Raw genomic sequence first — 72,089 nt, forward strand, 5'->3', positions numbered from 1 at the left:
TTATTCATCATAATTCCTCAAATAACCATCAAGATCAGCAGCCAATATTCCCCTAGAAAATTCAGCATAATGGGTTTCAATGGGAGAAAATTATATTTCTAGCTTATTTTTGCTATATTTCAATATAACTTAACTAAAATCACTTAATTCAATTAAAATCAACCAAAAATCAAGCTCAAAACTCATCCATGGAGGTTTGGCCAGCATGGGTGTCCATACCCACTTTCTAATTTTGCATGGAAATGAGAAAAAATGCATGGGTAGTGAAAATCACAAGGAAAATCAATGAAATTTACCTTTTTAATGCTTGATTTCTTGATTTCTCTTGATTTTCTCCAAATTTTTCAGGTAGGATTCTTGTTTTTTTTTTCCCCTTTTCTCCCCTGGTTTGGACAGCTGAAGAAGATGAGAATTCCGGAATTTTTACCTTTTTAAAGGCTAAAATAATATAATATTATTTTATTCATTTTTTTAATGTTTTATTAATTCCTTAAATTCTAGCCATCCATTTGTTTCCAAATTTTCACCATACACTTGTCCCAAATATCCATAGCTTAGGTAAAATTCTCAGACTTATCCAAAGTCTTGGTGGAGTAATTTTTGAAATTTACACTTTTACCCCCGTAAAAGTCAAAAATTACATTTTTGCCCCAAAAATTGAAAAATTGCCCATAGACATATTTTTCATCCCTTATACTCATACCATTATCCAATTTGTCAAATTTGATCTAAATTCTCTCAAAATCTCAAATTTTGTTCGCGGGTGGCAAAATTACGATTTTGCCCCTACACTCTAGAAATCACTGGAATTAAACTTTTTCACTGCCAAACCCTCAAATTATACTCCAATACTCAAATCATACTCCAATAAGTCAAATGGGGCTAAAAAAATTCTTTTCTAAAAATTCCCATTGTGTCCTTGGGTGGCAAATGACCATTTTGCCCCTGGACAGTAAAAATTCTAGTTTGACTTCAAATTGATCCTCGAACTCCAAATCACCATATTAAACCATTCTGGGACTTTAATATTCTTAATTTCATTTTAAATTCTCTATTTGATCTAGTTCGAGACTTAAATTAACTTAATTGTACCATTTGGTACATTGTCGTCTTTTAACGATTTTTCTTTCAGGGCTTTCCAAGTATGCAAGCATATTGTCAATCATATGAATGACATGAAAAGTATTTTATAAGATCGGGCTTGACAACACTACCCCCCTTAAAATAAAATTTTGACCTCAAAATTTCATGTACTGAACTCAGAGAAAATGTGGGGGTATTGTTTTCTCATCTAATGCTCGACTTCTTATGTCCTCCCCTTTATAGGGAATTTCGATTTGTTCACCTCATTTACCTCCAATTCAACTCAAGTATTTCGCTTATGTCTATTATTATCCTTTAAAATCAGATCAACAATAACCTTCACAATTATGATCTCTTATATTGAGACATTAAGCATGGTTCTATTACTATCATTAAGCTTGAACCATAACTCCATCTCAATCATACCAATTTCGATCGCATTTTATTCTTATTTAGGTATACCAATCACTATCTTATTACTTCATTCCATATCAAACTTCTCGACTTTCATTCATTCATCCTATCCTCATACACTATTGTGTAGTTTACAACATCATTAACACGCCATACTCATTCCTGTACATACCCTCAGCGTTCAGGAAAATTAATGGCTTTAATTATTTCTACTTATTTCATGTTTACTTTGCATTTAGGAAATTTCAATCTTCTTAATCCTATTAATCCATCTCATATGGCTTAATCGTACTATAGATTATATTCCCTTAACTATTTCTCCAAAATTCCTTAGGTCACCATAAATCGTCTTCTGATAAGATTCTTAATCGTTACATTATCTATACAACTCATCAAATATATTGAGTTCAAATCTTGAACCACTAAAACCATTATTCATTTAGTTGGGTACATCACTACTCCACACATACATATACATATACATTCAAATGTCTATATTCCTCATTATGTATACGAGTCTCTATTTTCAAATGCCTTCAGACTAATTTCTCTTAATTCATTCCCATCCACAATCAAGATTCAATAGAATAAGCTTCATAATTCATACAAATTCTCATCATGCCTGTGTATAGTTCCTCATCATTTATATACTTATATTCTCTTCTTATCGTTTCCAATTATATGCTTAAGTTTCCTTGTACTGTATATCATTGCATCACAATGTCATCTCCATTGAATTATAATCTATTATGCGTGTATGTTTTATAATCCCATTGGTATCTCAAAAATTTATCTTGTCACGACCCGGAACCTCCCTCAGGCCCATGACAATCGCCGCGACGTCCCGATTGACACTCATTATCCGGAATGCCAACCGGAACCCCGCAAGGCTTACATATCAGTTTCTTTCCTTTCTTGTGAGCAATCATTGTTAGATATCGAGTCTTTAGAGAATATATACTATTTTAGATAAAAAAACAATCAAAATAAAATTTTCGCCACATAGGGGTATTTTGGTCATTTTTTTCTCAAAAATTTCAAAACTGGCTAAAACGTAATATACAAGTACAAAATACATAATTCATATTCAAAATGAGTTTAAAAGTCTAAAATCTTCATTTAAAACGAAATTACGATTATTTGAATAAAATAAGAAAATAAAAGAAATATTAAGGGAAATATTCTATTTTCTTATAAAACAATATTTATAAAGTTATACGTGAATAATTTTTATAGCGTAAAAGCTAAATAAATTTATACATACTGAAATACAGTAAGCCAAAATATTTAATTTAATTTACAATAACCAGAGGGCCCCCGAATAAACAAAAGTAAAGAGGACTGTGAACCTACGGTTTGGAAAATGCAGATCCAATAGTAGTCCTCGATGAGATCAGCTATCTACAGTCTATACTGAACCTGAAATGGGTGGAAAGGAGTTGGGTGAGATTTTGCAATCCCAATGAGTAAACAGACATTATCATAAATATCTAAAGGCGAGTAAAATGGAGGCAAGTTTAAACAATAAATTTCAACCCATTTCATAATGTTTTAAATTTATTTCTTAAACCATAAAATATTTGTAATTTACCAAAACAATTGTTAAGGCTTATGTCTTTTATAAAAACAAGGCTCAAGCCAAAACTAATCCTCGGGGATACCTTGGCCGAGGCATCTAACCGAGTCCGCCAAGGGTGTTAAAATATTCACACGTGAAACACATTTTTATTTTTAAAACCAGCCGTTCCTTGGCGTTGGCCGAGTTACACATTCACGTGGGGGTTCGACGTGAAGTGAACTCTAATACTACCCCAGGAGTTACCCTCCTCGCCTCTACAACCGGAGTAACTATATAACTGGGTTTACCGTGCCCCTCTAATAGGCAGTCCACGGAAACCCGTCACTGCAGTGACTAACCCACCAATTTTAATAAAATTTCGACAATATAACGTGGCTTTTATTTATTTATCCAGCCTGCATAGTAAAACAACTTACATAAATTTCCCAATGCATTCACAAAATATAGCCACATATACTCATTTCTCATAAGCCATTCCTAGGAAAATATATATTTTTCAAGTCAATTTGTAACCTCCAATTACTCAATTTCATAATCAATACAATATATTTTTATTTATCACATTTATTCCTAAAACATCAAAAATCTCGTTTTAATCTCGTTTTCATTTCATAAAATACATAAAGGGCATTTAAAAATAAACTCTAGATAATTTACAATAATAATAAGTTTACTCACCGTTTGTACAAAATAAAAGCTTTCTAAGCGCCCCGATCACTACTCGTCGGGTACGACTTCTTTGCCTTTTTCGGAAGGCTCTCCTCCTAGACACATTACAAAAATTTACACAATTCATCACATTGATGCTAAATCACTATATAATTAACTTAAATCCTATACTAATGCATGGTATGAAATGCAATAGCCTAAAACGACTTAAATGCGGTATTAACCTATTTTTGGCACTTTGCCCGATAAATTGCTAACGCGCTCCATTTTAGCTCTAAATCATCCCATTCTCTCTCCAACATTTCTAACCATCAAATATCAGCCAATAACCTTCTAAAAACAACAAAATCAGCTCACTCCCTTCCTTGGAAAATTCGGCCAAAAATGGGACATTAACTCGGTAAATTTTCTACTTTGTTTTTCTATCACGTTTAATCGTTTTTCATCATTTCTCTTCATTTTCCTTAGAATGAAATCAATTCATCATCATTGTACAGCATTGAGCATCCAGCCAAGAGTGGGTATTGTGAAAATTTACTGATTTCTTGCCCAATTTAATTTCTAAACACATTTAACTAACTAAAACTATCAATTTAACTAAAAATCAAAACCTAAAAATTTCAATTTCTCTCTCCTAGAATTTCGTCCAGCCCTTGATATCACTTTTTGATCTCTCTCCTCAAGCATGCTAAATGGAAATAAAGGCATAGGAAAGGTAGAAATCAAGCTAAAATCGAAAAATCTTACCGTTAGACGCGTAAACGGTCGAAAACCGCGAATTTCTCTTTGAATTTTCTTGTTTCTCTTTGGTTTTTCTTTTCTTCTTCCTTTCCTCTCTATTTCCTCTGTTTTTCTTCCTTATGGCCGGCCAGCACTCAAAATTTGGGTTTAAATGGCTGACTTTTCATTAAAATAATATTATTTCATTAAAAAAAATGCCATGTGTCACTTTCCCATTGGCCCATTTTTAAAATTTCATCCATTTGTTTCCAAATTTTCACCATACACTTGTCTCATATATTCATAGCTTAGATAAAATTCTCAGACTCATCCAAAGTCTCGGTGGAGTAATTTTTGCAATTTACACTTTTGCCCCCGTAAAAGTCAAAAATTACATTTTTGCCCCAAAAATTGAAAAATTGCCCATAGACATATTTTTCATCCCTTATACTCATACCATTCTCCAATTTGTCAAATTTGATCAAAATTCTCTCAAAATCTCAAATTTTGTCCATGGGTGGCAAAATTACGATTTTGCCCCTACACTCCAAAAATCACCATAATTAAACTTTTTCACTTCCTATCATTAAATTATACTCCAAATAGTTAATCTTGGTCAAAAATTTCACTCCATGATCAAATTATTATCTTAGGTGGCAAAATGACGATTTTGCCCTTGAATATCAAAATTTCTAATTTTACCCCAAATGAACCCTCGAACTCCGAACAATCATTTTTAGTCATTCATGGACTATAAAATATTAAATTTCATCCTACAATTCCTATTTGAACTAGTTCGAGGTTAAATAAATTTAAGTGTACCGTTAGGTACAATATCAGGTTTCGTTTATTCTTAGGTGCTTTTCTAGCGTAATAACATGTTACTCAATGCATGTATGTCATGACATGTATTTATAGGGTCGGGTTTTACATATCTTGACTTGATCATTGCATCTTATGCAATACTACAATTCCTAAAAGTCATCCTTATTCCTCGATTATCCTTCATGTCTCCTATATATTGTATCCTTATTGCATTTCGATATTGATTTGTCACTTAAAACTCAGATTCATTTGAATCATGTATGCCTCACGCATTTTCGAATTCCAATTCCCATAATATATTAAGAAAGTTTCATTATCTGACTTCATTATCAAGGTTAACTTCTATCATCCTTTATTCCACTCTTTCATATGAATATAACATCATTCTTCCTTAACTAATTTACAAATTGTACTTGAAATTACAAGACTTGAAACTAAATTCTCCTCAATTACTTTTTAATGTTAATACTTATACCACTCTCAGCTTATAGCTTCCTTTTTATAACTACATAACTTAGTGCTTGCTTTCACAAGATCCATGGCAGAACTTCTCTTGAGTATTTCCTTAGGGATATTTATTTTAAATTTATGTCTCACAACATATAATCATTTAACCCGTAACTTAGCCATTTGGCTCCTTAGCAAGTTTCAAAGTCACGCATCTTATGCCCATCATGTATAACTTATAATTCTTTCTCAAGGGCGTGTAAACATTCTTGAAACACTTAATCACTTATTTACTCTTTTATACACCAAGTATATCATTTCCATAAAGGCATGCCCAACTACTCATGCTTCAATTTATCTCCATGGGTTTCTAGCATGTCACCTAGTTTACTTGTGTTGTTACTAATCCTTTCCTTTCAACAAGGTCAAGACAATATCAGTATATTCTCATAACAATATTCTATATAAACTCATTTGCTATATCATTATTGAAATCTTTATTTACATTTTCCTCACTTGCTATTGACATCTCTTATCAATATCTCATACATTCATCTAACCTTTCGCTCGCTTCCTCTTTAGTCTTTAACAAGACTTAATCTCTTGTCTTCTTTATTTCTTAAGATTTGACTTCAATCATCATATTATTCATCTTAACACTCCACATGTTAATTTATTTTTATGTAGCCATCTCAAAAATTCTCTAACTTTTCTTTCTCTTACATGCCAATATATATAAGGCAATAATAAAAAAATAAAAAAAAACTTTGCAATTTCACTCATCATCTTTATCTTAATACCTCCCAATGCACTTAAGACTCCAAACAACAAAGCTTAGCATGAAAACCAATGACCATTCTTCAACTCGTGTGTTTCATCTTCATGCCACTCTCAATTTGCTCTGCTTTCTAGCCATTAGGGGTTCTTAACGTGACAGCGTTTGATAGTCAGTACTGTGGCGTTGCAACGGTTTGAATTCACTTTATCTTAGCAACTCTTCCACCTTTAAAGCTACTACCTCAATTATTCACAATCGTGTGGCTTCCCTTCGAGTCTATACCACAATTAGCAAGACTAACTTTCTATCACAAGTGTGAAATCAAAACATTGATTTAACGTATTTTTTTTTTTTTTTTGCCACTAGCATTCATATATCTTTACCATAACATTTAATACGAGTTTGTTTAAGCAAAGATCTCCAAATTTATTCATAGCTACATGTATCTCAAATTGCTCATCACTTATCATCAGTCCATAAATCCCACTCGAAAATACCCTTTCCATATTGTATAGTGATTTCACCATATAGCATCACTGCACGATGTTCCTCCATTCTACTATCATGGATACTCCATAGAAATTAATTAAAAGATTTACGTACCCTAACTAATGCTAATTCCATTTAATCATATCTTAAATACTTCAAACTTGTAAATTACAACTCCAAATGTATGTCCATATATTGATAATCTTTATATATTTCATGATCATGAAAACTACAACTTACAAACTAGCTTTCTATCATACGTACTTTATTAGAGCACTAATTTCAACTTATTTAATCTACCCTTGGTGGTATGTCAAAATCATCCCTGTCTCGGTTGCAATCCAGAGGAATCTCTCCTCTATATATCCGTATGAGCTGGTGGAGATGGAGCAGCTACCGTAGCCCGTCCTAACTGTGGACAATCTCTCCTAATGTGACCCAGTTGATCACAATGAAAACATCGTGCAGGCCCTCTGCACGGCCCAACATGATAATTCCCACAATTTCTGCATCTACGTGAACTTCCTGAAACAGAGGAGTTTTTGCCCCTGTTTGGTGGCTGACTAGAAGATACACTTAGACTTCTCCTTTTTGCTAACTCAGCTCGCAGACTCTTATTTTCATTCGCAAGCTTCTCGGCTCTTAAAGCCATTCGCATCACCTCTTTAGCCACGGTTGCATCCGACTCACCCATAAAAGAAACACAACTATGTTGCCTAGCCTCTTTAAGCTTCTTAGAATCAGAAACATCCAGCACTGGTGGTGGGACAGGAGGTGGGGATGGTGGTACTGAAGGAGCAGCCAGAGGAACTGTAGGAAGAGCTTGACCAGCTTGAGCCTGGCCAGCAATAGCAGTAAAGAAGGCTGCTAATGCCTGAACTGCCTCAAGAGGCATAGCAGGAATACTAGTAAGTGGTAGAGGAGGTGGAGGATGTGGAGGAGTCTCGATTTGTTCAGCAGCAGGTGCTGCCCGAATGGTGGATGCAGTCGATTCCTCCTCTATTGCACCTAACTGACGACGTTGAAAACAACCTCTTCCCCTCCCAGCTGATCTAGTGAAAGGTGGTTGTTTGCGTCGAGGAGACATAATAATCTATAAGAGGGAACAAAGTGAGTTTAGGCAACCTCAGGCTCTATATGCTTATGCATGTATTTTATTCAACCTAACCTAACTTAACTCGGGGCCACACTGACATTGTAAATTTTTTAAAACAGCTTTAAAATAACTTTAAACCCAAAACTCTAATCTTTCAAACCAACAGCTCTGATACCAACTTAATTGTCACGACCCGGAACTCCCATCGAGCCCGTGACAACCGCCGCGACGTCTCAATTTACATTCATTACCCAGAATGTCAACCGAGACCCCGCAAGGCTTTAATATCAGCTTCTCATTTCCCCTGTGGGTAGCTGTTTCCAAATACCATATTTTAAAAGATTTTAAACTGTTTCCAACTTAAACAAATGAAATAATAATTTCCGTCTCACAAGGGTATTTTTGTCATTTATCCCAAAAATCTAAAAAATCATCTAAAAATATAGTATGTAAGTGGAAAACACATATTTCTTAATCAAAAATAATTTTGGATGTCTAAAACATTCGTTTAAAATGGAATTATGACTGTTATAATAAAATAAAAATATTCAATAAAATATTCAATTTTCACATAAAACGATATTTTAAGAACACTGCATAAATAATTTTTATAGCGTAAAAGCAAAATAAATTCTTACATACCGTAATACAGATAACCAAAGTATAGAATTTAATTTACAGTGACACGTGGGCCCCCGAATGACCAAAAGTATAAAAAGAAATGAACCTACAGTCTTTGGATGTGGCAAGTTCAACTGTAATCCTCGCCGATATCAGTTATCTACAATCTATTCTGAACCTGAAATGGGTGGAAATGAGGGTGGTGAGATTATAAAATCCCAGTGAGTAAACAAACATCACTCAAAATATCTAAAGTCGAGTAAAAGGAGACTATTAAAACATTTCATCAAACTGTAATTTATCATCTTTCAACTTATTTCAACCAAATGAAATCAATTTATTTAAAGCAAGTAATCAGTATGGCTTATGAATTTCTTAAAAAACTTGGCTCATGCCAAAAATTATTATCATACTCAGTTATTTGGGATACCTTGGCCGAGGGCTATCCCAACTGAGTCCGCCAAGGCTATTAGAAAGTCATGTTTTTATTTTGAAAACATAGCCATTCCTTGACGTTGGCCGAGTTCCCCTTCACGTGGTGGTTTGGCGTGAAGTGAACTCTAAAAGTTATACCTCAGGAGTTACCCTACTCGCCTCTCCAACCGAGGTAAAAATATAACAGGATTCCGTGCCCCTCTAATAGGCTAGTCCACAGAATCCAGCCCACTGCAGCAGGTCAAACCCACCATACAATAAAATTTTGACAGCATGACAGGGCTAATATATTACTACCCAGCCTGCAAGGGTAAAATAAAGCAATTCATATAATTCAATAAAACACAGCCCAGCCAGTCATGCCAATACAATAACATAAGCCATTAATTCAATTTTAAATTTACAACATATCAGTGGTCTCCAATTACTCTATTTTTCAAAATCGTTATTTCGTTTCAAGACAATTTATAAAATATTTTCATTTAAACTCATTTTGTTTACAAAACATAAAAATTTACCATTTGAACTCATTTTCATAAAATTCACCAAAACCGAATAAAAACATACTTTAGATAATTAAAATGATGGTAAGGTTACTCACCGTGTCTAGAGTGAGGATTTTCGAAATACTCAGACTATTGGTCCTCGGGTGCAATTCCCTTGCCTTTATCAGAGGACTCACCACCTTGACACAGTACAAAATCGAGAAATTCACCACATTGGTACTAAATTGAAATTAAAACTAATTTAGACTACTAATGCTTGATATGGAATGCAAAAATGTCTAAATTTTTGCCTAAATGCGGTGTTAGCCTATTTCGGTCTTTTACCCTATAAATTGATATACGCGTCCGTTTAAACTCCAAATTAATTTTTTTCAGTTTCTATACCTCAATTGCACCCAAATTGACTTAATGTCCCTCAGTGTGGTGCAAATTATCAGTCTCGATAATAAATTACGAAAATACCCCTAGTGGGTAAAAATTTGTATTTTTGCTCCGAAAATTTCCATTATTTTTCTAGGCTCATAATTCATCATTATTCATCATAATTCCTCAAATAACCATCAAGATCAGCAGCCAATATTCCCCTAGAAAATTCAGCATAATGGGTTTCAATGGGAGAAAATTATATTTCTAGCTTATTTTTGCTATATTTCAATATAACTTAACTAAAATCACTTAATTCAATTAAAATCAACCAAAAATCAAGCTCAAAACTCATCCATGGAGGTTTGGCCAGCATGGGTGTCCATACCCACTTTCTAATTTTGCATGGAAATGAGAAAAAATGCATGGGTAGTGAAAATCACAAGGAAAATCAATGAAATTTACCTTTTTAATGCTTGATTTCTTGATTTCTCTTGATTTTCTCCAAATTTTTCAGGTAGGATTCTTGTTTTTTTTTTCCCCTTTTCTCCCCTGGTTTGGACAGCTGAAGAAGATGAGAATTCCGGAATTTTTACCTTTTTAAAGGCTAAAATAATATAATATTATTTTATTCATTTTTTTAATGTTTTATTAATTCCTTAAATTCTAGCCATCCATTTGTTTCCAAATTTTCACCATACACTTGTCCCAAATATCCATAGCTTAGGTAAAATTCTCAGACTTATCCAAAGTCTTGGTGGAGTAATTTTTGAAATTTACACTTTTACCCCCGTAAAAGTCAAAAATTACATTTTTGCCCCAAAAATTGAAAAATTGCCCATAGACATATTTTTCATCCCTTATACTCATACCATTATCCAATTTGTCAAATTTGATCTAAATTCTCTCAAAATCTCAAATTTTGTTCGCGGGTGGCAAAATTACGATTTTGCCCCTACACTCTAGAAATCACTGGAATTAAACTTTTTCACTGCCAAACCCTCAAATTATACTCCAATACTCAAATCATACTCCAATAAGTCAAATGGGGCTAAAAAAATTCTTTTCTAAAAATTCCCATTGTGTCCTTGGGTGGCAAATGACCATTTTGCCCCTGGACAGTAAAAATTCTAGTTTGACTTCAAATTGATCCTCGAACTCCAAATCACCATATTAAACCATTCTGGGACTTTAATATTCTTAATTTCATTTTAAATTCTCTATTTGATCTAGTTCGAGACTTAAATTAACTTAATTGTACCATTTGGTACATTGTCGTCTTTTAACGATTTTTCTTTCAGGGCTTTCCAAGTATGCAAGCATATTGTCAATCATATGAATGACATGGAAAGTATTTTATAAGATCGGGCTTGACAGTTACTGAATGCAAAATTGCATGCCCCCAAGTAGAAATTAGGAATTTACTTTTCATAAGCAATGGCCTCGCAATCAATTAGATATGTTTAATAAACGGTTCTGTTAGACTATTTTTTGCATAAACATGAGTAACTGGTTGTTCAACAGCTATTACAACTAATATGCAATATTCATTAAAAGCTTGAGACGTAAATTTACCAGTGTTGTCAAGATGAATTGTCTTGATTGCATAATCAGGAAAATGTGCTAGCAAACGAATGATTTAGGTGAGTAATCTTACAAATGCCAAAAATTATAAGTTATTAATAAACACATGTGACCATCTAGTCGATACATCGATTAAATTCATAAACTCTCTAAATGGTCCACATGGTGGATATATGGGTCCACGTATATCACTCTAAATACATTCCAAAAATGTAGAGGATTCAGTCCTAATTTAGCTGGTGATAGTCTTATAATTAATTTACCGTGAGAGCGAGCAGCACATAAAAATTTATTAGATTGAAAAATCTTCTGGTTTTTCAATGGATGACCACATGTATTTTCAATAATTTTTCACATCATTATTGATTTGAGATGGCCTAACCAATCATGTCAAACATTAAAATCATTAGTAAACTTCTTATTTACTATAGCATGAATTTCAATTATTCTAATATTTGTGTAGCACAATCCAAAGAATAAAATAGATAATTTTTCCAACACACATTTCTTACTAGAGATAATAAATGTAATATAGAATTATTAAGTGTCTCCTTCATTTGTTGTCTGAATATGATATCCATTCAAATGAATATATTTAAAATTTAATAAATTTTTTTGAGACTTAATAGAAAATAACGCGTATTTTATTATAAACTTTGTTCCTCTAGGTAGTATAACAATGACCAATGGTATCATGAGCCAACCTTGTATAGCGTTATAACAAGATATAGTTCCTTAAGAGATTAATTCTTTTGTACACTTAAAGGAGATGTCCCCTTTTCAAATATTGTAATGACACTTGGTGACATCTGTAGAAATATTTGTTAAGTCTTTAGAGGAGAGACCTATTAGGAAAGGAATGTCCTCATCTCAAACATTGTATTGGTTATTAGTGAAATACTTGTAAAATTTCGTAAACTTTTTATAAAAGGTGAGCAGTTGACGAGTGTTGGGTTGTCTCACTAGTTCAGGTGCGTCTATGGCTAACCATCTAAGGCTACCCTATGGCCTGATGATGGTGCGTTCCTTCTCGTAGTCCCTTTGTACTTATTTGCAATATTAATAAAACATTTTCTTTTATATGATACCATTGGTTACATATATGGCATTCAGTATGCCCTTTTGATTTTTAATATTGCTTTTCATGACTTAACTCGTGGTTATTATTCATGTCGTTTTGATATAATTGAGCAAATCACCGGCTTGAGTAGAAGCATTAACTTGAGGGTTGCATAGACTGTTGTGTACTTAAGAAAAGAGGGCGTAGTCCATGACAAAAGGCCTTTCATGTCACATCGATGACATATATTTCTATATTCTTTTTATTTTGTCTATTTTTGTCTTTTTCTTATATATCTTCATTGTTCATCCACTTCTTGTGTTAAATGTATCCATCAACTTCTGATGGTTAAATGAATCCATCCATTTTCAGTGATTTTAATGTATTTATCCACTTTCGGTGATTAAATTTATTCATCCACTTTAAATAGTATTCTTATTATTAGAATAGTTATTAGTGTAACCATCGTGATTGCAATTATTTTCCTTTTCCATGTACATAACCATAATTATTAAATGATATCACATTCACTTCAAGGAATGGATGGAGTTTATGATTTTGTATTAAAAGCTCGTTATTTTGCTTAACCAAAAAAATACATGAAATTCAAAACAAAATGTATTTTCAAATACCCAAAGTATAAGCATTTTTCACTTGTTACAAAATAGATGTCATACAAAGTCTGATATCATACAGAGTCAATTTCATATGTTCAATTCAAAAATGTCTTATATAAAATAGACCTGCCAATTCGTGTTTTCGTATCTTAAACATGTCAAACACGATTAGACATGAAATACGTTAAGGTTAAACATGAACACGACACGAATACTATTCATGTTTTGAATTTAAAACACATACACGTATATGTTTAATAATCGTGTAACACGACACGACACGACACGATTAACACATTTGTTAAACGTGTCAATATATGACATGACACAATTAACAATACGATTAACACGTTTAACATGATTAAATAAAAATATTTATAATTAAATATAATTTTATTATTTAAATTTAAAATTAATTATAAAAACAATTATAACACAAAAAATAACAATAACATCAAATATAACAAAATAAAATTTAAAATTAGGGTTTGGGCAAGGAATAATTACGTTATTATCTTTATAAAATTTAAAAATCTTACTAAAATAATTGTTTAAAATTATTTAAGTAAGGCTAAAATAGTCTTTGCTTATTAATTTTTAATAAGTTGATAAACGTGTCATGTATACACGTTTAAACACGATAACGCGATTAAACACGTTTATACGTTTAAACATGATAACACGATTAATTAAATATGTTTAAATGTGTTTTAAACGTGTCACTTGTGTTAGACATATTAAGATACGAAAATTTTCGTGTCTTAAACGTGTCAAATATGATTAGATACGAAACACGTTAATATTAAATCCAAACCTGTTTAACCCAATGTCTTCCCATATCGTGTTAATATGTCGTGTCTAAAATTGTCAGATCTAATGTAAAATCTCATAAGTTTAAAAACAAATTTACATATACTGAGTATAATCATATTTGAAATTCAATATAAAGAAATCATGTTTAGAGCAAATCACACTCCAATACTTGAACAAAGAGATCATATATAATTATATTTATTTTCATGCTCAATTAAAATTAATAAATCAAGGGATAAATTATGATACATACTACATGATAGAAATTCACATTCCAATTTAATAAATCAAGGGACAAAATATGATGCATACTATATAATAGCAATTTTGTTTTCCAAAGGAATAAAGTATAATGAAATACCCCATACTTTGATATGCTAATAAATAAAGTTGATCAAATGCAAATTGAGGTCAATTTAAATGTTTAGAAGTGATAAAACACGAAAGGAGTAGTTTAGGATAAAATATTCCGCAAGTGTGAAAATAACAATAAAATAATAAAAATTTTATCAGAGGAGAATTTGTGAGATAAAAGGCGATTTGGAAGTCAAGTGAGGCATAATAAGGTATTTTGGGTACCAAGGAGACAAGATAAAATTTTTAGAATAAAATAATATTTTATTAATAAAATAATATTAAAATATTAATATTTATCCTGATGTCGAAGTCAATCAAGAAGAAGGATCTTATGGTTGATCCAAGTGGGGGAGAAGATGACAAGCCCGACTTTACAGAAATATTTGTCATGACATACATGTGGTGGATAGCATGTTTGCATGCTAAGAGAGTCTTGAAAAATTTATAAAAGTTGGTATTTTACCTAAAGGTACAATAAAGTTGATTTAAGCCTCGAACTAGATCAAATAGAGAATTTACAATGAAATTAAGAATTTTAAAGTCCCAGAATGGTTTAATATGGTGATTCAGAGTTCGAGGATCAATTTGGAGTCAAATCGAAATTTTCGCTAGCTAGGGGCAAAATGGTCATTTGCCACCTAAAGGACAAAATGGAGATTTTAAAAAAGATTTTTTTTTTGGCCCCATTTGACTTATTGGAGTATAATTTGACTTATTGGAGTAAGATTTGAGGTTTAGAAGTGAAAATTTTTAATTTCGGTATAATTTGGAGTAAAAATGTAAAATGGTAATTTTGTCACCCTAGGGGCAAAATTGTAATTTTCCACCACCAGGACATTTTTCCAGCACATGGTCTTCCTTTATCCTCATTTTGACCATTGACTAATTGTGTGGTGTAGATAAAAAGGATTAAAAATTTTTAAGTTTTAAAAACGGGCCAATGACATGATGCCACGTGTCATGCCTTTATTAATTTATTATTTTTGTCACGACCCGGAACTCCCCATCGAGCCCGTGACAACCGCCGCGAAGCCTCAACAAACATTCTTCACCCCGAATGTCAATCGAAACCTCGCAAGGCTCTCGTATCAGCTTTCGCACTTCCCCGGTAAGCAATAGTTATCAAATAATCAAAATACGAAGAATTACAAATCATTTCCAAATCATAACATAATATTTTTTTTTTGCTCACAGGGGCATTTTTGTCATTTTTGTTGAAAACCTCGAAACTTGCTAAAAATGTAGTAGGTAAGCCGAAAATATATATTTAATGATTTAAAAAAAATTAAGTATCTAAAACGTTCATTTGAAGTGAAAATTTGACCATTTGAAAATAATAAAAATATTCAATAAAATAAACTATTTTCTTGTAAAATAATTTTCATAAAACTATCGGTACATAATTCTTATAGCGTAAAAGATAATTATATTCATATATACTATAAGCAAATAACCAAAGCATAAAATTTCTTTTACAGTGACACGTGGGCCCACATCTATCCAAAATGCATCGGAAGCTAGAAACCTACAGCTTTTACCGATTCGAGTCCAAATGAAGGTCCTTGTCAAAGTCAGCTAACTATGGAATTCCCCGAGCCTGAAATGTGAGGAAATGAGGGTGGTGAGATTATAAAATCCTAGTGAGTAAACAGATACCATCTAAACTATGTAAAGTCGAGTAAATGGAGACAATTAAAATAAATCATCATACTGTAATTTCATTACCTTTCAACTCATTTCAACCAAATAAAATCAATCCATAACTATCGAGTAATCAACTTAGCTTATGAATTTCTTAAAACTTTGGCTCATGCCAAAACTCATACTCGGTGATACCTTGCGCAGGGCATCTAACCGAGTCCGCCAAGGCTGTTAAAATTTGTATACACTTAAAATATATTTTAGTTTGAGAAAAATACAGCCGTTCCTTGGCGTTGGCTGAGTTCCCCTTCACGTGATGGTTTGGCGTGAAGTGAACCCTAAGCTTTATCCCAGGAGATACCCTACGCGCCTCTCCGTTCGAGGTAATAATATAATGGATTTTACCGTGCCCCTCTAATAGGTTGGTCCACGGAACCCCCTCTGCAGTAAATAATTAATATATAACCCACCAATCAATAAAATTCATTCTAGCATGACATGGCAATTTATCACAACCTAACCTCTCAAGGCTGAATACACAGTATAAATAATTCTAACACAAAAATCAGTTTAGCCATTCATGCTCATTTATTGTCATAAGCCATTCAATTCAAAACCATAAATTTGCAACACAAGCAGACAGTCTCCAATTACTCTATTTTCAAAACCAATATTCGATTTTCTAGAAAATTTATAAAATCATTTTATAAAATCACAATTTCTCTTAAAACATAGCAATTTACCATTTAAACCCATTTTTCATAAAATCACACAGTTGTATAAAACTACTCTAGATAATTAAGACGATAATAAGTTCACTAACAGTTCTAGGAGTCGATGTACTCCTAATCCCAATCTCCAAGCACAATATCTGTACTTTTACCAGTGTACTTTTCTCACCACCTATCCACAATCTACAATACGTAATTCATCACATCAATGCTTGACCATTATAAAATCAATTCAGGCTTGGTATATATGCATGATAGGATATACAACTTATCCGACTACCGCTTAAATGCGGTGCTGACCTAATTCGGCCTATTATCTCCAATTTAACTCCAAATCAATTTTTCTCACTTTCTACACTCCAATTATACCTAAATTACCTTAATGACTGTGAATGAGATTCAATTTATCAGTCTCAGTAGCAAATTACAAAAATACCCCTAGTGGGTAAAAATCGTATTTTTGCTCCAAAAATTTCCATTATTTTTCTAGGCTCATAATTCATCATTTCTTAACCAATTCTCCTAAAATGAAAATCAAATTTATCCTCACTCAACACATGATAAATTCGACCATTAATGATTGTGGGAGAAAATAAATTCTTTTCTTGTTGTTTTGTTCCTGAATATGTTAAATTAACTTAAAACACTAACATAACTTAAAATCAAATTAATCTAACAAGTTTCTCTCTCCTAACCCATTTTTTCAGAATTGAATTCATCATGAAAACATGTAATTTAATCTTGGAAAATAAAGAAAAATGCTTGGGAATAAGAAAACTCAAGCTTAATAGAAAAAATCTCACATTTTTCACTTAATTTCCTTGAAAATTAACACTTTTTCTTTGATTTTCTCTCTCTAGGGTTTTGTTTTTATTTTTTCTCTCTTCTTGCTGGTTTGGCCGGCCATGGGGTGGAAGATGGGCTGATTTTTGTGCGTTTTAAAAAGGAAAATAATAAATTAATAAAGACATGACACATGGCATCATGTCATTGGCCTGTTTTTAAAACTTTAAAATTTTAATCCTTTTTATCTCCACCACACAATTAGTCAATGGTCAAAATGAGGATAAAAGAAGACCATGTGCTGGAAAAATGTCCTGGTGGTGGAAAATTACAATTTTGCCCCTGGGGTGACAAAATTACCATTTTACCCTTTTACTCCAAATTATACCGAAATTAAAATTTTTCACTTCTAAACCTCAAATCTTACTCCAATAAGTCAAATTATACTCCAATAAGTCAAATGGGGCCAAAAATCTTTTCTAAAAATTCTCATTTTGTCCCCAGGTGGTAAATGACCATTTTGCCCCTAGATAGCGAAAATTTCAACTTGACTCCAAATTGATCCTCGAACTCCGAATCATCATATTAAACCATTCTGGGACTTTAAAATTCTTAATTTCATTGTAAATTTTCTATTTGATCTAGTTCGAGGCTTAAATCAATTTTATTGTACCTCTAGGTACAATACCAACTTTTGTAAATTTTTCAAGACTCTCCTAGCATGCAAACATGCTATCCATCAGATGTATGTCATGATAAATATTTTTATAGAGTCGGGCTTGTCATCTTCTCCCCCACTTGGATCAACCATATGATCCTTCTTCTTGATTGACTTCGACATCAAGCTAAATATTAATATTTTAATATTATTTTATTCTAAAAATTTTATCTTGTCTCCTTGGTACCGAAAATACCTTATTATGCCTCACTTGACTTCCAAATCGCCTTTTATCTCACAAATTCTCCTTCGATAAAATTATTATTATTTTATTGTTATTTTTTTCATTTGTAAAATATTTTATCTTAAACTACTCCTTTCGTCTCTTATCACTTTTAAACGTTTTAATTGACCTCAATTTGCATTCGATCAACTTTATTTATCACCATATCAAAGTATGGGGTATTTCAATCTCCCTCACTTAAATAGAATTTGTAAAACCCGACCCTATAAATACATGTCATGACATACATGCATTGAGTAGCATGTTATTACGCTAGAAAAGCACCTAAGAATAGACGAAACCTGATATTGTACCTAACGGTACACTTAAATTGATTTAACCTCGAACTAGTTCAAATAGGAATTGTAGGATGAAATTTAATATTTTATAGTCCAGAAATGACTAAAAATGATTGTTCGGAGTTTGAGAGTTCATTTGGGGTAAAATTAGAAATTTTGATATTCAAGGGCAAAATCGTCATTTTGCCACCTAAGATAATAATTTGATCATGGAGTGAAATTTTTGACCAAGATTAACTATTTGGAGTATAATTTAATGATAGGAAGTGAAAAAGTTTTAATTCTAGTGATTTTTGGAGTGTAGGGGTAAAATCGTAATTTTACCACCCACGGACAAAATTTGAGATTTTGAGAGAATTTAGATCAAATTTGACAAATTGGAGAATGGTATGAGTATAAGGGATGAAAAATATGTCTATGGGCAATTTTTCAATTTTTGGGGCAAAAATGTAATTTTTGACTTTTACGGGGGTAAAAGTGTAAATTTCAAAAAATTACTCCACCGAGACTTTGGATGAGTCTGAGAATTTTATCTAAGCTATGAATATATGAGACAAGTGTATGGTGATAATTTGGAAACAAATGGATGAAATTTTAAAAATGGGCCAATGGGAAAGTGACATGTGGCATTTTTTTAATGATATAATATTATTTTAATGAAAAATCAGCCCATTTAAATCTAAATTTTAAGTGCTGGCCGGCCATAAGGAAGAACAAGAGAGGAAATAGAGAGGAAAGGAAGAAAAAAAGAAAAATCAAAGAGAAACAAGAAAATTCAAAGGGAAATTCACGGTTTTTGACCGTTTACGCGTCTAACGGTAAGATTTTTCGATTTTAGCTTGATTTCTACCTTTCCTATGCCTTTATTTCCATTTAGCATGCTTGAGGAGAGAGATCAAAAAGTGATATCAAGGTCTGGACGAAATTCTAGGGGAGAGAAATTGAAATTTTTAGGTTTTGATTTTTAGTTAAATTGATAGTTTTAGTTAGTTAAATGTGTTTAGAAATTAAATTGGGCAAGAAATCATTAAATTTTCACAATACCCACTCTTGGCTGGATGCTCAATGCTGTACAATGATGATGAATTGATTTTATTCTAAGGAAAATGAAGAGAAAATGATGAAAAACGATTAAACGTGATAGAAAAACAAAGTAGAAAATTAACCGAGTTAATGTCCCATTTTTGGCCGAATTTTCCAAGGAAGGGAGTGAGCTGATTTTGTTGTTTTTTGAAGGTTATTGGCTGATATTTAATGGTTAAAAATGTTGGAGAGAGAATGGGATGATTTAGAGCTAAAATGGAGCGCGTTAGCAATTTATCGGGCAAAGTGCCAAAAATAGGTTAATACCGCGTTTAAGCCATTTTAGGCTATTGCATTTCATACCATGCATTAGTATAGGATATAAGTTAATTATATAGTGATTTAGCATCAATATGATGAATTGTGTAAATTTTTGTAATGTGTCTAGGAGGAGAGCCTTTCGGAAAAGGCAAAGAAATCGTACCCGACGAGTAGTGATCGGGGCGCTTAGAAAGCTTTTAGTTTGTACAAACGGTGAGTAAACTTATTATTATTGTAAATTATCTAGAGTATATTTTAAATGCCCTTTATGTATTTTATGAAATGAGAACGAGATTAAAACGGGATTTTTGATGTTTTAGGAATAAATGTGACAAATAAAAATATATTGTATTGATTATGAAATTGAGTAATTTGAGGCTACAAATTGACTTGAAAAATATATATTTTCCTAGGAATGGCTTATGAGAAATGAGTATATGTGGCTATATTTTGTGAATGCATTGGGAAATTTATGTAAGTTGTTTTACTATGCAGGCTAGATAAATAAATAAAAGCCACGTTATACTGTCGAAATTTTATTAAAATTGGTGGGTTAGTCACTGCAGTGACGGGTTTTCGTGGACTGCCTATTAGAGGGGCACGGTAAACCCAGTTATATAGTTACTCCGGTTGTAGAGGCGAGGAGGGTAACTCTTGGGGTAGTATTAGAGCTCACTTCACGTCGAACCCCCACGTGAATGTGTAACTCGGCCAATGCCAAGGAACGGCTGGTTTTAAAAATAAAAATATGTTTCACGTGTGAATATTTTAACACCCTTGGTGGACTCGGTTAGATGCCTCGGCCAAGGTATCCCCGAGGATTAGTTTTGGCTCGAGCCTTGTTTTAATAAAAGACATAAGCCTTAACAATTGTTTTGGTAAATTACAAATATTTTATGGTTTAAGAAATAAATTGAAAACATTATGAAATGGGTTGAAATTTATTGTCTAAACCTGCCTCCATTTTACTCGCCTTTAGATATTTATGATAATGTTTGTTTACTCATTGGGATTTTATAATCTCACCACTTTCATTTCCACCCATTTCAGGTTCAGTATAGACTGTAGATAGCTGATCTCATCGAGGACTACCATTGGATCTGCATTTTCCAAACCGTAGGTTCACAGTCCTCTTTACTTTTGTTTATTCGGGGGCCCTCTTGTTATTGTAAATTAAATTAAATATTTTGGTTTACTGTATTTCAGTTTGTATAAATTTATTTAGCTTTTACGCTATAAAAATTATCCACGTATAACTCTATAAATATTGTTTTATAAGAAAATAGAATATTTTCCTTAATATTTCTTTTATTTTCTTATTATATTCAAATAACCGTAATTTCGTTTTAAATGAAGATTTTAGACTTTTAAACTCATTTTGAATATGAATTATGTGTTTTGTACTTGTATATTACGTTTTAGCCAGTTTCGAAATTTTTGAAAAAAAAATGACCAAAATACCCCTGTGTGGCAAAAAGTTTATTTTGATTGTTTTTGATCTAAAATAGTATATATTCTCTAAAAACTCGATATTTAACAATGATTGCTCACAGGAAAGGAAAGAAACTATTATGTAAGCCTTGCGGGGTTTCGGTTGGCATTCCGGATAATGAGTGTCAATCGGGACGTCGCGGCGATTGTCATGGGCTTGAGGGAGGTTCCGGGTCGTGACAGAATTCGTCCTCGAATTCCCGTCGATGTTGCGTTATTAATCTCCTTCTACGATTCTACTCCTTGTTCCTTCTATAGGGACATTCAATTTATTCACCTCCTTCACCTTCAATTCAATTAAATGTTTTATTTATGGCAATTATTATTCTTTGGAACTGAATCAGTAATACTTTTCACAACCATGATCTCTTATATCGAGACACTAAGCATGCCTTTATCACCATTATTAAATTTGAACCATAACTTCACCTCAATTATACTTATTTCAATCACATATCATACTTACTTATGTATACCTAATCATCATTTTATTAATTCGCTCCGTACCAAATTTCTCAACCTTGATTCATCCATCTTATACTGGTCCATACCCTTCCTTTAATAGAGTTCTATTAAGAACTTAAACAATTCAAGGTTTACCTTCAAAGTCATTTATAACTTTAATCGTTCATTGCATATTCGTTAACACTTTAGCTCACTGACCTCCTCTAGCATTATTTCAAAATCTCCCAATTACTGAGAACAATTCTTCACTTTAGTTAGTAAAATTATCAATTTCATATATACATATATACATGCACTTTTCAAATGTCAACATCTCTCTTTATATATAGGAATCCATGTGTTCACATGCCTTGGACTACATTCCCCCTTTATTCATCCATATCCCAATCCTAGTTTCAATATAATAATTCTTATAGTGCATGTCAACCTTCTTATTATACTTGTGTATAACTTCATATCATTCATATCATTTCCAACCATATGTTTGAGTTTCGTTATACTATATATCATTCATCACAATGTCATCTCCATTGAATTATAATCTATTATGCATGTATGCTTTATAATCCTATTGATGCCTCAAAGATTTATCTCAACTTGATCATTGCATCTCATGCAATACCACAATTCCTAAGAGTCATCCTTTTGTCCATAATCATCTTTCATACCTCTATATTACCTTGTATCTTTCTTGCATTACAATATTGATTTGTCACTTAAGACTCAAACTCATTTGAATCATGTATACCTCAAGCATTTTCGAATTCCAATTTCCATAATATATATTAGGAAAGTTTCATTATCTGACTTCATTTTCAGGGTCAACTTCTATCATCCCTTGTTCCACTCCTTCATATGAACATAACATCGTTCTTCCTTAACCAATTTATAAATTGTACTTGAAATTGTAAAACTTAAAACTAGATTCTCCTTAAGTATTTTTCAATATTAATACTAATATCACTCTCAACTTATAGCTTCCTTTTCATAATCACATAACTTAGTGTTTGCTTTAACGAGATCCAGAGCAAAACTTCTCTTGAGTATTTCCTTAGGAATATCTATCTTAAACTTATATCTCACAGCATGTGATCCCTTAACTTGTGATTTAGCCGTTAGGCTTCTCAGCAATTTTTAAAAATTTTACGTTTCATACTTGTTGTGTATGATTAGAATCTCTTCTCAAAGATGTTTATGTATTCCTAAAACACTTACTCTTAAAAATATATAAATATGTACTCATCCATTCAATCCTTAACTCATCTTCATAGGTTTCTAGGGTGTCACACAATTAGCCTCATGTTGTTCCTAACTCTTGTCATTTTACTATATCAAAACAGATATTACAAATTCTCGTAATGATATTCTATATAAACTGATTTTCTATACCAGTCTCGTAATTCTTCCTTCACACTTTCATTATTTGGTATCTCATCTCAATATAGTCATTTCAAGAATCTTTCCATTTTTTTCTTTTAATTATATGCCTATATACAAGGCAATAAAGAAGTTTTTCAATTCATTTGGGTAAACATTCTCCAAAATATTTAAGACTCCCAGATAACAAAACACAATGACCAACAACCAAAATTCAATTTGTAAGCTCATTATCGTGTCACTCCCATCTTACTCATGCATCATAAGCGTGAGATATTCGAAGCAGTATAGCGTTGAACAGTCAATGCTGAAGTATTGTAGCTATTAGAAATTTTCTCATCAAAGCTATTTGTCTGCATTCAAAGTCACCACATCAATCATTCTCAACCAGTGGTTTCCCTTTTAGATATATATCATGAGTTCCATAAGTATAGGTACCTTCTATTTTCTTGTCATACACACTAAGCCAAATTAGTACTTTCACCTCATGTCATCTTTTGACATTTATCAACATTCATAAAATTTCACCTCAAAACATCCTTTCCATACAGTGTAATAAATTCATGATAAATATACCACTCCACACATAAGTTCCTTACTATCTACAACTTTCCTCAAATTTATTGTCATCCCTATCCCATTATCTTCTTTGTCTTATACTTCAATAATTTTATTGACTTTCGGTATAATTAACTACGAAAACAGGCCAGCTTTCTCCTCACTTTATTCTCGCAATCCTTACTGAATCAAAATTTTATATTCCCCATATTCCATAATTTAACTTCATTGGGTTATATTTGTCCCAACTATTGCCTCACAGTGTCATAACATCACTGAATAATCCCCTTCATGCTTAAATTACAATCATTAACTTAATCACATTATCCATTCCGAATGTCATTTATAACCTTATTGCTTCCTTCTATAACCTTCTTCAATAATTATATTACCAATTTATCCCTATCATACTAAAGATTCCCATATACTTTCAGTTACTTAAACAGCCATTTTATAATACATTCTAGTCCTATACTTTAAAAGCCAAACTATTTTTAATTCTTTGTACAGATAATTATTATCTCTTTTACACAACATCTACTTAGAGTTAAGGTAGTGTAAAATCCTACGAAAATATTACATGTCCTTGGGATCATCATCTTAATATGATCTTATCAAAAAATTCTACTCCGAGTCCTCCTAAAGATCCTCTTCCGGGTTTTCCTCCTTTGTTCTTCAATCCAAACTTGTTGTATTCTCCTAATTTCCTCAGCACTCACCGGTGCAGCATTTCTTCCACATTCGGGAGGAAAATGTCTACACCCGACACTTTTCTAAGGGGTTTAGTTGCCACTGTTACTTTCTCCTTATCCTTTTCTGGTTGTCCCCTTTCATTTCTCCCACAGCCTGGTGAAAAGTGTCGGACTACTATCACGCTCTTCCTAAAATGAATATATCCCCTTGCAATTTCTTCCCTCGTCCATTCTCTAGGGTGCTCTCCAGGTTGTTCCGAAAGGAAATCTTGTTCAATTTTCGGTGTATTGGAGTTACTCTCATTTTTAAAATTCTCACTACTCTCGAAGCTCCCTTTATTATGAACCCATTCTAATAAGTTCTTAGGAATTCTATTATCAGAAATTCGAGACAGACCATCTTCCGAATCACCTGTATCAGGGTGCCATTTGCTTCTAGTCGTAGAATCTAGAGATCCCTCGCTATCACTATGAGAGGTATCAAGACTACCACCTCTAGACATGATGTGTATGTCACTAGTGCACCTCAAAACCTATATGCAATCAAATATTAATTGTTTAATTATTTTTGCATCTTAAAAGTAGGTAGATTTCTATATGAAGATGCATACATTCTATTCAATCTAACTTAACTTAACTTATCTTAACTTATCTTAACTTAACTGGACTTGGGGCCACGCAGTGTCAGTGTGGATTTCTTAAAACAACCTTAAAATAAAAAATTTTAAAACCCAAAGCTTTAAAATCAAAATATCTGATTTTTAAACCATGCTCTAATACCAATCTAAATTGTCACGACCCGGAACTCCCCATCGAGCCCGTGACAACCGCCGCGAAGCCTCGACAAACATTCTTCACCCCAATGTTGATCAAAACCTCGCAAGGCTCTCGTATCAACTTTCGCACTTCCCCGGTGAGCAATAGTTATCAAATAATCAAAATACGAAGGATTACAAATCATTTCCAAATCATAACATAACATTTTTTTTTGCTCACAGGGGCATTTTTGTCATTTTTGTCGAAAACCTCGAAACTTGCTAAAAATGTAGTAGGTAAGCCGAAAATATATATTTAATGATTTAAAAAAAATTAAGTATCTAAAACGTTCATTTGAAGTGAAAATTTGACCATTTGAATATAATAAAAATATTCAATAAAATAAACTATTTTCTTGTAAAATAATTTTCATAAAACTATCGGTACATAATTCTTATAGCGTAAAAGATAATTATATTCATATATACTATAAGCAAATAACCAAAGCATAAAATTTCTTTTACAGTGACACGTGGGCCCACATTTATCCAAAATGCATCGGAAGCTAGAAACCTACAGCTTTTACCGATTCGAGTCCAAATGAAGGTCCTTGTCAAAGTCAGCTAACTATGGAATTCTCCGAGCCTGAAATGTGAGGAAATGAGGGTGGTAAGATTATAAAATCCCAGTGAGTAAACAGATACCATCTAAACTATCTAAAGTCGAGTAAATGGAGACAATTAAAATAAATCATCATACTGTAATTTCATTACCTTTCAACTCATTTCAACCAAATAAAATCAATCCATAAAAATCGAGTAATCAACTTGGCTTATGAATTTCTTAAAACTTTGGCTCGTGCCAAAACTCATACTCGGTGATACCTTGTGCAGGGCATCTAACCGAGTCCCCCAAGGCTGTTAAAATTTTGTATACACTTAAAATATATTTTGGTTTGAGAAAAATATAGCCGTTCCTTGGCGTTGGCTGAGTTCCCCTTCACGTGGTGGTTTGGCGTGAAGTGAACCCTAAGCTTTACCCCAGGAGATACCATACGCGCCTCTCCGTTCGAGGTAATAATATAATGGAGTTTACCGTGCCCCTCTAATAGATTGGTCCACGGAACCCCCTCTGCAGTAAATAATTAATATATAACCCACCAATCAATAAAATTCATTCTAGCATGACATGGCAATTTATCGCAACCTAACCTCTCAAGGCTGAATACACAGTATAAATAATTCTAACACCAAAATCAGTTTAGCCATTCATGCTCATTTATTGTCATAAGCCATTCAATTCAAAACCATAAATTTGCAACACAAGCAGACAGTCTCCAATTACTCTATTTTCAAAACCAATATTCGATTTTCTATAAAATTTATAAAATCATTTTATAAAATCATAATTTCTCTTAAAACATAGCAATTTACCATTTAAACCCATTTTCCATAAAATCACACAGTTGTATAAAACTACTCTAGATAATTAAGACGATAATAAGTTCACTCACAGTTTTAGGAGTCGATGTACTCCTAATCCCAATCTCCAAGCACAATTTCTGTACTTTTACCAGTGTACTTTGCTCACCACCTATCCACAATCTGCAATACATAATTCATCACATCAATGCTTGACCATTATAAAATCAATTCAGGCTCGGTATGTCACGACCCGGAACCTCCCTCAGGCCCATGACAATCGCCGCGACGTCCCGATTGACACTCATTATCCGGAATGCCAACCGGAACCCCGCAAGGCTTACATATCAGTTTCTTTCCTTTCTTGTGAGCAATCATTGTTAGATATCGAGTCTTTAGAGAATATATACTATTTTAGATCAAAAACAATCAAAATAAAATTTTCGCCACATAGGGGTATTTTGGTCATTTTTTTCTCAAAAATTTCAAAACTGGCTAAAACGTAATATACAAGTACAAAATACATAATTCATATTCAAAATGAGTTTAAAAGTCTAAAATCTTCATTTAAAACGAAATTATGATTATTTGAATAAAATAAGAAAATAAAAGAAATATTAAGGGAAATATTCTATTTTCTTATAAAACAATATTTATAAAGTTATACGTGAATAATTTTTATAGCGTAAAAGCTAAATAAATTTATACATACTGAAATACAGTAAGCCAAAATATTTAATTTAATTTACAATAACCAGAGGGCCCCCGAATAAACAAAAGTAAAGAGGACTGTGAACCTACGGTTTGGAAAATGCAGATCCAATAGTAGTCCTCGATGAGATCAGCTATCTACAGTCTATACTGAACCTGAAATGGGTGGAAAGGAGTTGGGTGAGATTTTGCAATCCCAATGAGTAAACAAACATTATCATAAATATCTAAAGGCGAGTAAAATGGAGGCAAGTTTAAACAATAAATTTCAACCCATTTCATAATGTTTTCAATTTATTTCTTAAACCATAAAATATTTGTAATTTACCAAAACAATTGTTAAGGCTTATGTCTTTTATAAAAACAAGGCTCAAGCCAAAACTAATCCTCGGGGATACCTTGGCCGAGGCATCTAACCGAGTCCGCCAAGGGTGTTAAAATATTCACACGTGAAACACATTTTTATTTTTAAAACCAGCCGTTCCTTGGCGTTGGCCGAGTTACACATTCACGTGGGGGTTCGACGTGAAGTGAACTCTAATACTACCCCAGGAGTTACCCTCCTCGCCTCTACAACCGGAGTAACTATATAACTGGGTTTACCGTGCCCCTCTAATAGGCAGTCCACGGAAACCCGTCACTGCAGTGACTAACCCACCAATTTTAATAAAATTTCGACAATATAACGTGGCTTTTATTTATTTATCCAGCCTGCATAGTAAAACAACTTACATAAATTTCCCAATGCATTCACAAAATATAGCCACATATACTCATTTCTCATAAGCCATTCCTAGGAAAATATATATTTTTCAAGTCAATTTGTAGCCTCTAATTACTCAATTTCATAATCAATATAATATATTTTTATTTGTCACATTTATTCCTAAAACATCAAAAATCTCGTTTTAATCTCGTTCTCATTTCATAAAATACATAAAGGGCATTTAAAAATAAACTCTAGATAATTTACAATAATAATAAGTTTACTCACCGTTTGTACAAAATAAAAGCTTTCTAAGCGCCCCGATCACTACTCGTCGGGTACGACTTCTTTGCCTTTTCCGGAAGGCTCTCCTCCTAGACACATTACAAAAATTTACACAATTCATCACATTGATGCTAAATCACTATATAATTAACTTAAATCCTATACTAATGCATGGTATGAAATGCAATAGCCTAAAACGACTTAAATGCGGTATTAACCTATTTTTGGCACTTTGCCCGATAAATTGCTAACGCGCTCCATTTTAGCTCTAAATCATCCCATTCTCTCTCCAACATTTCTAACCATTAAATATCAGCCAATAACCTTCTAAAAACAACAAAATCAGCTCACTCCCTTCCTTGGAAAATTCGGCCAAAAATGGGACATTAACTCGGTAAATTTTCTACTTTGTTTTTCTATCACGTTTAATCGTTTTTCATCATTTCTCTTCATTTTCCTTAGAATAAAATCAATTCATCATCATTGTACAGCATTGAGCATCCAGCCAAGAGTGGGTATTGTGAAAATTTACTGATTTCTTGCCCAATTTAATTTCTAAACACATTTAACTAACTAAAACTATCAATTTAACTAAAAATCAAAACCTAAAAATTTCAATTTCTCTCTCCTAGAATTTCGTCCAGCCCTTGATATCACTTTTTGATCTCTCTCCTCAAGCATGCTAAATGGAAATAAAGGCATAGGAAAGGTAGAAATCAAGCTAAAATCGAAAAATCTTACCGTTAGATGCGTAAACGGTCGAAAACCGCGAATTTCTCTTTGAATTTTCTTGTTTCTCTTTGGTTTTTCTTTTCTTCTTCCTTTCCTCTCTATTTCCTCTGTTTTTCTTCCTTATGGCCGGCCAGCACTCAAAATTTGGGTTTAAATGGCTGACTTTTCATTAAAATAATATTATTTCATTAAAAAATGCCATGTGTCACTTTCCCATTGGCCCATTTTTAAAATTTCATCCATTTGTTTCCAAATTTTCACCATACACTTGTCTCATATATTCATAGCTTAGATAAAATTCTCAGACTCATCCAAAGTCTCAGTGGAGTAATTTTTGCAATTTACACTTTTGCCCCCGTAAAAGTCAAAAATTACATTTTTGCCCCAAAAATTGAAAAATTGCCCATAGACATATTTTTCATCCCTTATACTCATACCATTCTCCAATTTGTCAAATTTGATCAAAATTCTCTCAAAATCTCAAATTTTGTCCATGGGTGGCAAAATTACGATTTTGCCCCTACACTCCAAAAATCACCAGAATTAAACTTTTTCACTTCCTATCATTAAATTATACTCCAAATAGTTAATCTTGGTCAAAAATTTCACTCCATGATCAAATTATTATCTTAGGTGGCAAAATGACGATTTTGCCCTTGAATATCAAAATTTCTAATTTTACCCCAAATGAACCCTCGAACTTCGAACAATCATTTTTAGTCATTCCTGAACTATAAAATATTAAATTTCATCCTACAATTCCTATTTGAACTAGTTCGAGGTTAAATCAACTCAAGTGTACCGTTAGGTACGATATCGGGTTTCGTCTTTTCTTATGTGCTTTCCTAGCATAATAACATGCTACTCAGTGCATATATGTCATGACATGTATTTATAGGGTTGGGTTTTACACGGTATATATGCATGATAGGATTTACAACTTATCCGACTACCGCTTAAATGCGGTGCTGACCTAATTCGGCCTATTATCTCCAATTTAACTCCAAATCAATTTTTCTCACTTTCTACACTCCAATTATACCTAAATTACCTTAATGACTGTGAATGAGATTCAATTTATCAGTCTCGATAGCAAATTACAAAAATACCCCTAGTGGGTAAAAATCGTATTTTTGCTCCGAAAATTTTCATTATTTTTCTAGGCTCATAATTCATCATTTCTTAACCAATTCTCCTAAAATGAAAATCAAATTTATCCTCACTCAACACATGATAAATTCGACCATTAATGATTGTGGGAGAAAATAAATTCTTTTCTTGTTGTTTTGTTCCTAAATATGTTAAACTAACTTAAAACACTAACATAACTTAAAATCAAATTAATCTAACAAGTTTCTCTCTCCTAACCCATTTTTCAGAATTGAATTCATCATGAAAAAATGTAATTTAATCATGGAAAATAAAGAAAAATGCTTGGGAATAAGAAAACTCAAGCTTAATAGAAAAAATCTCACATTTTTCACTTAATTTCCTTGAAAATTCACACTTTTTCTTTGATTTTCTCTCTCGAGGGTTTTGTTTTTGTTTTCTCTCTCTTCTTGCTGGTTTGGCCGGCCATGGGGTGGAAGATGGGCTGATTTTTGTGCCTTTTAAAAAGGAAAATAATAAATTAATAAAGACATGACACGTGGCATCATGTCATTGGCCCGTTTTTAAAACTTTAAAATTTTAATCCTTTTAATCTCCACCACACAATTAGTCAATGGTTGAAATGAGGATAAAGGAAGACCATGTGCTGGAAAATGTCCTGGTGGTGGAAAATTACAATTTTGCCACTGGGGTGACAAAATTACCATTTTACCCTTTTACTCCAAATTATATCGAAATTAAAATCTTTCACTTCTAAACCTCAAATCTTACTCCAATAAGTCAAATTATACTCCAATAAGTCAAATGGGGCCAAAAATCTTTTCTAAAAATTCTCATTTTGTCCTCAGGTGGTAAATGACCATTTTGCCCCTAGATAGCGAAAATTTCAATTTGACTCCAAATTGATCCTCGAACTCTAAATCACCATATTAAACCATTCTGAAACTTTAAAATTCTTAATTTCATTGTAAATTTTCTATTTGATCTAGTTCGAAGCTTAAATCAATTTTATTGTACCTCTAGGTATAATACCGACTTTTGTAAATTTTTCAAGACTCTCCTAGCATGCAAACATGCTATCCATCAGATGTATGTCATGATAAATATTTTTATAGAGTCGGGCTTGTCATCTTCTCCCCCACTTTGATCAATTATATGATCCTTCTTCTTGATTGACTTCGACATCAAGCTAAATATTAATATTTTAATATTATTTTATTCTAAAAATTTTATCTTGTCTCCTTGGTACCGAAAATACCTTATTATGCCTCACTTGACTTCCAAATCGCCTTTTATCTCACAAATTCTCCTTCGATAAAATTATTATTATTTTATTATTATTTTTTTCATTTGCGAAATATTTTATCCTAAACTACTTCTTTCGTCTCTTATCACTTTTAAACGTTTTAATTGACCTCAATTTGCATTCGATCAACTTTATTTATCACCATATCAAAGTATGGGGTATTTCAATTTTCCTTTTTAAAAGGCACAAAAATCAGTTCATCTTCCACCCCATGGCCGGCCAAACCAGCAAGAAGAGAGAGAAAACAACAAAACCCTAGAGAGAGAAAATCAAAGAAAAAGTGTGAATTTTCAAGGAAATTAAGTGAAAAAGGTGAGATTTTTCTATTAAGCTTGAGTTTTCTTATTCCCAAGCATTTCTCTTTATTTTTCATGATTAAATTACATGTTTTCATGATAAATTCAATTCTGAAAAAAATGGGTTAGGAGAGAGAAACTTGTTAGATTAATTTGATTTTAAGTTATGTTAGTGTTTTAAGTTAGTTTAGCATATTTAGAAACAATACAACAAGAAAAGAATTTATTTTCTCCCACAATCATTAATGGCCGAATTTATCATGTGTTGAGTGAGGATAAATTTGATTTTCATTTTAGGAGAATTGGTTAAGAAATGATGAATTATGAGCCTAGAAAAATAATAGAAATTTTCGGAGCAAAAATACGATTTTTACCCACTAGGGGTATTTTCGTAATTTGCTATCGAGATTGATAAATTGAATCTTATTCACAGTCATGGAGCTAATTTAGTTATAATTGGAGTGTAGAAAGTGAGAAGAATTGATTTGGAGTTAAATTGGAGATAATAGGCTGAATTAGGTCAACACCGCATTTAAGCGATAGTCGGATAAGTTGTATATCATATCACGCATATATACCGAGCCTGAATTGATTTTATAATGGTCAAGCATTGATGTGGTGAATTATGTATTGTACATTGTGGATAGGTGGTGAGCAAAGTACACTGGTAAAAGTACAGAAATTGTGCTTGGAGATTGGGATTAGGAGTATATCGACTCCTAGAACTGTGAGTAAACTTATTATCGTCTTAATTATCTAGAGTAGTTTTATACAACTATGTGGTTTTATGAAAAATGAGTTTAAACGATAAATTGCTATGTTTTAAGAGAAATTGTGATTTTATAAATTTTCTAGAAAATCGAATACTGATTTTGAAAATAGAGTAATTGGAGACTGCTTGCTTGTGTTGTAAATTTATAGTTTTAAATTGAATGGCTTATGACAATATATGAGTATGAATGGCTAAACTGATTTTGGTGTTAGAATTATTTGCACTGAGTATTCAGCCTTGAGAGGCTAGGTTGCAATAAATTGCCATGTCATGCTAGAATGAATTTTATTGATTGGTGGATTATATATTAATTATTTACTGCAGAGGGGGTTCCGTGGACTAGCCTATTAGAGGGGCACGGTAAACTTCATTATATTATTACCTCGAACGGAGATGCGCATAGGGTATCTCCTAGGGTAAAGCTTAGGGTTCACTTCACGCCAAACCACTACGTGAAGGGGAACTCAGCCAACGCCAAGGAACAATTGTATTTTTCTCAAACTAAAATATATTTTAAGTGTATACAAAATTTTAACAGCCTTGGCGGACTCGGTTAGATGCCATGCGCAAGGTATCACCGAGTATGAGTTTTGACATGAGCCAAAGTTTTAAGAAATTCATAAGCCAAGTTGATTACTCGATTTTTATGGATTGATTTTATTTGGTTGAAATGAGTTGAAAGGTAATGAAATTATAGTATGATGATTTATTTTAATTGTCTCAATTTACTCGACTTTAGATAGTTTAGATGGTATCTTTTTACTCACTGGGATTTTATAATCTCACCATCCTCATTTCCTCACATTTTAGGCTCGGGGAATTTCATAGTTAGTTGATTTTGACAAAGACCTTCATTTGGACTTGAATCGGTAAAAGCTGTAGGTTTCCAGCTTTCGATGCATTTTGGTTAGATGTGGGCCCACGTGTCACTGTAAAAGAAATTTTATACTTTGGTTATTTGCTTTATAGTATATATAAATATAATTAACTTTTACGCTATAAGAATTATGTACCGATAGTTTTATGAAAATTATTTTATAAGAAAATAGTTTATTTTATTGAATATTTTTATTATATTCAAATGGTCAAATTTTCATTTCAAATGAACGTTTTAGATAATTAATTTTTTTAAATCATTAAATATATATTTTCGACTTACCTACTACATTTTTAGCAAGTTTAGAGGTTTTCGACAAAAATAACGAAAATGCCCCTATGAGCAAAAAAAAAAACAATATGTTATGTTATGATTTAGAAATGATTTGTAATCCTTCATATTTTGATTATTTGATAACTATTGCTCACCGGGGAAGTGCGAAAGCTGATACGAGAGCCTTGCGAGGTTTCGATCAACATTCGGGACGAAGAATGTTTGTCGAGGCTTCGTGGCGGTTGTCACTGGCCCAATGGGGAGTTCTGGGTCGTGACATATAATATATATTATATGATAGCAAATTCACATTAAGATTGATTTTCAGGGAATGAAACACCGAAGATATGTTAAGTCACTTACTTAATTTTCAAGTTATAAAATATAACTTAAAAGAACAACTATGAGAGAAAATAATTAGAGAGAGTAAAAAGATCTTATTCAAGTACGTAGTTACAAATAAAGTGAGAGGTTAGACTAATAACCCCTTCAATCTTAATCCATTTTAATCTATATCAAAATCTAAATATACGTAATCAAATATAAGAGATCGAATTAGATTACACTTCTTGTGTATGGCTTATTACACTATTTGACTTCTATAAACTTTTTATATCACAATATAATAGACATTTATATATATATTTATAATATTTATTAATTTTTAATATAATTTAAGGATTTGTTTATGTATTTAATTTAATTTTTGTTTTCATAGAGGGCGGAGATAATAGATTTTTATTTATACGAGAAAAGCACTGTGGACAATTGCTAATGCGTGACACAGGTCAAGGACCACAAGGAATTTAATAATTATTAGTCACATAATAACTAGGCCGGTCACCAAATACCGCAAAAAGTCAAGGAGAAAGTCACCTCGCTGTCCTGTTGCCTGTAACAGAAAGAACGGGAGAGGGTAGAAAATAGAGGATGGCTCCCGACAAAAATCCCTGAAATGGCTGGTAGATCTGTCAAAAGGAACCATCAGCCACGAGCTGGAGGCACTGACCCTGGAAGGACTGCAGATTCTCCAAGGCCAAAAGGGTTTCATACGCTGTAATTTCGTTGTACCGAGTCGTGCATCAGTAAATAAATCTGATTCTTCTTTGATTACATAGATCTGCTTATCTATTTTAGCAAAGGCAAACGGAATAATTGTGTAACTTATCTATAGGATGCAGACGGGAATTGGCGCGTTGGAGCCATGGCCACGTTGATTGACGACGTTGGAGCTGCCGCTATATACTCCATCGCTGACCATGTCAAAGCCTCCCTTGATTTCAACATTTCATTCTATTCGACGGCCAAGATTCAAGTTACTTTTCTTATATGCCAAAGCTTAAAGCTTTCTTTTTTTCTTTTTGTTATGGTTTAAAAATAGGATAAGTTTTAATGGCAGGAAGAAGTGGAGATAGAGGCAAAGGTTACAGGGGACAAGGAAAAGCTTGCACACGTGGTGGTGGAGGTCAGAAGGAAAGAAAACAGAGAGCTAATCGCTTTGGGTAAACAATGGATGGCCTCAAGTAAAAATACTGCAAAGGCTGCCCAAGGGAGTAAGCTTTGATGCCTTCCAATGCTCCTAGTGAAGTACACTCGACATCTGATGCCAGTTCTTACATGTATTGGTTTTTCAGCTTTGCTTATTTGAAGGCATTCAAATAGGAAAATAACTTAGGACAAAGCCAATTGAGTTTCTTTATTTATTTATTTTTTGGTTGAAACTGATGAATAATTGAACGATATTTGTCTATTAACTTAAATCATTAAGAATAGAAAGACAGTTGCTGGATTTCACAGACGAAAATTAGGTGCATGTCTATGTTTTATATCGTCTTTGCATCCCTTATCTAACATAGCTTGATTGGTAAAAATATAAAATTTAACAGACATTGAGGAAAATTCCTGCAAGTAATTGAAGATTTTGTAGTTACACATACTTTCCAGAAGCTGGCAATTATTAATATTGGGATATGGGCTTACCTTTTTAACAGAATATATCACTCCCTTTTTTAACGATGAAGTTTGCCTTACAAATCTTCTTTCGTGCACACAATAATTTCTTTACTCTCATTGTTATGGAGTGGCTACTAGAGTCATTCATAAGGAATTACACGTTCTAAAACCCTCTGACCTTTGATGGTGCCTCAAGAATGAAGAGAAAGAAAAATTGTCACAACTCGGAACTCCCCATCGAGCCCGTGACAACCGTCGCGAGGCCTCGACAAATATTCTTCATCCCGAATGTCGATCGAAACCTCGCAAGGCTCTCGTATCAACTTCAGCACTTCCCCGGTGAGCAATAGTTATCAAATATCAAAATTTGAAGGATTACAAACCGTTTCCAAATCAGAACATAACATATTGTTTTCTGGCTTATAGAGGCATTTTCGTTATTTTTTTTCGAAAATCTCAAAACTTGCTAAAAATGTAGTAGGTAAGCAGAAAATATATATTTAATGATTTAAAAACAAATTAAGTATCTAAAACGTTCATTTGAAGTGAAAATTTGACCATTTGAATATAATAAAAATATTCAATAAAATAAATTATTTTCTTGTAAAATAATTTTCATAAAACTATCGATACATAATTCTTATAGCGTAAAAGTTAATTATATTCATATATACTATAAAGCAAATAACCAAAGCATAAAATTTCTTTTACAGTGACACGTGGGCCCACATCTATCCAAAATGCATCGGAAGCTGGAAACCTACAACTTTTACCGATTCGAGTCCAAATGAAGATCTTTGTCAAAGTCAGCTAACTATGGAATTCCCCGAGCTTGAAATGTGAGGAAATGAGGGTGGTGAGATTATAAAATCCTAGTGAGTAAACAGATACCATCTAAACTATCTAAAGTCGAGTAAATGGAGAAAATTAAAATAAGTCATCATACTATAATTTCATTACCTTTTAACTCATTTCAACCAAATAAAATCAATCTATATAAATCAAGAAATCAACTTGGCTTATGAATTTCTTAAAACTTTGGCTCGTGCCAACACCCATACTCGGTGATACCTTGCGCAGGGCATCCAACCGAGCCCGCCAAGGCTGTTAAAATTTCATATACACTTAAAATATATTTTTAATTTGAGAAAATACAGCCGTTCCTTGGCGTTGGCTGAGTTCCCCTTCACGTGGTGGTTTAGCGTGAAGTGAACCCTAAGCTTTACCCTAGAAGATACCTTACGCGCTTCTCCGTTCAGGGTAAGAATATACTGAAGTTTACCGTGCCCCTCTAATAGGCTGGTCCACGGAACCCCCTATGCAGTGAATAATTAATATATAATCCACCAATCAATAAAATTCATTCTAGCATGACATGGTAATTTATCGCAACCTAGCCTCTCAAGGCTGAATACACAATATAAATAATTCTAACACCAAAATTAGTTTAGCCATTCATGCTCATTTATTGTCATAAGCCATTCAATTGAAAACCATAAATTTGCAACACAAGCAGGCAGTCTCCAATTACTCTATTTCAAAACCAGTATTCAATTTTTTAGAAAATTTATAAAATCATTTTATAAAATCACAATTTCTCTTAAAACATAGCAATTTACCATTTAAACCCATTTTTCATAAAATCACACAATTGTATAAAACTACTCTAGATAATTAAAACGATAATAAGTTTACTCACTGTTCTAGGAGTCGATGTACTCCTAATCCCAGTCTCCAAGCACAATTTCTGTACTTTTACCAGTGTACTTTGCTCACCACCTATCCACAATGTACAATACATAATTCATCACATCAATGCTTGACCATTATAAAATCAATTCAGGCTCGGTATATATGCATGATATGATATACAATTTATCAGACTACCATTTAAATGCGGTGCTGACCTAATTCAGCCTATTATCTCCAATTTAACTCTAAATCAATTCTTCTCACTTTCTACACTCCAATTATACCTAAATTACCTTAATGACTGTGAATGAGATTCAATTTATCAGTCTCGATAGTAAATTACGAAAATACCCCTAGTGGGTAAAAATTCGTATTTTTGCTCTGAAAATTCTCATTATTTTTCTAGGCTCATAATTCATCATTTCTTAACCAATTCTCCTAGAATGAAAATCAAATTCATCCTCCCTCAACACATGGTAAATTAGGCCATTAAGGGTTGTGGGAGAAAATAAATTCTTTTCTTGTTGTTTTGTTTCTAAATATGCTAAACTAACTTAAAATACTAACAGAACTTAAAATCAAATTAATCTAACAACTTTCTCTCTCCTAACCCATTTTTCAGAATTGAATTCATCATAATAACTCAATATTCAACAATGGAAATCAAGAACAAAAGCATGGGTAAGCTAGATATCAAGGATAACTAAAGAAATTTTAACTTACCTAGCTTGTTTCCTTGATTTCTTCACTTTTTCTTTGAATTTTCACCTAGGTTTTCTTGTTTTTCCCTTTGTTCTTCCTCTCTTTCTCTCTCTTCCTTGCTTGGCCGGCCATATGAAGAAAATGGGCTGATTTTATGCCTTTTTATAAAGAAACAATAAAATAATAAAGGTATGACACATGGCATTTTCTTATTGGTCCATTTTTAAAATTTTAAAATTTTAATCCTTTTTATCTCCACCACACAATTAGTCAATGGTCAAAATGAGGATAAAGGAAGACCATGTGCTGGAAAAATGTCCTGGTGGTGGAAAATTATAATTTTGCCCCTAGGGTGGCAAAATTACCATTTTACCCTTTTACTCCAAATTATACTGAAATTAAAATTTTTCGCTTCTAAACCTCAAATCTTACTCCAATAAGTCAAATTATACTCCAATAAGTCAAATGGAACCAAAAAAATCTTTTCTAAAATTTTCATTTTGTCCCTAGGTGGCAAATGACCATTTTACCCCTAGATAGTGAAAATTTCGGTTTGACTCCAAATTGATCCTCGAACTCCGAATCACCATATTAAACCATTCTGGGACTTTAAAATTCTTAATTTCATCGTGAATTCTCTATTTGATCTAGTTCGAGGCTTAAATCAACTTTGTTGTACGTCTAGGTACAATACCGACTTTTGTAAATTTTTCGAGACTCTCTTAGCATGCAAACATGCTATCCATCACATGTATGTCATGACAAATATTTTATAGAGTTGGGCTTGTCATCTTCTCCCCCACTTGGATCAACCATATGATCCTTCTTAATGACTGATTTCGACATCAGGCTAAATATTAATATTTTAATATTATTTCATTAATAAAATATTATTTTATTCTAAAAAATTTATCTTGTCTCCTTGGTACCCAAATACCTTATTATGCCTCACTTGACTTCCAAATCGGCTTTTATCTCACAAATTCTCCTCCGATAAAATTATTATTATTTTATTATTATTTTCTCACTTGCGGAATATTTTATCCTAAACTACTCCTTTCGTCTTTTATCACTTCTAAACATTTTAATTGACCTCAATTTTCATTCGATCAACTTTATTTATCACCATATCAAAGTATGGGGTATTTCAAAAATAGAGAAAAAAGTTTTTTTTTTCTAACTTACAGAAGAATTTGCATTCATTCTTTTTCTGTATGTTGAAACTAGTACATCTATTCACTATTTATAGACGTATTAGGAATATAGAGATAGGATATTATATTTTAATTTAAACAAATTAAATTTAAATACAATGGATAGATAATTTAAATTTAAACAAATTAAATTTAAATTTATCCTATTTCAAACATTTATTATTAATTATTCAATTAAGTTATATCATAACAATATCTTATATTAATCAATTGAATATTAGTTAATTATCCATAAATAATTAATAAAGTTGCATGCCATGTAGACGCATCACATTTAAATGCAACATCTCCCACTCGTACACATTGGCATCAACTTATACCATTATCAATTTAACTCATTCTTCATTCATCGTCATACAGGGAAAATGGAACGTGCAACCAATGAGAAAATAAAAGTACTAGTGAGCAGTGAGATTAAGTTACCATCTTACTAACATAACACCGTTCGAGTTCTCGTCATATCCCAAGTCATTTTAATCACACAAGATTTTGCATCTCTAATTCCTCCTACATGTAAAAGCTATGCAGAATCCCTTTATGTGTCTAAGCTCATGGTTATATCTAACAACCAATGTTTTTATAACCGCCCGGGCAATGAGTTATAGACCATGTATGTGAGATGTATTGAAATGCCCCATACTTTGATATGGTGATAAATAAAGCTGGTCGAATGCAAATTGAGGCATAATAAGGAACTTTGGGAACCAAAGAGATAAGATAAAATGTAAAACCCAACCCTATAAATACATGTCATGACATACATGCACTGAGTAGCATGTTATTATGCTAGGAAAGCACATAAGAAAAGACGAAATCCGATATCGTACCTAACGGTACACTTGAGTTGATTTAACCTCGAACTAGTTCAAATAGAAATTGTAGGATGAAATTTAATATTTTATAGTTCAGGAATGACTAAAAATGATTGTTCGGAGTTCGAGGGTTCATTTGGGGTAAAATTAGAAATTTTGATATTCAAGGGCAAAATCGTCATTTTGCCACCTAAGATAATAATTTGATCATGGAGTGAAATTTTTGATCAAGATTAACTATTTGGAGTATAATTTAATCATAGGAAGTGAAAAAGTTTAATTCTGGTGATTTTGGAGTGTAGGGGCAAAATCGTAATTTTGCCTCCCACGGACAAAACTTGAGATTTTGAGAGAATTTAGATCAAATTTGACAAATTGGAGAATGGTATGAGTATAAGGGATGAAAAATATGTCTATGGGCAATTTTTCAATTTTTGGGGCAAAAATGTAATTTTTGACTTTTACGGGGGCAAAAGTGTAAATTTTAAAAATTACTCCACCGAGACTTTGGATGAGTCTGAGAATTTTATCTAAGCTATGAATATATGAGACAAGTGTATGGTGAAAATTTGGAAACAAATGGATGAAATTTTAAAAATGGGCCAATGGGAAAGTGACACATGGCATTTTTTAATGAAATAATATTATTTTAATGAAAAGTCAGCCATTTAAACCTAAATTTTGAGTGCTGGCCGGCCATAAGGAAGAACAAGAGAGGAAATAGAGAGGAAAGGAAGAAAAAAAGAAAAACCAAAGAGAAACAAGAAAATTCAAAGGGAAATTCGCGGTTTTCGACCGTTTGTGCATCTAACGGTAAGATTTTTCGATTTTAGCTTGATTTCTACCTTTCCTATGCCTTTATTTCCATTTAGCATGCTTGAGGAGAGAGATCAAAAAGTGATATCAAGGGCTGGACGAAATTCTAGGGGAGAGAAATTGAAATTTTTAGGTTTTGATTTTTAGTTAAATTGATAGTTTTAGTTAGTTAAATGTGTTTAGAAATTAAATTGGGCAAGAAATCATTAAATTTTCACAATACCCACTCTTGGATGAATGCTCAATGCTGTACAATGATGATGAATTGATTTTATTCTAAGGGAAATGAAGAGAAAATGATGAAAAACGATTAAACGTGATAGAAAAACAAAGTAGAAAATTAACCGACTTAATGTCCCATTTTTGGCCGAATTTTCCAAGGAAGGGAGTGAGCTGATTTTGTTGTTTTTAGAAGGTTATTGGCTGATATTTAATGGTTAGAAATGTTGGAGAGAGAATGGGATGATTTAGAGCTAAAATGGAGCGAGTTAGCAATTTATCGAGCAAAGTGCCAAAAATAGGTTAATACCGCGTTTAAGCCGTTTTAGGCTATTGCATTTCATACCATGCATTAGTATAGGATTTAAGTTTAATTATATAGTGATTTAGCATCAATGTGATGAATTGTGTAAATTTTTGTAATGTGTCTAGGAGGAGAGCCTTCCGGAAAAGGCAAAGAAGTTGTACCCGACGAGTAGTGATCGGGGCGCTTAGAAAGTTTTTAGTTTGTACAAACGGTGAGTAAACTTATTATTATTGTAAATTATCTAGAGTTTATTTTTAAATGCCCTTTATGTATTTTATGAAATGAAAACGGGATTTTTGATGTTTTAGGAATAAATGTGATAAATAAAAATATATTGTATTGATTATGAAATTGAGTAATTGGAGGCTGCAAATTGACTTGAAAAATATATATTTTCCTAGGAATGGCTTATGAGAAATGAGTATATGTGGCTATATTTTGTGAGTGCATTTGGAAAAGTTATGTAAGTTGATTTTACTATGCAGGCTGGATAAATAAATAAAAGCCACGTTATACTGTCGAAATTTTATTAAAATTGGTGGGTTAGTCACTGCAGTGACGGGTTTCCGTGGACTGCCTATTGAGGGGCACAGTAAACCCAGTTATATAGTTACTCCGGTTGTAGAGGCGAGGAGGGTAACTCTCGGGGTAGTATTAGAGCTCACTTCACGTCGAACCCCCACGTGAATGTGTAACTCGGCCAACGCCAAGGAACGACTGGTTTTTAAAAATAAAAATGTGTTTCACGTGTGAATATTTTAACACCCTTGGCGGACTCGGTTAGATGCCTCGGCCAAGGTATCCCCGAGGATTAGTTTTGGCTTGAGCCTTGTTTTAATAAAAGACCTAAGCCTTAACAACTGTTTTGGTAAATTACAAATATTTTATGGTTTAAGAAACAAATTGAAAACATTATGAAATGGGTTGAAATTTGTTGTTTAAACTTGCCTCCATTTTACTCGCCTTTAGATATTTATGATAATGTCTGTTTACTCATTGGGATTGCAAAATCTCACCCAACTCCTTTCCACCCATTTCAGGTTCAGTATAGACTGTAGATAGCTGATCTCATCGAGGACTACTATTGGATATGCATTTTCCAAACTGTAGGTTCACAGTCCTCTTTACTTTTGTTTATTCGGGGGCCCTCTGGTTATTGTAAATTAAATTAAATATTTTGGCTTACTGTATTTCAGTATGTATAAATTTATTTAGCTTTTACGCTATAAAAATTATTCACATATAACTTTATAAATATTGTTTTATAAGAAAATAGAATATTTCCCTTAATATTTCTTTTATTTTCTTATTATATTCAAATAACTGTAATTTCGTTTTAAATGAAGATTTTAGACTTTTAAACTCATTTTGAATATGAATTATGTATTTTATACTTGTATATTACGTTTTAGCCAGTTTTAAAATTTTTGAGAAAAAAATGACCAAAATACCCCTATGTGGCGAAAATTTTATTTTGATTGTTTTTGATCTAAAATAGTATATATTCTCTAAAAACTCGATATCTAACAATGATTGCTCACAGGAAAGGAAAGAAACTGATATGTAAGCCTTGCGGGGTTTCGGTTGGCATTCCGGATAATGAGTGTCAATCGGGACGTCGAGGCGATTGTCATGGGCCTGAGGGAGGTTCCGGGTCGTGACATAAAATTTTTAGAATAAGATGATATTTTATTAATGAAATAATATTAAAATATTAATATTTAGCCGAATGTCGAAATCAATCATGAAGAAAGATCACATGGTTGATCCAAGTGAGGGAAAAGATGTCAAGCTTGACTCTGTAAAATATTTGTCATGACATACATGTGATGGATAGCATGTTTGCATACTAGGAGAGTCTTGAAAAATTTACAAAATTCGGTATTACACTTAGAGGTACAATAAAGTTGATTTAAGCCTCGAACTAGATCAAATAGAGATTTTAGGGTGAAATTAAAAATTTTAAAGTCCCAGCATGGTTTAATATGGTGATTTGGAGTTCGATGATCAATTTGGAGTCAAACCGGAATTTTCACTATCTAGGGGTAAAATGGTCATTTGCCACCTAAGGACACAATGAGAATTTTTAGAAAAGATTTTTTTGGCCCCATTTGACTTATTGGAGTATAATTTGAGGGTTTGGTAGTGAAAAAGTTTAATTTCGGTGATTTTTAGAATGTAGGGGAAAAATCGTAATTTTACCACCTACGGACAAAATTTGAGATTTTGAGAGAATTTAGATCAAATTTAACAAATTGGAGAATGGTATGAGTATAAGGGATGAAAAATATGTCTATGGGCAATTTTTCAGTTTTTGGGGCAAAAATTGTAATTTTTGACTTTTACGGGAGCAAAAGTGTAAATTTTAAAAAATTACTCCACCAAGACTTTGGATAAGTCTGAGAATTTTATCTAAGCTATGGATATGTGGGACAAGTGTATGGTGAAAATTTGAAAATAAATGGATAGCTAGAATTTAAGGAATTAATAAAACAACAAAAAAATGAATAAAATAATATTATATTATTTTAGCCTTTAAAAATGTCAAAATTTCCAGAATTCTCATCTTCTTTAAGCTGTCCAAACCAGGAGAGAAAAAGGGGGAAAAGAAATAAGAACCCTAGCTGAAAAATTTGGGGAAAATCAAGAGAAATCAAGAAATCAAGCATTAAAAAGGTAAATTTCATTGATTTTCCTTGTGATTTTCACTACCCATGTATTTTTTTCTCATTTCCATGCAAAATTAGAAAGTGGGTATGGACACCCATGCTGGCTAAACCTCCATGGATGAGTTTTGAGCTTGAGTTTTGGTTGATTTTAATTGAATTAAGTGATTTTAGTTAGGTTATATTGAAATATAGCAAAAATAAGCTAGAGAAATAATTTTCTCCCATTGAAACCCATTATGCCGAATTTTCTAGGGGAATATTGGCTGTTGATCTTGATGTTTATTTGAGGAATTATGAACCTAGAAAAATAATGGGAATTTTCGGTGCAAAAATATGAATTTTTACTCACTAAGGGTATTTTCGTAATTTGCTATCGGGACTGATAATTTGCACCACACTATGGGACATTAAGTCAATTTGGGTGCAATTGAGGTATAGAAACTGAAAAAAATTAATTTGGAGTTTAAACAGACGCGTATATCAATTTATCGGGTAAAAGATCGAAATAGGCTAACACCGCGATTAGGCAAAATTTAGACTTTTTTTGCATATCATATCATGCATATACATCGAGCCTAAAATAGCTTATGACTGTTAGACACAATTTAATTGAAATATGTGTCATGGATTATGGCTAGGTGGTGAGCCATTGGATACGGGTAAAAGACTGTACCCGCGGATTGAAAATAGGAGTATTTCTACTCCTAATACTGTGAGTAACCTTATCATCATTTTAATTATCTAAAGTATGATTTTAATCGATTTTGATGAAATTTTATGAAAATGAGTTTAAATGGTTAATTTTTGGTTTTACAAATAAAATATGTTTAAATAAAATAATTTTATAAATTGTCTTGAAACGAAATAACGATTTTGAAAAATAGAGTAATTGGATACCACTGGTATGTTGTAAATTTATGATTTGAATAAATGGCTTATGATAATATTTGTATGAATGGCTGAATTGGTATTTATGTTGAAATATATAAAATGTGTATTTAGCCTTGAAAGGTTATGAATTACAATAATTGTCATGTCATGCTAGAATGAGTTTTATTGTATGGTGGCTTATTTAACTAGCCACTGCAGTAGGCGGGTTTCCGTGGGCCAATCTATTAGAGGGGCACGGTAAACCCCGTTATATCTTACCTTAGTATGAGAGGCGCGGGTGGATAACTCTTGAGGCTAACAGTTTTAGAGTTCACTTCACGCCGAACCACCTCGTGATGATGAACTCTGCTAACGCCAAGGAACGGCTATATTTTCAAAATAAAAACATGATTTATGTGTTCAAAACTTTTTAACAACCTTGGCGGACTCGGTTGGGATAGCCCTCGATCAAAGTAATCCTGATAACTGAGTATGATAATGATTTTGGAACGAGCCAAAGTTTTAAGAAGTTCATAAGCCATATTGATTACTTTATTTAAATAAATTGATTTCATTTGGTTGAAATAAGTCGAAAGATGATAAATTACAGTTTAATGAAATGTTTTAATAGTCTCCTTTTACTCGCCTTTAGATATTTTAAATGATATTTGTTTACTCACTGAGATTTTATAATCTCACCACCCTCCTTTCCACCCATTTCAGGCTCAGGATAGTCAGTAGATAGCTCATTTCATCGAGGATTACAATTAGACTGGCATCCTCAAAATATGTAGGTTTATCTCTCTAGATACTTTTAGTTGTTCATGGGCTCACGTGTCACTGTAAATTTAATTTTATACTTTGATTATCTGTATTACAATATATATGAATTTATTTTACTTTTACGCTGTAAAAAAATTATTTATGCAGTGTTCTTAAAATATTATTTTATGAGAAAATTGAATATTTTATTCAATATTTTTGTTTTATACTAATAGTCATAATTTCATTTTAAATGAATGTTTTAGACATCCAAAATTATTTTTGATTATGAAATATGTGTTTTCCACTTGCATACTACATTTTAAACTGATTTTGAGATTTTTGGAAAATATAACTAAAATGCCCCTGTGAGACAAAATTTTTATTTTATCAATTTTAAGTTGGAAATAGCTCAAAATCCTTTTGAACATATTATTTGGAAATAGTTCCTCACCGGGGAAAACGAGAAATTGATATTAAGCCTTGCGGGGTTCCGGTTGCCATTCCGGGAGATGAGTGCCCATCGGGACACCGCGGCAGTTGTCACGGGCTCGAAGGGAGTTCCGAGTCATGACAATTTTGGTGGTATCAGAGCTTTTGGTTTTAAAGATAAGAGCTTTTGGTTTTAAAGTTATTTAAAAACTACAGTGTCTGTGTGGCCTGAGTTAAGTTAAGTTAGGCTTGATAGAATAGAATACATGCATCTGCACATAGAATTTAGAGTTGTTTAGACTCGTTTTATTTCCTTTTATAGATCTTATGGGAACATAAGTCATAGACAAGGAGCTATATGAACTCTTGTTCTCAGTAATCCACTTCTTTGTTAATGTCATGCAAAAGTCATTTGTAGGGTCGTCGTCCGGGTTTAAGATGGTACCCCTGACACGAGCCAGTGTTAGAGAGATCTTAAACGAATGCTCTTAATGAAAGATTAATGAAATCATATATCCCTCCGATTAAGGATGGAAAAATTTAGAGTTGGACTAATAGGCCGTGATAATTTATTCATTTGGTGGAGTTATAATTGAACTCAAGGTTGTCAATTAGAAAAAGATTTGGGACTATGGATTGTATTGGGAGTAATATAAAGGAGCACGTGTGATCATGGTAATAAGGGGCGCATTTCGATTAGAATGAATAATGATGGTTGTAATTCACTTTGAGTGTATAAATTAAGCATTGAGGTAAAAGTAAATTCATACTTATGTGCATGAAGATAAGAACACTATGTTAATTGAGCTTGTTATGCCCATATAAAAGTGGTGTTGGGATTTTGAAATATTTTATATGTGAATATGTGTTGAATCGGTATAGCAGCTTAGAGGGAACTAGTGTTGATTTAAATTAAGCGATTATGAGATTTCAAGAATTAATTGGACCTATTATAGTTCATGGATATAAGCACGTGAATTAACTCAAGAATGAGTATCAATGATTACTACAATTGATGTGTGGTCATGAAGTAAGAAGTTAGTAAACAAACATGCTTTGAGGATGAGCTTGAACTTTGCTATGCATAGCAAGGGGGACCCAAGGGATTAAAGGACTATATGTGAAATTGGCAGCTTGAAGTTAAATGACTTGGAAATGTCGAATCTAGTCTAAGTGCCATATGAAGTTCTATAAATGAGATTGATATACGAATTACTTGAAAGATCAATTTAAAAGTTTATTCGATTCAAAGTGTGGCTTATGATACGAATGATTAGTCTTGAAGGTGATCTCCCCAGAGTAAGGAATTTAGAAAATGTTGATTTTTGGATATACTCTAAGAGAGAGAACTTCTGCATCCTAAGTTTAAGACAACTTTGATCTTATGATCGCAAAGGCAAGATGTAATAACTAAGTAAATTTTTCGCTTAACAAATATGATTGGTTATTGATGGATAAAGTGAAGATCTTAACATTTAGTGGTGTACAATTTGATAATTATGTATTTAAAAGTTATTTGGAGACAATTCCTTCATCAATTTTGCACTAAATGCTATGGTAAAGGCATATCAATGTCAACATGGAAATGTATCCAGGAATGATCTTAACATATCACCAAAGGAGAATTAAACATGTTGCAATTAATGTTCTAATAGTGTGCATATGATAGAAAGCTAGTTTGTAAGTTGTAGTTTTCATGATCTTGAAATATATAAAGATTATCAATATATGGACATACACTTGGAGTTGTAATTTACAAGTTTGGAGTATTTAAGATATGGTTAAATGGAATTGGCATTAGTTAAGGTACGTAAATCTTATAATTAAATTCTGTGGAGTATGCATGATAGTAAAATGGAGGAATATAGTGCCATGATACTATATGGTGAAGTTACTATACAATATGGAAAGAGTGTTCTAAAGTGAGATTTATTGACTGATGATAAGTGATGTGCAATCTGAGATACATGTAGCTATGAATAAATTTGGAGATTTTTGCTTAAGCAAATTCGTACTAAATGATATGGTAAAGATATATGAATGGTAGCGGCAAAATAAATACATTAAATCAATGTTCTGATCGCCCACTTATGATAAAAAGTTAGTCTTGCTAATTGTGGTATAGACTTAGAGGGAAGCCACACGAGTATGAATAATTGAAGTAGTAGTTTTAAAGGTGGAAGAGTTGCTGGGATAAAATGAATTCAAATAGTTGCAACGCCACAGTACTGACTATCAAATGCTGTCGTGTTAAGAACCCCTAATGGCTAGAAAGCAAGAGTAAATTATGAGCGGCATAAAGATGAAACTCACGAGTTGAAATATGGTTATTGGTTTTGATGCTAAGCTTTGTTGTTTGGAGTCTTCAGTGCATTAGGGAGGTATTAAGATAAAGATGATGAGTGAAATTACAGAGTTTCTTTATTGCCTTGTATATGGGCATGTAAGAGAAAGAAAAGTTAGAGAGTTTTTGAGATGGCTACATAAAAAAATAAATTAACATGTGGAGTGTTAAAAGGAATAATATGTTGACTAAAGTCAAATCTTAAGGAATAAAGTGAATCTTGTAAAAGGTTAAAGAGAAAGTGAGGGAAAGGTTAGCTGAATATATGAGATGTTGATAAGAGATGACAATACCAAGTGATGAGAGTGTGAATGGAGATTTCAAGAATGATATAGCAAATGAGTTTATATAGAATATTGTTATGAGAATGTACTAATCTTGTCTTGACTTTGTTGAAAGGAAAGGATTAGTGACAACACAAGTAAATTACGGGGTATGATAGAAACCCTTGGAGATAAGTTGAAGCATGAGTAGTTGTGCATGCCTTTATGGAAATGATATACTTGGAGTATGAAAGAGCAAATAAGTGATTAAGTGTTTCAAGAAGGTTTAAACACCTTCAAGGAAGAATTATAAATTATACGAGATGAGTATGAGATGTGTGATTTTGAAATTTGCTAAGGAGCCAAATGGCTAAGTCACAAGTTAAGTGATCATATGCTGTGAGACATAAGTCTAAGGTAGATATTCCCAAGGAAATACTCAAGAAGAGTTTTGCTACAGATTTTGTGGAAGCTAGCACTAAATTATGTGGCTGTAAAGAGGAAGCCGTAAGTTAGAAGTGAAATTCGTATTGACATTGAAAAGTACTTAGAAGAACCTTATTTCAAGTCTTACAGTTTTAAGTACAAACTGCAGATTGGTCTACGGAGAATGATATCACATTAGTATGGAAGAACAGAATAAAGGATGAATGAAGATAATTTGGATAATGAAGCTTGATAATGAAAATTTCCTAAGGTACTATGAAAATTAGAATTTGAAAATGCATAAAGCATGCATGATTCGAAACAGTCTAAGTTTTTAAGTGACATTTAGTAGGTGAGATGTGATTAATGACATTGTGATGTGAGGATATAGCATGATAAAACTCAAGCATATGGTTGGAAACGATATAAATGATATGAAGTTATACGCAAGTATAATAAGAAGGCTGCCATGCACTATAAGAATTATTATATTGAAACTAGGATTGGGATGTGAATGAATAAAGGGGAATGTAGTTCAAGGCATGTGAACACATGGATCTCTATACATAATGAGAGATGTCGACATTTGAAAATGCATGTACATATGTATATATGAAATTGATAATCTTAATAACTAAAGTGAAGAATGGTTCTCAGTAATTGGGAGATTTTGAAATAGTGTCTAGAGAGGCCAGCGAACTAAAGTGTTAACAAACATGCAATGAACAATTAAAGTTATGAGTGACTTTGAAGGTAAACCTTGGATTGTTTAAGTTCTTAATGGAACTCTATTAAAGGAAGTGTATGGACCAGTATAAGATGAATGAATTAAGGTTGAAAATTTTGGTATGGAGCAAATTAATAAAATGATGATTAGGTATACATAAGTAAGTATGATATGTAATCGAAATCGGTATAATTGAGATGAAGTTATGGTTCAAATTTAAAAAGAGTGATAAAGGTATGCTTAGTGACTCGATATAAGAAATCATGATTGTGAAAGGTACTACTGATCTGGCTTCAAAGGATGATAATTGCCATAAATACAGCATTTAATTGAACTGAAGGTGAACGAGGTAAATAAATTGAATGTCCCTATAGAAGGAAAAAGGAATAAGATCATAGAAGGAGATTGATAACGTAACATCGACATGAATTCGAGGACGAATTCAATTTAAGTGGGGGAGATTGAAATGCCCCATACTTTGATATGATGATAAATAAAGTTGGTCGGATGCAAATTGAGGCATAATAAGGAACTTTGGGAACCAAAGAGATAAGATAAAATTTTTAGAATAAGATGATATTTTATTAATGAAATAATATTAAAATATTAATATTTAGCCGGATGTCGAAATCAATCATGAAGAAGGATCACATGGTTGATCCAAGTGTCAAACCCTGCTTTGTAAAATAATTATAATATTATTCACATGCTCGATAGAATGTTTGTATATTTAGGAAGTTCGAAAAATCATTAAAAGACAATATTGCCCCTAATGGTATCATTAAGTCGATTAAGCCTCGAACTAGTTCAAATAGGAATTTTAAGGTGAAATTAAGAGTTTCACAGTTCAGGGATGACTCAAAATGGTAATTAGGAGTTCGAGGATCAATTCGGAGTCAAACCGAAATTTTCACTATCTAGGGGCAAAATTGTAATTTTTCCACTCACGGACAAAATTTGAGATTTTGAGAGAATTTAGATCACATTTGACAAATTGGAGAATGGTATGAGTATAAGGGATGAAAAATATGTCTATGGGCAATTTTTCATTTTTTGGGGTAAAAATGTAATTTTTCACTTTACGGGGGCAAAAGTGTAATTTTTAAAAATTTGCTCCACCAAAACTTTGGAAAAGTCTAGAAATTTTATGGAAGACATGGATAAGTGAAGAGGATTGAGTGGTAGAAAAAGAAAGTAAAAAAGATGGCTAGAAAAAAATAAAATAATAAAATATTCAAAAGGTAAATAAAATAATAATATTTTATTAAGCCTATTAAAAGGCTTGAAAATTCCAGAATTCTTCATTGGGATGGTCAGCCAGAACCAGCAGGAGAGAGAGAGAAATAAGAACAAACCCTAGAGTGAGAAAATTCAAAGAAAAAGTGTGATTTTTCAAGGAATCAAGTGTTTAAAGGTATGATTTTTCAAGCTTAGCTTAAGATTTATCATTTCCATGCATTTCTCATCATTTTTCATGGTTGAATCATGTGATTTGAGGATGAATTCAATTCTGGAAAAATGGGTTAGGAGAGAGAAACTTGTTAGATTAATTTGATTTTAAGTTATGTTAGTGTTTTAAGTTAGTTTAGCATATTTAGGAATAAAACAACAAGAAAAGAATTTATTTTCCTCCATTACCATTATTGGCCGAATTTTCTAGGGGAATATTGGCTGATGATCTTGATGTTTATTTGAGGAATTATGATGAATAATGATGAATTATGAGTCTAGAAAAATAATGGGAATTTTCGGAGCAAAAATACGAATTTTTACCCATTAGGGGTATTTTCGTAATTTTCTATCGGGACTGATAATTTGCACCAAACTGAGGGACATTAAGTCAATTTGGGTGCAATTGAGGTATAGAAACTGTAAAAAATTAATTTGAGATTAAATTGGACGCGTTAGTAATTTAATCGGGTAATAGACCGAATTAGGTTAGCACCGAATTTAAGCGGTAGTCGGATAAGTTGCATGTCATATCATGCATATATACCGAGCCTGAATTGATTTTATAATGGTCAAGCATTGATGTGGTGAATTATGTATTGTACATTGTGGATAGGTGGTGAGCAAATTACACTGGTAAAAGTATAGAAATTGTGCTTGAAGACTGGGATTAGGAGTACATCGACTCCTAAAACTGTGAGTGGACAATTTATCGTCTTAAATATCTAGAGTAATTATACTTGTTTGATGCTTTTATTGAATGGTGAGTTTAAATTATAAAATATTATGTTTTCCAATTAAAATGTTTTTTAATAAAAAATGAGATTTATACTGGTTTTGAAAACTAATATTGTTTTGGAAAAATTGAGTATATGGAGACTGTGTTGAAATTTATGATTTTATATGTTATTGAAATTGTGGCTTATGGCACTATGGTAGCATGATGGCTAAATTTTTTAGGTTGGCATGAAATACATGAACAGTTTTGGATTGGTCTTGGTAGACTGGATTACATTTTATTCGCCATATTATGCTACTGAAATTTTTATGGGTCTGGTGGTATATTAAACGGTCACTGCAGTGGTGGGGGTTTCCGTGGACTGCCTATGAGAGGGGCACGGTAACTCAATTATATACTTACCTCTGGGGGGAGATGTTGGGTGAAGTATCTCCTGAGGTATGATTTGAGTGCACCTCACGTTCGGGCCACCACGTGAGAGTGAGACTCAGCCAATGCCAAGGAACGGCTGTGTGTCAGATGTGAAAACATGTTTATGGGTATGGGTCATTGAACAGCCTTGGCGGTCTCAGTGGGATACCTTGACGAAGGTACCCACGAAAAGGATATTGGCAGGGGCCAAGTTTAAGAAATTCATAAGTCGGGGAAATTTTGATGAAAAGAAATTATTTGGTATAGATTGAAACGAATTTTGTGTTATGAACATTATTGAGATATAACGTTTTTATATTGTCTCCATCTACTCGGCTTTAGATGCTTTTGATGGTAATTGTTTACTCACTGGGATTATTTAATCTCACCCCTCTTCCTATCCATTTTTCAGGCTCAGGACAGTTTGTTGATAGTTGATTAAGACGAGAATTAATCTCGGAGTTGCATCATAGGAAGTAAGGGTTCGTAGCTCTACACCTTCTTGGTTAGTTGGGGGCCCACGTGTCACTGTAAACGAAATTTCATACTTTAATTATCTTTATTACTATATAAATAAATTTATTTTACTCTTACACTACAAAAGTTATTTTAGGAAGACTTTGAAAATATTGTGTTTTAAGAAAATAGAATATTTTATTTAATGTTTTTATTATATTCAAATAGCTATAATTTTACTTTAAACGAATGTTTTAGACTTCAAAATTTAATTTAAATCATGAAATATGTGTTTCCACTTACATATTACATTTTTTCGGATTTCGAAATTTCAAAAAAAAAATTGACGAAAATGCCCCTGTGAGCTAGAAAATAATATTTTATTGTTTTGAGTTGGAACCAACTTATGTTTTCTTGAAATGCGAGATTTAATAACTGTCGCTCACCGGGGAGATGCGGAAGTTGATGCTAAGCCTTGCGGGGTTTCGATCGGCATTCGGGGTAATGAGTGCTTATCGGGACGTCGCGGCGGTTGTCACTAGCTCGATGGGAGTTCTGGGTCGTGACATCCAAGTGGGGGAAAAGATGTCAAGCTTGACTCTGTAAAATATTTGTCATGACACACATGTGATGGATAGCATGTTTGCATGCTAGGAGAGTCTCGAAAAATTTACAAAATTCGGTATTACACCTAGAGGTACAATAAAGTTGATTTAAGCCTCGAACTAGATCAAATAGAGATTTTAGGGTGAAATTAAAAATTTTAAAGTCCCAGCATGGTTTAATATGGTGATTTGGAGTTCGAGGATCAATTTGGAGTTAAATCGGAATTTTCACTATCCAAGGGTAAAATGGTCATTTTCCACCTAAGGACACAATGAAAATTTTTAGAAAAGATTTTTTTGGCCCCATTTGACTTATTGGAGTATAATTTGAGGGTTTGGCAATGAAAAAGTTTAATTTCGATGATTTTTAGAGTGTAAGGGAAAAATCGTAATTTTACCACCCGCGGAAAAAATTTGAGATTTTGAGAGTATTTAGATCAAATTTGACAAATTGGAGAATGATATGAGTATAAGGGATGAAAAATATGTCTATGGGCAATTTTTCAGTTTTTGGGGCAAAAATTGTAATTTTTGACTTTTACGGGGGTAAAAGTGTAAATTTTAAAAAATTACTCCACCAAGACTTTGGATAAGTCTGAGACTTTTATCTAAGCTATGGATATGTGGGACAAGTGTATGGTGAAAATTTGAAAATAAATGGATGGCTAGAATTTAAGGAATTAATAAAACAACAAAAAAATGAATAAAATAATATTATATTATTTTAGCCTTTAAAAATGTCAAAATTTCCAGAATTCTCATCTTCTTCAAGCTGTCGAAACCAGGAGAGAAAAAGGGGGAAAAGAAATAAGAACCCTAGCTGAAAATTTTGGGGAAAATCAAGAGAAATCAAGAAATCAAGCATTAAAAAGGTAAATTTCATTGATTTTCATTACCCATGCATTTTTTTCTCATTTCCATGCAAAATTAGAAAGTGGGTATGGACACCTATGCTGGCTAAACCTCCATGGATGAGTTTTGAGCTTGAGTTTTGGTTGATTTTAATTGAATTAAGTGATTTTAATTAGGTTATATTGAAATATAGCAAAAATAAGCTAGAGAAATAATTTTCTCCCATTGAAACCCATTATGCTAAATTTTCTAGGGGAATATTGGCTACTAATCTTAATGTTTATTTGAGGAATTATGATGAATAATGATGAATTATGAGCCTAGAAAAATAATGGGAATTTTCGGAGCAAAAATACGAATTTTTACTCACTAGGGGTATTTTCGTAATTTGCTATCGGGACTGATAATTTGCACCACACTGTGGGACATTAAGTCAATTTGGGTGCAATTGAGGTATAGAAACTGAAAAAAATTAATTTGAAGTTTAAACGGAAGCGTATATCGATTTATCGGGTAAAAGACCGAAATAGGCTAACACTACGATTAGACAAAATTTAGACTTTTTTTGCATATCATAGCATGCATATACATCGAGCCTAAAATAGCTTATGACTGTTAGACACAATTTAATTGGAATATGTGTCATGGATTATGGCTAGGTGGTGAGCCATTGGATACGGGTAAAGGACTATACCCGCGGATTAAAAATAGGAGTATTTCTACTCCTAATACTGTGAGTAACCTTATCATCATTTTAATTATCTAAAGTATGATTTTAATCGATTTTGATGGAATTTTATGAAAATGAGTTTAAATGGTTAATTTTTGGTTTTACAAATAAAATATGTTTAACGAAATGATTTTACAAGAAGGCCTTCGAATAAACAAAAGTAAAGAGAACTGTGATCCTACGGTTTGGAAAATGCAGATCCAATGGTAGTCCTTGATGATATCAGCTATCTACAGTCTATATTGAACCTGAAATGGATGGAAAGGAGGGTGGTGAGATTATAAAATTCCAATGAGTAAACAAACATCATCATAAAACATCTAGAGTTGAGTACATGGAGACAATAAAGTAAATCATCATAAACTGGGTTAAAGCATTTGAACACATTTCATTCAAAATATGTAAAGAGGCTTATAAATCTCATAAAAACTAAGCTTGTGCCATAAATCTATTCTCAGGGACACCTTGGCCGAGGCATCCTACCGAGATCGCCAAGGCTATTAAAATTCACATTTTGCATAAATCATGTTTTTATTTTGAAAACATAGCCGTTCCTTGGCGTTGGCTGAGTTCTCCTTCACGTGGTGGTTTAGCGTGAAGTGAACCCTAAACTTTACCCCAGGACATACCCTACCCGCCTCTCCGGTCGAGGTAAGAATATAATGGGGTTTACCGTGCCCCTCTAAAAGGCTGGTCCATAGAAACCCCATACTGCAGTGATTAATTAATATATAATCCACCATACAATAAAACTCAATAACATGATATGGCAATTCTTTTGTAATTCGCAATCTTTCAAGGTAACCAAACAATTCGTATTTCAATACAATTGCCAACTAGCCAATCATGCCCGATTTATCATAAGCCAATAAATTTAAACAATCAAATTGCAACAATTTAACAGTCTCCGTGTACTCTATATTTCAAAATCATTATTAATTTCAAAATAATTTATAAATTAATTTCATTAAAACACATTTATTCATAAAACATGAAAATTTACCTCTTTAAATCCTTTTTCCATAGAATTCATGAAATTATCTAAAAACCACTCTAGATAATTAAAATGACAGTAAGTTTACTCACAATGTCTAGAGTGCAGATTCTCGAAATACTGAGGCTACTGGTCCTCGGATGCAATTCTCTTGCCTTTATCGGAGGACTCGCCACCTTGACACAGTACAAAATCGAGAAACTCACTACATTGGTACTAAATTGAAATTAAACTAATTTAGACTACTAATGCATGATATGGAATGCAAAAATGCACTAGTAACTATCTAAACTCGGTATTGGCCTAATTCGTCTTATCACCCGATTAAATTAGTAACGCGTCCAATTTAATCCCAAATTACTCCAAATCGTTCCAATTCTTTTCCAATATCTTAATTCACCAAATTCAAATCAAATAACCTAAAATTTGGTAAAACTATCTTCACTTTTCTTCTTAAAATTTTTGGCCAATAATGGTGCATTAACACCGTGATTTTTCCTATTACTTTTCCACACCATAATTCATCATTTCTTAACCAATTCTCCTAGAATAAAAATCAAACTCATCCTCACTCAATACATGGTAAATTCGGCCATTAATGGTTGTGGGAGAAAATAAATTCTTTTCTTGTTGTTTTGTTTCTAAATATGTTAAACTAACTAAAAACACTAACATAACTTAAAATCAAATCAAACCAACAACTTTCTCTCTCCTAACCCATTTTGATCAGCCAACAATTCATCATAAAAACATGTAATTTAAGCATGGAAAATATGGAGAAATGCTCAAGGAAAATAGATTTCAAGCTTAAGTTGAAAAATCCTACCTTTTTCACTTGTTTTTCTTAATTTTCCACACTTTTTCTCTTGAAATTCCTCACCTAGGGTTTGTTCTTCCTTTCTTTCCCTCTCTTCCTTGCTTGGCCGAATATTTGGAGAGTAATGGGCTGATTTATGCTGATTTTTAAGAAAAAAAATAAATTATCCTAAGCTTGACACATGGCATTTTCTTATTGGTCCATTTTTAAAATTTTTAAAATTTAAACATTTTATCTCCACCACATGATTAGTCAAAGGTAAAAAATGAGGATAAAGGAAGACCATGTGCTGGAAAATTGTCTTGCTGGTGGAAAATTACAATTTTGCCCCTAGAGTGGGAAAATTACAATTTTGCCCCTAGAGTGGCAAAATTACCATTTTACCCCTATACTCCAAATTATACCAAGATTAAAATTTTTCACTTCTAAACCTCAAATCATACTCCAATACTCAAATTATACTCCAATAAGTCAAATGGGGCCAAATAAATCTTTTCTAAAAATTACCATTTTGTCCCCAGGTGACAAATGACCATTTTACCCTTGGATAGTGAAAATTCTGATTTGACTCCAAATTGATCCTCAAACTCCGAATTACCATTTTGAGTCATCCATGGACTGTGAAGCTCTTAATCTCACCTTAAAATTCCTATTTGATCTAGTTCGAGGATTAAATCAACTTTATTGTACCTCTAGGTACAATACCGACTTTTGTAAATTTTTCGGGACTCTCCTAGCATGCAATAATGCTATCATCACATGTATGTCATGACTAGTATTTTATAAGGTCGGGCTTTACAATATAAGTTATGGCAACTGTGTTGTCACAATAAAGTACAATAGCTTCATTAAGATGCCTTGTAATGTTCAAGCTTTGTAAGAATCTCTTTAACCAAACCACCTCTTGTACTGCAGCACAACATGCTACATACTCTACTTCCATAGTATATAAAGCAATACAAAACTGCTTCTTGCTACTCTAGGAAATAGCTCTGCCTCCAAGTATAAAAGCATATCCTGAAGTAGACTTCCGATCATCTTTATCACCGGCGTGATCAGCATCACCATATCCGACTAATTTTAGATTTCCACCTTGATAGCACAAAGCCAAATTAGTGGTTCCTCTTAGATACCGTAGTATCCTTTTAATTGAAGCACTTGTGTATGGTACGTTTGCCATTTGTTTCTTTTCTTCTTTGGTTTTAGGACATATTTCCATGCTGAGATATAAACCTTTCTTCATTGGAGTGTCTATAGGCTTAGAGTTTTGTATACGAAATCATTCTAAAACCCTTGGAATGTAATTTTCTTAAGACAAACTCAAGAACTTTTTAGAACGATTTCTCGAGACCTTAACCTTGAGGATGTATTCAACTTGTCCCATATGTTTCATCTCGAAAGTGGAGGACAACCACTTTTGAGTGGTGACAATTAACTCCATGTCAGTCCCGGCTAATAGGATATCATCCACATATAATGAAAGAATAAGGAACTTATTCCCTAATCTCTTTACATATACACAATGGTCCTTTTCAATCATCACAAACCCTATGGAAATGATGGCTTGATGAAAACAAAGATACCATTGTCGAGATGATTTGTAAAACCCGACCCTATAAATACATGTCATGACATACATGCATTGAGTAGCATGTTATTACGCTAGAAAAGCACCTAAGAATAAACGAAACCTGATATTGTACCTAACGGTACACTTAAATTTATTTAACCTCGAACTAGTTCAAATAGGAATTGTAGGATGAAATTTAATATTTTATAGTCCATGAATGACTAAAAATGATTGTTCGGAGTTCGAGGGTTCATTTGGGGTAAAATTAGAAATTTTGATATTTAAGGGCAAAATCGTCATTTTGCCACCTAAGATAATAATTTGATCATGGAGTGAAATTTTTGACCAAGATTAACTATTTGGAGTATAATTTAATGATAGGAAGTGAAAAAGTTTAATTCTGGTGATTTTTGGAGTGTAGGGGCAAAATTGTAATTTTGCCACCCATGGACAAAATTTGAGATTTTGAGAGAATTTAGATCAAATTTGACAAATTGGAGAATGGTATGAGTATAAGGGGTGAAAAATATGTCTATGGACAATTTTTCAATTTTTGGGGCAAAAATGTAATTTTTGACTTTTACGGGGGCAAAAGTGTAAATTGCAAAAATTACTCCACCGAGACTTTGGATGAGTCTGAGAATTTTATCTAAGTTATGAATATATGAGACAAGTGTATGGTGAAAATTTGGAAACAAATGGATGAAATTTTAAAAATGGGCCAATGGGAAAGTGACACATGGCATTTTTTAATGAAATAATATTATTTTAATGAAAAGTCAGCCATTTAAACCCAAATTTTGAGTGCTGGCCGGCCATAAGGAAGAAAAACAGAGGAAATAGAGAGGAAAGGAAGAAGAAAAGAAAAACCAAAGAGAAACAAGAAAATTCAAAGAGAAATTCGCGGTTTTCGACCGTTTACGCGTCTAACGGTAAGATTTTTCGATTTTAGCTTGATTCCTACCTTTCCTATGCCTTTATTTCCATTTAGCATGCTTGAGGAGAGAGATCAAAAAGTGATATCAAGAGCTGGACGAAATTATAGGAGAGAGAAATTGAAATTTTTAGGTTTTGATTTTTAGTTAAATTGATAGTTTTAGTTAGTTAAATGTGTTTAGAAATTAAATTGGGCAAGAAATCATTAAATTTTCACAATACCCACTCTTGGCTGGATGCTCAATGCTGTACAATGATGATGAATTGATTTTATTCTAAGGGAAATGAAGAGAAAATGATGAAAAACGATTAAACGTGATAGAAAAACAAAGTAGAAAATTTACCGAGTTAATGTCCCATTTTTGGCCGAATTTTCCAAGGAAGGGAGTGAGCTGATTTTTGTTGTTTTTAGAAGGTTATTGGCTGATATTTGATGGTTAGAAATGTTGGAGAGAGAATGGGATGATTTAGAGCTAAAATGGAGCGCGTTAGCAATTTATCGGGCAAAGTGCCAAAAATAGGTTAATACCGCATTTAAGCCGTTTTAGGCTATTGCATTTCATACCATGCATTAGTATAGGATTTAAGTTAATTATATAGTGATTTAGCATCAATGTGATGAATTGTGTAAATTTTTGTAATGTGTCTAGAAGGAGAGCCTTCCGGAAAAGGCAAAGAAGTCGTACCCGACGAGTAGTGATCGGGGCGCTTAGAAAGCTTTTAGTTTGTACAAACGGTGAGTAAACTTATTATTATTGTAAATTATCTAGAGTTTATTTTAAATGCCCTTTATGTATTTTATGAAATGAGAACGAGATTAAAACGGGATTTTTGATGTTTTAGGAATAAATGTGACAAATAAAAATATATTGTATTGATTATGAAATTGAGTAATTGGAGGCTACAAATTGACTTGAAAAATATATATTTTCCTAGGAATGGCTTATGAGAAATGAGTATATGTGGCTATATTTTGTGAATGCATTGGGAAATTTATGTAAGTTGTTTTACTATGCAGGCTGGATAAATAAATAAAAGCCGTGTTATACTGTCGAAATTTTATTAAAATTGGTGGGTTAGTCACTGCAGTGACGGGTTTCCGTGGACTGCCTATTAGAGGGGCACGATAAACCCAGTTATATAGTTACTCCGGTTGTAGAGGCGAGGAGGGTAACTCTTGGGGTAGTATTAGAGCTCACTTCACGTCGAACCCCCACGTGAATGTGTAACTCGGCCAACGCCAAGGGACGGCTTGTTTTTAAAAATAAAAATGTGTTTCACGTGTGAATATTTTAACACCCTTGGCGGACTCGGTTAGATACCTCGGCCAAGGTATCCCCGAGGATTAGTTTTGGCTTGAGCCTTGTTTTAATAAAAGCCATAAGCCTTAACAATTATTTTGGTAAATTACAAATACTTTGTGGTTTAAGAAATAAATTGAAAACATTATGAAATGAGTTGAAATTTGTTGTTTAAACTTGCCTCCATTTTACTCGCCTTTAGATATTTATGATAATGTCTGTTTACTCATTGGGATTGCAAAATCTCACCCAACTCCTTTCCACCCATTTCAGGTTCAGTATAGACTGTAGATAGCTGATCTCATCGAGGACTACCATTGGATCTGCATTTTCCAAATCGTAGGTTCACAGTCCTCTTTACTTTTGTTTATTCGGGGGCCCTCTTGTTATTGTAAATTAAATTAAATATTTTGGCTTACTGTATTTCAGTATGTATAAATTTATTTAGCTTTTACGCTATAAAAATTATTCACGTATAACTCTATAAATATTGTTTTATAAGAAAATAGAATATTTCCCTTAATATTTCTTTTATTTTCTTATTATATTCAAATAACCGTAATTTCGTTTTAAATGAAGATTTTTGACTCTTAAACTCATTTTGAATATGAATTATGTATTTTGTACTTGTATATTACGTTTTAGCCAGTTTTGAAATTTTTGAGAAAAAAATGACCAAAATACCCTTGTGTGGCGAAAATTTTATTTTGATTGTTTTTGATCTAAAATAGTAAATATTCTCTAAAAACTCGATATTTAACAATGATTGCTCACAGGAAAGGAAAGAAACTGATATGTAAGCCTTGCGGGGTTCCGATTGGCATTCCGGATAATGAGTGTCAATTGGGACGTCGCGGCGATTGTCATGGGCCTGAGGGAGGTTCCGGGTTGTGACATGATTGTTTCAAGCCATAGATAGAATGCTTCAAGCGACACACATTGTGTTCTTTTCCTTTGGCTTGAAAACCAATTGTTTGATTCATGTAAATCTCCTCATTGATTTCTCCATTGAGAAATGCAGTTTTCACATCTATTTGGAATAATTCTAAATCTAGATGTGCCACTATAACCAAGATAAGGCGAATTGATGTAAATCTTACCACAAGAGAAAATGTCTCTTCATAATTCACACCTTTTTTTTGGGTATAGCCTTTTGCCACTAAACGAGCCTTATATTTTTTAATTGATCCATCCGCTTTGCGCTTTACCTTCACAACCCATTTGTTTTCAATTGCTTTGCGCCCAGGTGGAAGATCAACTAACTCCCGTACTTGGTTTTCAATCATGGATTTCATTTCATCTTCCATAGCAGTAAGCCACTTGTCTGATGATGGTGAGTTTAAAGCTTCATCATAGGAAGATGGTTCATCAACATCCACAAGAATACTTAAGAAAGACTGACCTTCTATCTCGAATCGTTTACGGGGTATTTGCCCACGTTCACTTCTTCGTAACTGTGAATCTTTGTGGAGCTCAAACAGTGTTATTCCACTAACCTCAACAGTCTTTTGGATTGGATGTGTTTCCACATTCATTTCCTCATGTTGGGATACATTTTCTTGAGGCTTCTCCATCTCATAAAGCTCAAGGTTTTCTTTAACCTCACCTATGGTTGGGAAGTCATCTTCTAGAAAATCAACATCACGAGATTCCATCTCAGTTAGCCCTCCATTAGGGTGTTCTCCATACATCACGTAGCCCTTAGAATGTTATGAATATCTAATAAATACACACTTATTAGCTTTAGGACCAAGTTTCCCATACTTATGAGATGAGTGATGTACATACCCGGCTGATCCTTCAAGACGTAAGCCTTCCAAATTGGGCTTACTTTTATTCCATAACTCATATGGAGTTGTGGGAACAGATTTTGAGGGCACACGATTGAGGATGTATGATGTGGTCAAAAGGGCATCCCCCTAAAAACTTATTAGAGGGTTGGCTTGTGCCATCATTGACCTAACCATGTCTAACAAGGTACGATTTCTTCTCTCTGCAACTGTCACGACCCGAAACTCCCCATCGGGCCCGTGACAACGGCCACGAAGCCTCGACTGACATTCTTCACCCCGAATGCCGATCGAAACCCCGCAAGGCTCTCGTATCAGCTTTCGCACTTCCCCGATGAGCAATAGTTATCAAATATCAAAATTCAAGGGATTACAAATCATTTCCAAATCAGAACATAACATTTTGTTTTCTGGCTCACAGGGGCATTTTCATCATTTCATTTTTTTCTTGAAAATCTCAAAACTTGCTAAAAATGTATTAGGTAAGCAGAAAATATATATTTAATGATTTAAAAACAAATTAAGTATCTAAAACGTTCATTTGAAATGAAAATTTGACCATTTGAATATAATAAAAATATTCAATAAAATAACTATTTTCTTGTAAAATAATTTTCGTAAAACTATCGGTACATAATTCTTATAGCGTAAAAGTTAATTATATTCATATATACTATAAAGCAAATAATCAAAGCATAAAATTTCTTTACAGTGACACGTGGACCCACATCTAACCAAAATGCATCGGAAGCTAGAAACCTACAGCTTTTATCGATTCAAGTCCAAATGAAGGTCCTTGTCAAAGTCAGCTAACTATGGAATTCCCCGAACCTGAAATGTGAGGAAATGAAGGTGGTGAGATTATAAAATCCCAGTGAGTAAACAGATACCATCTAAACTATCTAAAATCGAGTAAATAGAGACAATTAAAATAAGACATCATATTGTAATTTCATTAATTTTCAACTTATTTCAACCAAATAAAATCAATCCATATAAATTGAGTAATCAACTTGGCTTATGAATTTCTTAAAACTTTGGCTCGTGTCAAAACTCATACTTGGTGATACCTTGCGCAGGGCATCCAACCGAGTCCCCCAAGGCTGTTAAAATTTTTGTATACACTTAAAATATATTTTTAGTTTGAGAAAAATACAGCCATTCCTTGGCGTTGGCTGAGTTCCCCTTCACGTGGTGGTTTGGCGTGAAGTGAACCCTAAGCTTTACCCCAAGAGATATCGTACGCACCTCTCCGTTCGAGGTAAGAATATAATGAAGTTTACCGTGTCCCTCTAATAGGCTGGTTTGCGGAACCCCCTCTGCAGTGAATAATTAATATATACTCCACCAATCAATAAAATTCATACTAGCATGACATGGCAATTTATCGCAACCTAGCCTCTCAAGGCTGAATACTCAGTACAAATAATTCTAACTCCAAAATCAGTTTAGCCATTCATGCTCATATATTGTCATAAGCCATTCAATTTAAAACCATAAATTTACAACACAAGCAGGCAGTCTCCAATTACTCTATTTTCAAAACTAGTATTCGATTTTTCTAAAAAATTTATAAAATCATTTTATAGAATCGTAATTTCTCCTAAAACATAGCAATTTATCATTTAAACCCATTTTCCATAAAATCACACAATTGTAAAACTACTCTAGATAATTAAGACGATAATAAGTTCACTCACAGTTTTAGGAGTCGATGTACTCCTAATCCCAGTCTCCAAGCACAATCTCTGTACTTTTACCAGTGTAATTTGCTCACCACCTATCCACAATGTACAATACGTAATTCACCACATCAATGCTTGACCATTATAAAATCAATTCAGGCTTGGTATATATGCATGATATGATATACAACTTATCCAACTACCGCTTAAATGCAGTGCTGACCTAATTCGGCCTATGATCTCCAATTTAACTCCAAATCAATTCTTCTCACTTTCTACACTCCAATTATACCTAAATTACCTTAATAACTGTGAATGAGGTTCAATTTATCAGTCTCGATAGCAAATTATGAAAATACCCCTAGTGGGTAAAAATTCGTATTTTTGCTCTGAAAATTCTCATTATTTTTCTAGGCTCATAATTCATCATTTCTTAACCAATTCTCCTAGAATGAAAATCAAATTCATCCTAACTCAACACATGGTAAATTCGACCATTAAGGGTTATGGGAGAAAATAAATTATTTTCTTGTTGTTTTGTTTCTAAATATGCTAAACTAACTTAAAACACTAACATAACTTAAAATCAAATTAATCTAACAAATTTCTCTCTCCTAACCCATTTTCAGAATTGAATTCATCATAATAACTCAATATTCAACCATGAAAATCAAGAACAAAAGCATAGGTAAGCTAGGTATCAAGCAGAACTAAAGAAATTCTAACTTACCTAGCTTGTTTCCTTGATTTCTTCACTTTTTCTTTGAATTTTCACCTAGGTTTTCTTGTTTTTCCCTTTGTTCTTCCTTTCTTTCTCTCTCTTCCTTGCTTGGCCGGCCATATGAAGAAAATGGGCTGATTTTATGCCTTTTTATAAAGAAACAATAAAATAATAAAGGTATGACACATGGCATTTTCTTATTGGTCCATTTTTAAAATTTTAAAATTTTAATCCTTTTTATCTCCACCACACAATTAGTCAATGGTCAAAATGAGGATAAAGGAAGACCATGTGCTAGAAAAATGTCTTGGTGGTGGAAAATTACAATTTTTCCCCTAGGGTGGCAAAATTACCATTTTACCATTTTACTCCAAATTATACCGAAATTAAAATTTTTCACTTCTAAACCTCAAATCTTACTCCAATAAGTCAAATTATACGCCAATAAGTCAAATGGGGCCAAAAAAATCTTTTCTAAAATTTCCATTTTGTCCCTAGGTGGCAAATGATCATTTTGCCCCTAGATAGTGAAAATTTCGGTTTGACTCCAAATTGATCCTCGAACTCCAAATCACTATATTAAACCATTCTGGGACTTTAAAATTCTTAATTTCATCGTGAATTCTCTATTTGATCTAGTTCGAGGCTTAAATCAACTTTGTTGTACGTCTAGGTACAATACCGACTTTTTTAAATTTTTCGAGACTCTCCTAGCATGCAAACATGCTATCCATCACATGTATGTCATGACAAATATTTTTATAGAGTTGGGCTTGTCATCTTCTCCCCCACTTGGATCAACCATATGATCCTTCTTCATGAATGATTTCGACATCAGGCTAAATATTAATATTTTAATATTATTTCATTAATAAAATATTATTTTATTCTAAAAATTTTATCTTGTCTCCTTGGTACCCAAAATACCTTATTATGCCTCACTTGACTTCTAAATCGCCTTTTTTCTCACAAATTCTCCTCCGATAAAATTTTTATTATTTTATTGTTATTTTCTCACTTGCGAAATATTTTATCCTAAACTACTCCTTTCATTTTTTATCACTTCTAAACATTTTAATTGACCTCAATTTGCATTCGATCAACTTTATTTATTACCATATCAAAGTATGGGGTATTTCAGCAACATCGTTTTGTTGTGGAGTTTCAGGTATCGTTAATTGTCGACGTATTCCCTTTTCCTCACATAATTCTTTAAACTGATCAGATAGGTATTCACAACCTCTATCTGTGCGAAAAACCTTAAGTTTCCTTTCTTTCTGATTTTCAACCTTTGCTATAAAGCGTTTAAAACAATTCAAAGCTTCAGAACGGTGAGACAACAAAAATATGGATCCATATCGTGAGTAATCATCTATGAATGTAATGAAATAGGATGTGCCATTGCGTGCCTTTACATTCATAGGCCCACAAATGTCTGAATGGACAAGTTCTAGAATATGGGTGGCCCTTTTAGCCTTCCCAAAAGGCTTTCTGCTGGACTTACCAGCAAGACATGGCTCATATGTAGGAAGTTTAACTTTGGTGATTAAGCCCAACAACCTTTCTCTAGCCAATCTGAACATTTTATTTTGACCAATATGTCCTAATCTAGCATGCCATTTCACATAATCATTTATAACATCAGAAGAAGACTTTGAAACAAAAGCAACATCATTATTAGAATCCAAATCTAACATAATCAAACCGTCTTTAAAATAACCATGACAAAAAAATGTGTTTTCAAGAAAAATAGACAAACTATAATTCTCAAAGGTAAAATTAAATCCTAAATCCATCAATGCTAAAACTGAAAGTAGATTACATCGTACAGATGGAGAATAAAGCACATCATGTAGGAGTCATTTTTGCCCATTGTGCATTGTGAGTTGGTAAGTTCCTACTTCTAAAACCTCTTCCTGTTCTCCGTTCCCCATCATGACAAAGTGTCTACCCGTTGTAAACGATGGTAATCTACATATCCTGCACGGATGCAGGTTATGTGCTTAGTTGCTCTTGTATCTACAATCCAACCAAGGAGAGAATGAGCTATAAACACATGAGAACATACATAAGTTCTAAAGCGGTTTGAAGGACGAACCTTCTTAGGCTCAGTGAATTCCTAAGCAAAATGTCCCTTCTTACCACAGTTAAAGTATTTCAACTTGGACTTATCCTTTTTCTCACCATGCTTGCCTTTTTGGCATTTGGTGACTCCATCACTTTTGGGCCTTAGATTTCTTGTCATTCCCTTCTTTTGTTGTCTTTTTTCGCTGGGGAACATACCCTTAATGATTTCCAACTTGAGCTATCAGGGTAGTGTTGTGAATAGTTTCTTTACGCTTTGCCTCAAGCTCTAAATGGCGAGAAATATCATTAAAAGTCTTTATTCCTCATTATGTGTTAATACAAGTTTAACATGTCCCCATGAGGACTCAGGGAGTGACCTGATGACAGCTAAGACCTGCTGCTCATCTGTGAGATCATGACCAGCTGCTTTCATCTCTCTTATCATGGTTGACATAGCCCTTAAGTGTTCAGCCATAATGTGCTTGGAGTCCATCACATATTAATTGAACCTTAGTGTCAAGGCACGAAGCCTCGTAACTGAGGTCCCACCATATTTGAATTTTAGTTGTTCCCACAATTGTTTGGCAGTTGTGAAGTTCTCAAACTCCCTAATGAGATCATCATGCATGTAGCTTAACATGGTAAAACGTGCACTACGGTCTCTCTTATACCAAGTGTCATAAGCCTCTTGGTCAAGACGATGCTGGGCTGTGTTTCAGCTTCAGGTGGGTTCATCTCTTTAGTCAGGTGATCGAGCAACTCTTGCTCATTGAGAAGTTACTGAACCTTCTTATGCCAGATATCATAGTTTTTGCCATCAAGTTTGGCACCTTTAGTCAAATTAGCAATAATTTGTTTTGAAGCCATATCACTACATTATTGCATAAGATTTAATTAGGCAAATATCTAATTTTCTAATCAATTAAGATTAGACATATTTAATTTCTACCTATATTACTAGTTCAAAAATTTCGCATGCATGCTAGTAATAATCACCAATAGTATAAGCATAAATTAAAATGTCTAATTTAATTTAACCTTGGATTATGGGAACAACTCCCACTATCCTTAAGCATAGGAACAACTCCCACGTACCACATAATATAATGAGTCCTACTAAAGAACCCTTTTATAGGTGCCCATATCCAAAAAAGAAAATATTATGCATACAAAAATAACACTAAGTAGATCATATTTTCAAATGCTTCCAAGAAAGACTATAATAGTCTCCTCGACAAAACACTCTACTTTTGCAGTAATTTTCAGGAAAGGCTAAAGGAGTCACAAACGGTCTCTCTTAAAACCCAGTCTCTTTTGACAAAACTACTAAGATATATAATCACCGTGCTGTTTTTTTGCATACAAGTTTACTTAACAAATAAGTAAAATAATTACACCATGCATTTTATAAATTTTACCTAACAAATAAGTAAAATAATTACACCATGCATTTCATAAATTTTACCTAACAAATAAGTAAAATAATTACACCATGCCTTTCATAAATTTTACCTAACAAATAAGTAAAATAATTACACCATGCATTTCATAAATTTTACCTAACAAATAGTAAAATCATACAAAATAAATTTATATGGTACATAGCATTTTACAACATATGTAAAATAATTGAATTAACAAACATTTGCTAAATTCATATATATATGTTTTGGAAGAAAAATAATTTCTAATATATAGAACATATAAAAAAATGTGGTTAATTAACACATTAATTAACTATATTTATAATGCATGTGAATTTAATAAAATAGTAACATGCTAAAAGCATAAATAATATTCTAATTTTTTTTTAAATTTACCAAAAAAATTTTGGGGTCATTATGTAAAAACAGAAACTCATGGGGCAAAAATGTAATTAAAAAAAAAATATCATTTGGTGTCAGGTGGCTGCCACATGAGGCCCTTTATGGCAGTATTTGGACCCTTTTGGTCTTTATTATTTGCCGCACCTTTATCTCAAGGATGCTTCTTTAGTGCAGTGGTTGAAAGATATTTTAAAGTCTTAATGACCTTCTTAGTGCAGGTTCGAATCCTACTAGTTGCATTTTCTTTTCTCAATTTTTTTTTCTTGCCATCCATAAGGCACCACGTGGCCTTAGACCAATGCACCTATTTGCACTAGATTAAAGCCTACTCTTTTTCATATCAGTTTCAAAATTAATCAGTATCAGTAATCATAATCAAAACAAACTTTCAAAATATACACAAATTAATAGGATGAAAGCAAGCTAAAACTTGCTCTGATATCATTGTTGGGATGTGAGCTTACCTTTTCAACAGATCATACCACTCCCTTTTTGATCGAAGAAGGTTGCCTTACAAATTCTCCTTTGTACACACAACAATTTCTTCATTCTCGTTGTTATGGAGTGGCTACTAGAGTCCTCCACAAGGAATTACACATTCCGAAACCCTCTGGCCTTTGATGGTGCCTCAAGAATGAAGAGAAAGAAAAGAGAAAAAACAATTTTTTGGTTTTTCTGACTTACAGAAGAACTTGCATTCACTCTTTTTCTGTGTGTTGAAACTAGTACGTCTATTCATTATTTATAAACGTATTAGGGATATAGAGATAGGATATTATATTTAAATTTAGACAAATTAATTTAAAAATAATTAATCCTTATTTAAGTTTAAACAAATTAAATTTAAATACAATGGATAGATAATTTAAATTTAAACAAATTAAATTTAAATTTATCATATTCCAAACATTTATTATTAATTATTCAATTAAGTTATATCAGAACATTATCTAATATTAATCAATAGAATATTAGTTAATTATTCACAAATAATTAATAAAGTTGCATGCCATGTGGACTGATAACTCTATGATATAGAGTTATTTAAGCTTAATTTTGATAATAATTTGGCTAGGTTTTTGTAGTAATGCATAGAAATTAGTAAGTTTTATTTAATTATTTTAAATTAGTTATTTTAGGTGAGTCAATCTAATCTTGGTTAATTTTATGTTTAATTTGGTATTAATGTGGTTAAGATAGGTTGTTATTGATTTATTTGTGCTTTTGTAAGTGTTTGAAAGAAGAATTTTAATGGAAGAAGGAAAGCAATTTCGAGGTGCAGACTTTTAATGTATATATTTCAGTATTTTAGCCATAAGTTTCTATACAGAGCTCCAAATGAAACGATTTCTAAACCATTGGAAAGATAAGAGAAATATCTACAACTTTCATGTTTACCACTTCACCCATTTGAGCTTGTAAAATGGTCAAAAAGCTTTTGAAGTTGACATACTGTAGTAGTCTTAAAGCGATTGCGATTTCTGTTAACTAATTTGGCAAAACTGCAACTTACATAGTTGGATAAGGAAATCCCAGCTGAAATTGACTTCTTTCTTCACCCAACTTGGTCTAACTTCAAAGCCTATAAAAACAACCTTTTAGAGAACTTAAAGAGAGAAGAAACACGAGATTAACAGCTGAGAGTCAAGCTATAGAGTCATTGAAGCTAAGAAGAATTTGCAGAATTCAGGGAGATTTGAAGATCAAGAATACAATTGTTGAGTTTTTCTATATTTTCTTTTATTCTCTTATTTTCTTGGTTTTGATTTTAATGTTTATATTTTATTCAATGATGATGTATAACTTGATGGGGAACTAAATTGTTTATCTAAGATTATGATTGAACTCAATATATAGTCTGAATTATTTATCTCTCTTTTACTTATGTTTGATGGATTTAAGTTGTTTATTTTATTTTGCTCTTAATGCTTCTAGTTGACTGGCCGCCAATTAGATTGAATTGAAAACCTAGGTTAAACCTTGACAAAGGAGATTTAGGTAGACTTTGAATAAAATAGCGTATGATCGAATACACTTAGTTGATTAGGTGGTTTGATTTGCATATAGGGTAGACATACACCTATAAGCCATACGTAGCCAGGATTAGAGCACAAACTTAATGAATTTTTCTTCAATTTAATTTATATAGGCATAGAGTAAATTAATTGAAAAATGTATTTTTATAAGAAACTCGACAGAGACTTATAAATAATTTAGGATTCTAGGTTAGCAACTTGATCCATTAAACTAAGTTAAGAGAGAGAGACATTAATAAGATAAAGTATTGAGGGATATCATAGTCTTAGGTCTGTTAATCATTAGAAGTAAATTTGCTAATAGAATTTAGATTAGTTTTAGTTTTAGTTAATAGTTTATTAAATTAAAATTTTCTTTTTTTATTTTAATTGTTTGGATAAAATTAGGGTATTATAATTTTAGTAGTTAACAGTAGGAATTAAACAATTCTCCGTGGAATTGATACTCTACTTCATTACTATATTACTTGTTAACGATACGTGCACTTGCGTGAGTAGAAAATTAAACAACAAGTTTTTGGCGCCGTTGCCGGGGAATTGATTTTTAATTCTTTTTTGTTAATATTAATACCAAGCATTCTTAATTTTAATCTAAACTTTTATTTTCTTTAATTTTTTTATTTTTTTCTTTTTTTTAGGTACTTTTGGTCGTTGTATGCGAAGAGCCCGAAATCTAGAAATTGTTCCTTTGATCCAAAAATCGAAAAAACTTTTCATAGACTTCGGAGGAAAAATAAACAAATTTTTGCTCCAAGTACAACCATGGCTGATCAACAAGAGGAAGAGACTAAGCCTTTGAGGGATTATACAGTCCCACAAGTACAAAATCTCCACTCTAGTATCCAAAGACCTTCTATTCAAGCCAATAATTTT

At 32.6% G+C, this 72,089-nt stretch overlaps 1 protein-coding gene and 3 long non-coding RNA genes across 4 annotated transcripts; 2 read left to right on the plus strand and 2 right to left on the minus strand.

Annotated features, from left to right (window-relative positions):
• Positions 1–2,801: 2,801 nt before the first annotated feature.
• LOC148762185 (uncharacterized) lies at positions 2,802–4,610 on the minus strand. Its single transcript, XR_016026935.1, has 3 exons — positions 4,493–4,610; positions 3,755–3,840; positions 2,802–2,916 (listed from the first exon to the last, which is right to left on the minus strand). It is a non-coding gene; the product is annotated as an uncharacterized LOC148762185 (long non-coding RNA).
• Positions 4,611–27,046: 22,436 nt separating this feature from the next.
• On the minus strand, positions 27,047–28,744 carry LOC148762186 (uncharacterized). The gene is made up of 3 exons (XR_016026990.1): positions 28,661–28,744; positions 27,757–27,822; positions 27,047–27,138 (listed from the first exon to the last, which is right to left on the minus strand). It is a non-coding gene; the product is annotated as an uncharacterized LOC148762186 (long non-coding RNA).
• A 5,610-nt stretch (positions 28,745–34,354) lies between these two features.
• On the plus strand, positions 34,355–35,822 carry LOC18595963 (uncharacterized). Its single transcript, XM_018129859.2, has 4 exons — positions 34,355–34,372; positions 34,944–35,108; positions 35,198–35,338; positions 35,423–35,822. Exons 1-4 carry the CDS (start codon positions 34,355–34,357, stop codon positions 35,585–35,587), a joined length of 489 nt encoding a protein of 162 aa, XP_017985348.1. The 3' UTR covers positions 35,588–35,822.
• Positions 35,823–51,524: 15,702 nt separating this feature from the next.
• LOC148762187 (uncharacterized) lies at positions 51,525–53,376 on the plus strand. The gene is made up of 3 exons (XR_016027195.1): positions 51,525–51,645; positions 52,297–52,376; positions 53,243–53,376. It is a non-coding gene; the product is annotated as an uncharacterized LOC148762187 (long non-coding RNA).
• The last annotated feature ends 18,713 nt before the right edge of the window (positions 53,377–72,089 follow it).

The sequence above is a fragment of the Theobroma cacao genome, chromosome 6, assembly GCF_053813885.1.
Source record: "Theobroma cacao isolate CCN51 chromosome 6, ASM5381388v1, whole genome shotgun sequence".
Taxonomy (NCBI): Eukaryota; Viridiplantae; Streptophyta; class Magnoliopsida; order Malvales; family Malvaceae; genus Theobroma; species Theobroma cacao.

Bases quoted from the DNA above. Each gene is read 5' to 3' on its own strand.
- LOC18595963 (XM_018129859.2), top strand. The intron at 35,109-35,197 runs GTAAATAAATCT...ACTTATCTATAG, and splicing joins TTGTACCGAGTCGTGCATCA to GATGCAGACGGGAATTGGCG. The intron at 35,339-35,422 runs GTTACTTTTCTT...TTTTAATGGCAG, and splicing joins ATTCGACGGCCAAGATTCAA to GAAGAAGTGGAGATAGAGGC.